A 62,453-nucleotide genomic window follows, 5' to 3' on the forward strand; every position below is an offset into this window, starting at 1 on the left:
GGATGATCATCAAAGCCTTATTTATAATAGAGAAAAATAGAAAACAGCTTACAAATCCTCTAACAGGGGAATAGATAAACAAATTATAGAAGACCCATTTAGAATAGTGTGCTGCAATTAAAACTATGTTTATGAAGAATGTAATGATATGTAGAATTAAGTTGAAAAAAAGAGGATCCTTATTTATTTTTGTTTGTGTATTTTACAACCATTCTAAGAATTTCTTGTTAATTGGAAAAATATGTACATATATATATATAATTTGTGATGATGAAAGAGTTGAATTCTCTATTTCATATTTATTATAAAGTTATTTTTATTTAAGTAAAGCCTCAGTAATTCATGTCACATTACAGTAATGGTGAAAACAAAATGTTTTTTACTATATTCTGTTTTAATTAAATGAGAAATCTGTAGAGACTGTTTAAGGCTTTGTTTGAGATATAATTAGTTCTTTATGGCCCTGGACAGTTGGCTCAGTGGTAGAGCATCAGTCTGGCATGTGGGTGTCCTGGGTTTGATTCCTGGTCAAAGCACATAGAAAAAGCAACTATTGCCTGACCTGTGGTGGCGCAGTGGGGAAACCGTCGACCTGGAACGCTGAGGTCACTGGTTCAAAACCCCGGACTTGCCTGGTTAAGGCACATATGGGAGTTGATGCTTTCTGCTCCTCCCCTTCTTCTCTCTCTCTCTCTCTCTCTCTTTCTCTCTTTCTCCTCTCTCTAAAATGAATAAACTAAACAAAAAGAAGAAGAAAAAGAAAAAGAAACCATCTACTTCTCCCCCCCTCCTCTTGCTCTCTCTCTCCCTCTCTCTTTCTCTCTTCATGGTTCAATTGGTTCAAGCATGTTGCCCTGGATGCTGAGGATGGCTCCACCTCAGGTGCTAAAAATAGCTCGGTTGTGAGTAGTCTCAGATGGGCAAAGCATTGGCCCCAGATGGGGGTTGCCAGGTGGATCCTGGTCAGGGCATATGCAGGAGTCTCTCTATCTCCCCTCTTCTCAAATGGAAAGAAGAAGAAAAAAAAATACTAGTCTTTTATTTCACAGAAAAAAATTATTTGGACATTCAAATGTTTAAAAAATTCATACCATATCTATCACTATGAGAATCCAATATGAGTGAAATTGTAATAGGACCTTAATACTATAAAACAAGGCCAGCATTAGTGGCTGCAGCTCAAGGGTGGAGAAAGGCTAAAGAGGACCAAGGTCTTTGATCTCAAGCTTCTTCCAATGACAGGGTAGCTCGTGTTTGCTGGAGAGAGAAAGAGCCATTCTCCATGGCTTGGTTACCAATCTTTTTTCTTTTTTTTTTTTTTTTACAGAGACAGAGAGAGTGATAGATAGAGACAGATAGGAATGAAGAGAGATGAGAAACATCAATCATCAGTTTTTCATTGCAACACCTTAGTTGTTCATTGATTACTTTCTCATATGTGCCTTGACCGCGGGCCTTCAGCAGACTGAGTAACCCCTTGCTCCAGCCAGTGACCTTGGGTCAAGCTGGTGAGCTTTTTGCTCAAGCCAGATGAGCCTGCGCTCAAGCTGGTGACCTCGGGGTCTTGAACCTGGGTTTTTCGCATCCCAGTCCGATGCTCTATCCACTGAGCCACCGCCTGGTCAGGCGGTTACCAATCTTTTTTTATCTTTCATCTCATATTGCTTCTAGACCCACAGCTACAGTTGGGTGCCAACATGCCCCAGGGTCAGAACTGCAAAAATCTGATTTAGAAGGAGAAAACTGCGTCCTGATACACAATACAGACTAAACTATTATAGGCTCAGATCCTTCAGAACAAAGGTTGTAGGAATCCAGTCAGGTAAAGAATCCCAACAGTGACAGTACTGGATGAGGACAAGAAGATTATGGAATGGGAGGTGAAGGAAGTGATGAAAATCATCCTTGGCCTTGTAACAGTTATAGAAATAAGAGGGGTAGCAGCTATGCCGCCCCCTTTTTGTAAAAACACATACTATCTATCTACCTATCTATTTATCTTTATTATGTATACAGATACACACCAGATTGTTATTTCTTACAGATTTTTCCCCCTTTCTCTTCCTCACTACGTTGAGTGAGAACTGGTCACCAGGACTCCGAGGCGCCACATCAGGGAGGATTGCATATCACCTGGAGAACCTTTAGGTGTATACCATGGCTGATAGCATTTTGGTCTGGTCTCCCCCTTGCTGAGAAGATGTCAGTCTCTTTGTTTGCATGATGGATGGTTGCTTCATGTTAGGCAGAATTATAAAGGTACTCTTCTTTTGGTCTAAGGGTAAGAATGGGTGCTGGAGGCAGGGGTCTCCAAACTTTTTACACAGGGGGCCAGTTCACTGTCCCTCAGACCATTGGAGGGCTGCCAAATACAGTGGTCCTCTCACTGACCACCAATGAAAGAGGTGCCCCTTCCAGAAGTGCAGTGGGGGCTGGATAAATGGCCTCAGGGGGCCGCATTGCGGCCCGCGGGCCGTAGTTTGGGGACGCCTGCTGGAGAGCAAAAAGGGCTAGACTCTGCTCTCAGATGCTCTACTCTTCATCTCATGGTTCCTTCTCCCACTAGCTTCAACATAGGTCCAGCCAATCAGAGGTACTGGCAGAAGAATGGAGGACAAGAGGAGGGAAGAAGGTAAATTATCTCTAACTTTGTTTCATGCAGCACCTGCAGAAGTTGTTATTCTTGGTTTTGGTTCTTGCCAGGAAGCCCTTTCTGTCCCAGCTCGGGGGTAAGCTGAGTATCCTCCACTCTAGCCCATTTTCTGGACTTTGGTAAGTATACCTCCTCAAGTTTTCCTCCTGCTATGGGCTGGTGGTGACATCTTGCATTACTAAGTTTCTGGGTTGCCTCAACCCAGTCCTATGCTTGACAACCCAGAAGTCCTATGCTTGACTTCTCAACTTTTTTTTTTTCTTTTAAAAGATTTTATTTATTTATTTTAGAGAGAGGGAAGAGAAAGAAAGACAGGGAAAAGTGGGAAATATCAACTCATAGTAGTTGCTTCTTGTATGTGCCTTGACCAGGCAAGCCCTGGGTTTTTCAGGTATTTATTTATTTATTTATTTATTTAATTTTTACAGAGACAGAGTGAGAGTCAGAGAGAGGGATAGATAGGGACAGACAGACAGGAACGAAGAGAGATGAGAAGCAGCAATCATCAGTTTTTCCTTGTGACACCTTAGTTGTTTGTTGATTGCTTTCTCATATGTGCCTTGACCGCGGGCCTTCAGCAGACCGAGTAACCCCTTGCTCAAGCCAGCGACCTTGGGTCCAAGCTGGTGAGCTTTGCTCAAAACAGATGAGCCCATGCTCAAAGCTGGTGACCTTGGGGTTTCGAACCTGGGTCTTTCGCATCCCAGTCCGACACTATCCACTGTGCCACCGCCTGGTCAGGCCATTTAATTATCTTAATTAATATCCCCTCTTGTGAAAGACCTTGAGCAGTTTCTGTTTTCCTGACTGGACTTAGATGGAAACAGATATGTATTTCATTACAAATAACTTCAAATCTTTTGCAAATAGATAGGAATTTTTAAAAATAAAAAATATTTGTGCCTGACCTGTGGTGGCGCAGTGGATAAAGCTTCGACCTGGAACACTGAAACACTGAGGTCCCCGATTCGAAACCCTGTACTTGTCTGGTCAAGGCACATATGGGAGTTGATGCTTCCTGCTCCTCCCCCCTTCTCTCTCTCTCTTTCTCCCCTCTCTATAATGAATAAATAAAATCTGGGGAAAAAAAGTTCATTAAAAAAAGAATGAAAATAAATAAAGGCAACTGTGTGGGCAGTTCTTTAAAAAGAATAAAAATAAAAAATATTTAATTCATCTAAATACTTGAAATTTTATCACAACCATCTTTTGTAAAAATCAGTTATTGACTTTATAAAATATTAAAAAAAACTTTGTCCTTTTGTAAATTATGAAGTCCTTTTTTTTTTTTTAAATAAATTTTTATTAATGGTAATGGGATGACATTAATAAATCAGGGTACATATATTCAAAGAAAACATGTCTAGGTTATTTTGTCATCAAATTATGTTGCACACCCCTCGCCCAAAGTCAGATTGTCCTCCGTCACCCTCTATCTAGTTCTCTGTGCCCCTCCCCCTCCCCCTAACTCTCTCCCTCCCTCCCTCCCATGTCCTCCCTCCCCCCCCCCCACCCTTGGTAACCACCACACTCTTGTCCATGTCTCTTAGTCTCATTTTTATGCTCCACCAATGTATGGAATCATGTATTTCTTGTTTTTTTCTGATTTGCTTATTTCACCCCTTATAATGTTATCAAGATCCCACCATTTTGCTGTAAATGATCTGATGTCATCATTTCTTATGGCTGAGTAGTATTCCATAGTGTATATGTGCCACATCTTCTTTATCCAGTCTTCTATTGAAGGGCTTTTTGGTTGTTTCCATGTCTTGGCCACTGTGAACAGTGCTGCAATGAACATGGGGCTACATGTGTCTTATGAAGTCCTTTAATGTAAGATGGTGTTACTATTTATATGAATACTACTGAATATTTTTCTTGTAATGTGGCAAGGAAATGACCTTTTAAATTTTAGTCTCTTAATTTACACAATGAATATAAATAATCTTCTGGTGGATGAAATTTCACAAACCTACTCAAAGAAGCCTATTTCCCTATTTGACTAAGTCCTAAGTATATTCTTCCAGGCATTTTTTTCTCCTTAAAATTGCACATGAAGTTGCAAATAATCCAGATGTTACTGATTTGTTTACAGTTAAGTAATCAGCATTGTTTGGTATAAAACATTTGAAGACCTATAATATGATGCTTTCAAATATCTTTATCCTTTGAAGACCAAGGTTGAGTACTGCCAAACCTAAGTGAAACTTGAGACTCAAGTCCAGTGAACCTGAGAGCTTTTAAATTCACTAAGACCCAAAGCTAACTAATGTTTTAACATCTGGCTCTTGACACCAAGCCATGAAGGAAGAGTGGGTTATTTACTATTTTTTTTTGTGTGTGGGGGGAGGGTTGATGATTAATTCTATTCTAGTTGAAGGTTTCTATTCAATCACAAATTTTATTTAATAATTTATGATTTTGACCAGATGGCTTCAAGATCACACTGCACTTGCATGCAAGAAAGCAGCCAATGTTTTTGGCTTCTATTCTGAAACAATGTTTTGGTTTTTTACTGATCAAATGAGATAAGCAATTGCCAAATAATGCCTAAACATTGTTTTCCACTTATCCAATTTTATTTATTTATTTATTTATTTTTATTTTTCTGAAGCTGGAAACAGGGAGAGACAGTCAGACAGACTCCCGCATGCGCCCGACCGGGATTCCCGGCACGCCCACCAGGGGCGTTGCTCTGCCTCGACCAGAGCCACTCTAGCGCCTGGGGCAGAGGCCAAGGAGCCATCCCCAGTGCCCAGGCCATCTTTGCTCCAATGGAGCCTTGGCTGTGGGAGGGGAAGAGAGAGACAGAGAGGAAGGAGGGGGGGGGTAGAGAAGCAAATGGGCGCTTCTCCTATGTGCCCTGGCCGGGAATCAAACCCGGGTCCCCCGCACGCCAGGCCGACGCTCTACCGCTGAGCCAACCGGCCAGGGCCACTTATCCAATTTTAGTAAACTGATGTACAGCCAAGGTCTTTGAAGAATTTAAGTATATCGAAAGAACAAATGCCCAACAGTATGGCAGAGTGATTGAACACAAGTTTTTGAGTCAGTAGGACTGGGGTGTGGATTCTAGCTGTTTTAGTTACATGAAGGTCCTCCTCTGTAGCTGAAGAGAAATAAGAATAGTAGCTGTCTCATGGAGCTATGATAATTAAAAGGAAAAATATATGTGAAGAGCTGAGTATATTGCCTGGCACATAATATATATTCCACCAGCTAATATGATTTTTATACATTATTTAGAACACACTTTTTCTACATTAGAAAATCTTTTTATATAAAATGATGACATCTCTAAATGTGGGTAAAACCAGTGAAACTTTTGCAATCAGTGGACAGTTTGTTCATCTGTATATATAGGTATATATACACATAAATATTTTAAGATTTTAGTTATTAATTTTAGAGAAAGAAAGGCGGTAGTGGTTAAGAGCAGGAAGCATCAACTCGTAGTTGCTTCGCATATGTGCATTGACTGGGCAAGTCCGAGATTTTGAACTGGTGACCTCAGCATTCTATTACTGGTGGACACCTAGTCCACTGAGCCACCATGGGTCAGGCTCATCTGTATATATTATAATTTTGTTTTGCTTTTGTTTATTTTTTCAAATAGCATTTTATATGGTTCAAAATTCAAAAGCTACAAAAAATATCCAATGAAAGAACTATCATCTCTATATCTGGGTTACACAGGTTTACTCCTTCCTTATAAGGCAACCAATGTCAGCACTTTTCTGGTGAATCCATATGAGATATGTTATGCATATACAAACAAATAAATATGATCTCTTCCTTTTACATAAACAGTAGCATGTTATGCAATTTGCTTGTTACTGCACTTGCTGTTTTTGCTTTAAGTGTATTCTATCATTCCACATCAATATGGCTGCATAGAATTGCATACTTTATTTTATTTATTTATTTATTTTTAAATATTTGTTTATTTGTTTATTCAATTTTAGACAAAGGAGGGAGAGAGAGAGAGAGAGAGAGAGAGAGAGAGAGAGAGAGAGAAGGGGGAGGAGCAGGAAGCCTCAACTCCCATATGTGCCTTGACCAGGCAAGCCCAGGGTTTCAAACCGGCGACCTCAGAGTTCCAGGTCGACGCTTTATCCACTGCGCCACCACAGGTCAGGCTTTATTTATTTAAAAAAAAATTTTTTTTTATTCATTTTAGAAAGGAGAGAGAGAGGGGAAGAGAGAGAGAGAAGGGGGGAGGAGCAGGAAGCATCAACTCCCATATGTGCCTTGACCAGGCAAGCCCAGGGTTTCGAACCGGGGACCTCAGCATTTCGCATACTTTATTTTAACCAGTGCCTTATTTATGGAAATTTAGGTTGTTTCCAGGTTTTTGCTATTACAAATAATGTTGCAACAAATAACCTCATCTATGCATTATTTAGCATACATGTACATGCCATACATATCAGTAGGATACATTCGGTATATCCGTAGGGCAAATTCCGAGAAGAAGACCTGCTGGGTCAAACAGTGTGTGTAATTGTAATTTCGATGGGTTATTTGCAAATGGTTCCCCATAGAGATCACATCATTTTATAAACCAACCAACAATGTTTGTGGACATTTAAAAGTCTATTTTCAGGGCTAGTAACAGATCAAAGGTTCAGCTAGCTCAACAGTGCATGAGTTGGTCTGCACAGACTTTGAGCCCCACGTTCTATTCTTTTTTTAAGTGTTAACCCCCCCCCCCCCGCAGAAGCATATCTCATAGAGATTTCCTTTTGTCTCCATGGTGACACCTATTTAGAAATCTCAAATTATTGTTCCTAGGTTACAAGAGTAAGAACTGGATTAAAACATGCTGCCCACTCCATGTTTTAAATAGGAAAGAGATAAGAAAAATCTTCATAGGCAAACTGGTACGCATACTGCATACCGTGTCTGGGGGTTATTCGGTTTAGGACTTTTCTTAGTTTGTAGATAGGGGTCTATTTTTCTGCTCTCCAGGGTCTCTTCAATTTTGCCCTCTGGCTTTTGAAAAAGAAACTCTAATTTGTTTTCTTTACTGGAAGACCGGGAAAGAGGGCAGGAGGCAAGCGGGCAATTACAGGTTGGCACTTAATTTTCAGCCCCTCTTAGTAGAGAATTTTTGCTCTTTTCTGGTGTAGCTCTTGATAACGTAAATGCATCTGAATTTCCTTTTTTGCTATTAAGAATTAGAATTGTAATAAACAGTGTTTTCCAAAGACAAAAATAATTTCCTTTTTTACTTCGGTAGTAATCAGAAAAAAAAAATTCAACTGAGCTATTAGAAAATCTCACAGAAGTAATCACATATATAATCCTAACTGTTACCAGTTACAGAAAAAAGTCCCTCTAAGCTATCCTTCAGAAACATCAGAGAGGTATGTATGTGTGTGTTCCTACCCCTTGGGGTCCATTTGTGAAAATCTGTCCACTTGAAGTAAGGATTCGATTAGCCGTGAATGCACTTATTTGCAACACTAAATAGTTCATTTGTGAATGTGTGCCCATCTGCAGATTAACTGTCTTTTGCATTGGGCTAAACCACAGGAAGGTATTTAAAACAAAAGCTTTCTGAGGCCTTAAGCTTTCACTAGTATCTCCTTCCCCAGTGTTAATTTTAAATGCAAATTTAACATTAAGCGAAGCCTGAATTGGTCCAGCTTTTTGACGCTTTTCAGAGTAAAAGCTTTTATCCTTGCTGTTCCTTGATTGGAACAAAATTAGTCTTTGAATTCTGAATGACTTGTAATTTCAGTTAAAAGAGAAAGCAAAGAAAAAGCAAAACTTTGTCGATTGTGTGATAATAACTCAAATCAGTTATTTGCCATACTTGAGAACAAAAACTTAATTGGTATGACAAGTATTTTGCTTTTTTTTTATTATTATTATTATTCGTTTTGACATCCTAAATACAGCTACGGAAACATTTTCTGATTGCAAGTCGTCAATACAGCCCCACCCAGCTTTTCAGGCTTCTCTCCAGGAACAGATGTAGAGTTGAAATGTGAGCTACAGCAAGTGAATCTTGAGTAGATTGTATTTCCATATCTTTATAAAGGGAGAGGTGGCTATTCCTGTATGTCACAGCAAGTATTAGCCAAACTCAAGCCAGGAGATAAAAAGGGCAAAAAGAAGAGAAGGGGAAGGGGAAGGGAGACACTTGGTATTCTAACAGGGGAGATTTTATGTGGAGAATAGGTTATTCAGGAGTTGTAGGACTGAGAAAGCAAGATTGGAGCACTGGGGTGACCCAGAGCCAACAGCAGAAGCAACAGCTTCATCTAGGTCTGGGGAAACAAAATGGAAAGCAATGGGACTCCTAGTCACCTCTTTGGAAGAAGGGCCCCCTAAGGCTGGGGATTGGCACTGCCAAGTGCGTGCTGCCTGGCCACCGCCGAGGGGCTGGTGAAGCTGGGGGTGCTGAAAGCTGGGCCTACACAGTCAGAACAGCAAAGATCAGGAAAGATGCCTCTCCTTTCTTCCTCTTACCTTCCAGGTGCAATCCAATGCTTTCTAATGGCAGAACTCGACAGCCAGATGGTAAAGGAGTCTGGGAAATTGGAATTTGCAAAAAGTCTCAGTCCTAGCATCAACAGTGAAACTATGTGTATGGTTGGTGGATAATGGGAAAGGTCAGACCCACGAACTTTGTCTAGGACCGCCCACAACCAAGCACCCCAAAAGAAACTTCCCAGGAACCCTTTGGAAAACAGCGACCATCTGCCAGCCAGTGAGATTTCACCACGTCATATTAGCCCGACTTCCCTAGAGGACCCCTTTAAATATCTCCCACGCGGGTCACCACTTGCGACTTCTTTGGCCTCCATCTTACCTCGGGGCCAGGGAACCTCACCAGGTGGGATGTGCTGTACTCAATAAAGCCTTTTGTTATTCCACACTTCGTGGCTCAGGCCCCTTCTTTCCTTCTCGGCGGGGGGGGGGGGGGGGGGGTACCTTACACCATGTACTATGTAAGGGTCAATTTGGTGTTGTAGGATTCAATTACTTGAATTTTTACAGAAAGCAAATCAAAATACTATGTGCCAATAAAGCTTAGACATTTGCAGGTTACTCTATTTTTGTAAAGAGTTTTATATTTAAAAAATTCCACTTACTGGTTAGTTTACTAGAGAACTAATAAAACCCCTAAGGATATTAAATCAGTAATGATTTTCATGAATTATTGAAATATAGTCTGTGTCTACAGAGTAAAGAGGAAATGGAGTATTATATCTGTATTACTTGTTGATTGCTATATAACAAATTATGTCAGAGTTTAGGTGCTTAATACAACAAACCTTTGTTATCTCACTGAGTTTCTGAGGTCAAGGGTCTCAGAACCTCAGAATTAAGAATCTGAGCGTAGCTGGATGGGTCTGGCTCCAGGTTTCTCATGAGGGTGCAGTCAAGATTTCAGCCAGGACTGCAGTCATCTGAAAGCTTGACTGAAGTGGAAAATTTGCTCCAACGCTCTCTATGGCTGTTGGTAGGAGTCCCTAGTTCCTTACCAAGAGAACCTCTCTGAAATTCTGCTTAGGACCTGTAGTAACTAGCTTCTTCCAGAGTCACCTACCTATGAGAGAGGGAGTGTAAGAGAGCAACCAAAATGCTAAAAGTTGCTTCTATTACCTAATCTCAGAAGTGACATACCATCACTACCATCACTTTGGCCTCTACTGCATTCTATTGATCAGGCAGGTGAACCTCGGTACAAAGTGGGGTACTTACACAAGGGTGTGAACACTATGAGGCAGGGATCATTGGGGGCCATCTATACACTGCCTACCACATTATCTAAATTGCTTTTCTTTTAATTTTTTAAGACTGTATTCATTTTAGAGAGGAGAGAGAGGGAGAGAGAGAGAGAGAGAGAGAGAGAGAGAGAGAAGGGGGGGACAAGCAGGCAGCATCAACTCCCCTATGTGCCTTGACCAGGCAAGTCCAGGGGTTTGAATTGATGACCTCAGCATTCCAGGTCGATGCTTTATCCACTGTGCCACCACAGGTCAGGCCACAATATCTAAATTTTCAATGAAAAAAAAAAACCTCTAGAAAACTTTTTTTTTTTTTAAGTGAGAGCGAGAGAGGGACAGAGACAGAGACAGACAGGAAGGGAGAGAGATGAGAAGCATCAATTCATAGTTGCAGTACCTTAGTTGTTCATTGATTGCTTCTCATATGTGCCTTGATCCAGGGGCTCTCGATGAGCCAGTGACCACTTGCTCAAGTCAGAGACCTTGGGGTCAAGCCAGCGACCTTTGGGTTCAAGCCAGCAACCATGGGGTCATGTCTGTGATCCCACGATCAAGCTGGTGACCCCACGCTCATGCTGGTGAGCCCATGCTCAAGCCGGCAGTCTCAACCTCAGGGTTTTGAACCTAGATCCTCCGCATCCCAGGTTGATGCTCTAACCATTGTGCAACTGTGCCACTACCAGGTCAGGCCATTTTTAAAAATTATTTATTTCTTTACTTATTTATTTACTTTTATTAATTTTTAGAGAGGAGAGCGAATGGGGGGGGGGACTAGGAAGCATCAACTCCCATATGTGCCTTGACCAGGCAAGCCCAGGGTTTTGAACTGGCAACCTCAGCATTCCAGGTTGACGCTTTATCCACTGCGCCACCACAGGTCAGACCCAGGCCATTTTTTTAACAAAAAATTCCATCCAGTATAACTATTAGCTGAAAATTTGTCAGAGCAAACAGACTTAAGGAATTGTGTACAAGGTAAAAAAAGTTAATTGACTTATTTGCATAGGATGAATTTGATTAATTCTATTAGTTTGCAGAAGCATTGAATCTTTCAGGTTTTATTTGATTAAAATGTCTGTTGCCTGACCAGGTGGTGGCGCAGTGGAAAGAGCATCGAACTGGGATTTGGAGGACCCAGGTTCGAGACCCCAAGGTCACCAGCATGAGCGTGGGCTCATTTGTTTGAGCAAAAGCTCACCAGCTTGGACCCAAGGTCTCTGGCTCAAGCAAGGGGTTACTCGGTCTGCTGAAGGCCCACAGTCAAGGCACATATGAGAAAGCAATCAATGAACAACTAAGGTGTCGCAACGTGCAATGGAAAACTAATGATTGATGCTTCTCATCTCTCCGTTCCTGTCTGTCCCTCTCTCTGACTCTCTGTCTCTGTAAAAAACAAAACAAAACAAAAAATGTCTGTTTAGCTGGATGAAAAATGGTGAAGAGATTAAGAAAAAAACAGACACAGACAACAGTAATGATTGCAGGAGGGAGAAGGGGTGGGGGAGGGGGGAAGGTTAGAAGGACAGCTGGTGATGGAGGGACACTGGACTTGGGGTGCTGAACACAATGCAGTGTACAGATGATGTGCTGTAGAATTCTGCACCTGAAACTTGTATAATGCTATTGACCAGTGTCATCCCAATAAATTCAATAAAAAAAGATAAATGTCTCTGTTTAAAGAGTTCTTTGCTTTTACTGATCAGAAATGGCTTCCTCAGAGTGAACTTTTTACTTCAGATGTGGTTTCTTGAAAAGTTTCAGAATTTAATGCTAACAAGTAAAGATCCTTTGAAAGTAATTGAGTTTCTATAAGTTCTGGCCCAGTTTAAAAACATAGGCTCTTTTAAGGTTGCCTGAACAGCAAGCTATATTTGGGGATTTGGCATAGAGAGGGTCTGTGTTGGATTAGGTCTCAAAATACCTCAAGTATTTCCTTAAACAGGCCCATGGTCAAATACAACAGGTGTTTTACTTCTAATTTTGGAAGCAGAAGCAGCCAGTTTAGAGTGAGACTGTTCTGTACTCATTCAGAGGGAGTGAGGACAATATGTAATTTTGCCAAGACATCAAGTAAAGAAAAAACCAGAAATGTGTTATTCTTCTAATACTTCTGATAACAAACCACATTTTTACAAGGTAACATAGCATTTTGATAAAGACCTCTGTTTTCTTAGTATTTAATAATTTATTTAAAAAATATTGAAAGTGAACTCTAGTGTCAGGTTCTACACTACAATACTTACTGAAGTAATTATGTCCATTCTTTTTTTTTTAATTTTTAAAATTTTATTTATTCATTTTAAAGAGGAGAGAGAGAGACAGAGACAGAGACAGAGACAGAGACAGGGGGGAGGAGCTGGAAGCATCAACTCCCACATGTGCCTTGACCAGGCAAGCCCAGGGTTTCGAACTGGCGACCTCAGCATTTCCAGGTCGACGCTTTATCCACTGTGCCACCACAGGTCAGGCTCCATTCTTATTTTGATTATACTGTTGTCAGTGAATTAAATTTTTGCAATGGAAAACAAAGACATTGTAAAATTAAGGATATATTTGGTTTCCTTTTCTTGTCAAAATATTTTAAAGGAATTTGGGGGCTTTAGAAGATGGTGATATTACTTTATTAAAAAATATGGAAGCACATTTAAATAAGATTAAAATATAGATAAGCCTTAAAATAGAAAATATTCTTGAAACACTATTAGTTACTCAAAATGAAGTTATTGTGCACATAAAAGTGAGCAGTTTTTTAAAAATTATTTTTATTTTATTTATTCATTTCAGAGAAGAGAGAGAGAGAGAGAGAGAGAGAGAGAGAAGGTGAGGAGGAGCAGGAAGCATCAGCTCCCCTATGTGCCTTGACAAGGCAAGCCCAGGGTTTCCAACTGGTGACCTCTGCGTTCCAGGTCACGGCTTATCCACTGTGCCACCACAGGTCAGGCATAAGTAAGCATTTTTTATTTGAATGACTTTAAAAAATTAAAGCAGTTATCATAAACTTTTTAATTATAAGCATACATAAATTTTCAAATGTGAAGTCCCTGAAAATGTTTCTAATATATCCTCAAGATTTTCAGCAATGCAATCTTAGCATGATATATACAAGTATATTTTCCATAAATACACACTGAATGAGATTAACTTCAGAAATTCTTACTGAAAAAATACTAAAAATGGTAGAAAAGGCATGGTTTCTTGGCATATGAGAAAGTCTGTTGTTGCCCTGGCCTAGTGGCTCAGTTGGTTAGAGTATTGGTTCTATACACCAAGGCTGTGGGTTCCATCCCCAGTCAGGGCAATGTATAAATAAGTAGAATGACACACTGATGTTTTTTATCTCTCTCCCTTTCTCTCTCTCTCTCAAATCAATAAATAAATTTAAAAGAAATAGGCCCTGGCCGGTTGGCTCAGTGGTAGAGCATCGGCCTGGTGTGCAGGAGTCCCAGGTTCGATTCCCGGCCAGGGCACACAGGAGAAGGGCCCATCTGCTTCTCCACCCCTCCCCCTCTCCTTCCTCTCTGTCTCTCTCTTCCTCTCCCGCAGCCGAGGCTCCATTGGAGCAAAGTTTGCCCAAGCGCTGAGGATGGCTCTGTGGCCTCTGCCTCAGGCACTGGAGTGGCTCTGGTTGCAGCAGAGGGGTGCCCCAGATAGGCAGAGCATCGCCCCCTGGTGGGCATGCGGGAGTCTGACTGCCTCCCTGTTTCCAACTTCAGAAAAATACAAAAAAATACAAAAAAAGTCTGAACATGATAGGATCTATTAATTTGAAGAACTCAATTTTTAAGCTCTATGGTTGTTACTTTACTTTGAATTCATCTGTGGATTTAAAAGGCAAGCCCTGTTAAAAAAAAAAGAGAGAAAAGAAAGAAAGAAACGAAAAAAGGCAAGCCATGTTGTAAGTACTGTAGTGGTAAATCTCAGTAATTGAATAAGATTATGCACCGTAAATATGTATTTTTTTTAAAGGTCAGTGTGTCGTAGGTGTTTCTGTTTTTTTTAGATTGTTTAAAAAATTTATTCATTTTCAGAGAGAGGAGAGAAAGAATGGGGGGAAAGCGCACATATCAACTCAAATGTGTGCCCTGACTGGGCAAGCCCAGGGTAAAAAACCCGTGACCTGAGCGTTCCAGGTCAACACTCCATCCACTGTGCCATCGCAGGTCAGGTGGTAAAAATGTTATTTTTAAAGATTTTACTTATTGATGTTAAAGAAAGAAAGAAGAGACAAAAGGATGGTGAGTGAGGGGCAGTGTGTGAGGAAGAGCAGGCAGCATCAACTCTAGCTGCTTCTAATATGTGTCTTGACCAGGCAAGCCTGGGGCTTTGAACCCAGCAACCTCAGTGTCTCATGTCAATGCCTTATCCACTGGGCCACCACAGATCAGGCTGCTGTGTAAATGTTTCTGAGGAAAAGTAACAAGTTTGACTTGAAACTAGATTTTTCTAAGTGATTCCATAATGTTCATTTCCCTACCACATGTACAAAATTTAATATTGGGACAATAAAATCTTAGGTCACAATAATTTGTTTCTTTAAAAACAGCACAATTGGAAAAACAATCTTTAAATACTAAGAAATCAAATTGAGACGCTTTAAGGTGAATGCACAATTCACTAGTGGCTTGCACTGAGAGTACTGAAAACTAATTTCTAGAATTTTCAGTGATTTGTGTTGGACCCTCACTCACGCCTTATCCCCATTCGCGTTTCTTGGACTACATGCCTAAACCTATAGTCACACCCAACTTTTTCCTTCTCCCCAACTCTACCTTGGCCTCAAGACGAGTAAAATTTATGATTAGCCGTGTATTTAAGTAATTAGGATATTATCTACTGTTGAATTTTAGCAAAATAAAATTCTGGAGTCAATCACAACAATATGCTGGGTTCTCAACCTAGCCTGTCACTCACTTCATTGGGTGGGAAATTGAGCTGGAAGCCTCAATCACTGCGGGAAGCCATGGCAAGTCCAACATATCATCAAACAATTACAAGATGAAAAAATTTTAAGTGTGTATTTTATTGATTTTTAGAGAGAAGAAGAGAGTGAGCAGGAGACAGGAACTTCTTTCTGTTCCTGTCTGTGTGTGCCGTGGCCGGGGATCGAACCCGCAACCTCTGCGCTTCCGGAAGATGCAACCCAGCTATCCTGCCAAGGCACAAGATGAAATATTTAAGGAAAAAAAAAATCTAACATTTTCTGACCAGTTTCCTCTCTTTGTGCTGGGGTACGCAACTACAGTGAACAAACTCGTCGGTGGCGAAGGCATCATCTTGCCACAGCGCATGAGGTGCACTCCGAATTTCTCATAGGAATCAACAGTTCTGGGTTGATTTATGGACAATCTGTGTCGTCCAGCGCCGTGCCAGTTTCCGCAGCCTTCGCCCATTAGCTCTGTTTTCTGCTTAAGCTGTTCAAGCCACCTCCATGGAAACGCCAGGAGAAGAGGAAGGGGGGAGGGGAGCAGACAGGTGCGCCCTCTGTTTGGGAATACACAAAAGGCCGACCCAGCCGCCGCCGTGGCCCTGGCAACTCCACGCAAGCGGGGCGCGCGCACTTCCCGCGGCCCGGCGGCGCAGTAGGCGGCCAGGCCAGCGGCGCGGCGCGCGCAAGTCGCTGCGCGTCAGCTCGCGGACACCCTTGGCCTGCTCGCAGATGCCGGGCCCGGGAAGCGCGAAACCCGCTCAGGAGGCGCACGCGTTGTAGGGATTTGTAGTCCGCTTGCCTCCCGGGCGCCTGCCCCGAGTAGGCCGGCCGCGCGTCGCCGCCTGTCGCAAGCCGACTTCCTGCCGCTGCCAAAACTCCACCTCCCGGCATCCTCTGCGCTGTCGGGCCGAAAGCGAAAACAAATTCTGGGCTGCGAGGGAGCTGCCCTTCGCCGGGCTCCCCCACCCGCTCCCCGCCCCTTCGGCGCCCTCCTGTGAGGTGGGGAGACGAAAGGCCGCGTCTTTCTCTTTCGGCTCCCTCGGCTCTCGGTGCGGGGCGTGCAGGCCTCGCTTCACCTGAGTCGGCCTTGCGCGCGGGGGGCGGGGTTTTCTCGCTTCAGCCTAGTTGGGACGAGGAAACTCGTGGGGAAGGCGCCCCCGGCCCGGGTCTGCAGCGCGGCAGTGAGGCCGCCGGGCAGTGACTTCTCACGCTCGGGCTTGGTTTCATTTTTCCCTCGGCTCCCTGGGCGCGCGGGGCCGCGGGGGGCGGCCGCGTGCGCGCGGCCATGCACTAGGCAGGGCTCCCCTATGCTCGCGGAGAGCGCGGGCCGCCGCCTCGGGCCGCCGCCGCCTGCCGCCCGCGGAGCCCCCGCCCGAGCCGCCGCCCGTCCTAGGCCGGGGCGTCGAGGAGCCGGCGGCGCGGCCATGTGGGGCTAGCCCGCGCCGCGCCTGGCCTGCAGCGCGACCGGCAACATGGAGGCGGCCGTCGGCGCCCCCGACGGCGGGGACCGGGGCGGCGCGGGGCCCCGTGAGGACGCGACGCCCATGGACGCTTATCTGCGGAAGCTGGGCTTGTATCGGAAACTGGTTGCCAAGGACGGGTCGTGCCTGTTCCGGGCGGTGGCGGAGCAGGTAATGGGGCCGGGAGCCGGGGTGGGGGGCGACGCCGTGGGCCGGCGGCCGCCAAGGCAACCCGCGTCCCGGGCTGCGCGCGGCCCCGCCGGCGTCACCGCCGCCCATTGTAGCGTCGGCTCGGGTCGCTGGCAGCCGGAAACCGAAACTTAGAGCCCGTCGGTTCCCGGGGTGTCGCCGTCCCGGTGGAGAGGCGGTGAGCTGGGGACCACCTGGGAGGCCTGCGGGAGCTCGCCCGAGTGATTGATGGCTGGGGACCTGGCGAGATGCTCTTCCCCTTCTGTTCCGCACTCGCCTTATTGTTGTGCGGGCGCAGCGGAGCTACCCCCGCACTAGGTGAAGCGGTCTGCGAGAGGAGCGGCGCGCCGGGCCGCCTCGGACCGCGTTCTTGTTCCTGCGGCCGGACTTGGGAATGTGGGCCGGTCAGGCCCGCCGGGGGCCGCTGGAAGCGAGGGAGTGGGAGGGTGCGGTTGGGGACGGTCGGGCTTTCCAACGTATAGACGGAGAAGAATGGACTTAGAGTAGATGCCACACTTTGTTTTGCTCTGCTGCACGGCATTGTAGATGTCCTAAAAATAATCAACTTTTTTTTCCCCCCAGTCTGTTTTGGTGTTGGTAGTAGGAAGGATATAACTGGGTTGGGTTTTTTTAGGCCCTTCCTGGCCGAATTTTCCCGTTAATGGTCCAAATCACGTTCTAACACAGTTGCTCAGGAAGCTGTTTCTGATTGGGGGTGGGGGAGTGGTAACAGTTTATTCCGTGTTATATAATAACACTGTTGATAAGCATGCAGTCACCAAAATCATTCTGTATTGAAAATAGCTGCTAAACTAGACTGCTCACAAAAATGAGGGGATATTTTATTGCTTCATATTCATTTTGAAATGTCTCCTCATTTTTGTGAGCTTAATAGTTGGATGAAAGTTTCACGTTCCTGCTCTTGGTGTGTGTTTCATACCTTTCATCACAGTTGGCTTTCCTTTGGCTTAAGATTCACTCCTCCCCTCCGTGGAGTTTTTGTTTCTGCTTTTCTCACCTCTTTTGAATGCTAAATAGCTTATAAAATTTGTTTGTGATTAAATGTTTTACTCAGTTCTGTAGACCAGTCTTTTTTTTTAACATCAAAACTCCAACCATTTTTTTGGAGGCCCTCTTTTTACATCATTTTTTGCTTTATGTAGCAGACATTGCCACTCAGAGGTTCATCTTATCAAGCTCTCTTTTTCAGTTCATTAGACTTCTCATTTTAGAAATTTAGGATGTTCCGGTGTTGCTGTGGGATATGTTCAAACACCCCTTTCCCCAGTCTTTAACACCCCTTTCCCCAGTTAGTAGGTAAACATTCTGTCCCATTTGTGAATTTTCCACATCTCCATCTGTCCCGCTTCCTCTGCCTCCCTGAACTCTTCAACACCCCCAGAAGCAGGGGGAAGAGGTAGAAGTGAATTATGTACAGTTAGCACTAGCAAGTGTTTGGTATGGATGGAGGTCAAGATACCAGTAGAAATAAGGAATTACAGCGTTTATTTGGGATTAGATTGTCTAGATCTTGGTTTATATTGAAGCAGAAAGGTGTGTCTCCTTTCAGTATTCTATGCCATAGATAATGGTGAACTTGATTATACAGAATTTTATTATTTTAGTGGGATGTCTTTTTAAGTAGAAGGGGGCAAGAGCTAGTTGTGCTAAGAACTCATTGCTAACATCAGATAAATTCCATTACAACGAGATACAATAAAGTGTGTTAAGTTAGGTATAAGGGATAACCCTGCCATTTATGTGACTCTGATTTGTAGTATACTGGGCTTAGGAAGTTGAATCCCATGAATTTTAGGAGAAGCTGAGTTCTTCAGTAGACATGGGCTGAGTGTGGAGCCTTCATGGCCAAAGGCAAAGTACATATGTGTATGGAGGGCAAAGGAAGTAGCACCAACCTCAGGCTGCCCTTTAGAAAGATGGACAAAGGATTTACTTTATTTGCCAATATTTTCTCTAATAATATCAAAAGAATTTATTGTTTCTAAGAAAAAGTTAGAGTAAGTAATCTGAATGGCAGTTTTTTTGGGGGGGGGAATGAGGGCAAGACTTGAATTAGGGGTAGTCTTTCCCTCCAAATGATTTGATTTAGATAGGCCCTTGCCTTTTCTACACTTCTGGACTTTGGCCTGCAGGAGGCCTGACCTGAATCAGCTTTGTGGCCATGGTGCTAAAAATAGGGCGCTCTTAGAGGCCTTGTTAAAGCAGTGTATCTCAGCCTTTCCCCAGTGTTTATCATGATCTTGTCCCAAGTAAAGATTGAAAAGCCTTCTATTTCTAGCTTATTTTCATGTATATAATAATTTGCAAAGATATTTGTCATTTGAATTTTTCCTGAGTGTTCTTTGAGCTTGCACTTTTTAAAGTTGTCATGTAACCTTGCTTCTCGTACAGTGGCTTGGCTTCTGAATAACAGGGTCAGATTTCATGTGTTAATAAAATCTTTGTTAAAAGAAAAAAACAGTATTCCTACCATTGTTTTTGATGGAAAATATTATAGCTTTGTTCACTTATGTCTCCCACCTGTTGCTAGGTGACTCGCATTAAGACAGCTTCACTTTGCTAACTGCAGGAAAGCCCTATCAGATGACACTACCGTTTACTGGAACTAGTAATACCTTGATTCATACTGATATCTAACATAGCGTTTGTGAAGTGTCCTTAACTGTCGTTTGTTAAATTGGCCAAACAAAAAAAATTGTGTGGTGGTTATTTTTATGTATGAACAGTTCTTCCAGTACTGGAAGCTTAACAGTATGTAAGGATGCTTCTTAATTCCCAGGAAAGCAATGCAGTTACACTCGGTTAAGCTGAAAATCAGCTGTTACACTGAAAACAATCTCAGTGTACTTCAGTACTTCGCAGGGCATGCCTTGTGGCTCTGGTTCTGTGGGTGTAAATGAGGCCTGGCTGTTACCCAAAGACCTGTGAAATGTGCAGCAGGCGCCTCCTTTTCTTGCTCACAGTGAACATTAGGAAGAACTGCTCCATTGGAGCTGTAACTTTCAAGTGTAGTGGGTATACAATATTATATGAGTTATATTAGTTTCAGGCGTACAGTATAGTGATTTGACATTTTTATACCTTACAGTGTGATCACCTCACTAATTCTAGTAATCATCTGTCATGTGAACTTACCACCATATTATTGACTGTAGTCCCTTTCACCTTTTTCACTCAATCCCCTATCGCCCTCCCCTATGGCAACCAGCCCTTTGGTCTCTGTTTCTGAGTCTGCTTTGTTTTGTTTGTTTGTTTTTTATATATTCCACACAGTATAAGTGAAACTACATGGTATTTGTGTCTTTGTCTGACTTTACTTAGCATAACATTCTATAGGTCTGTCCATGTCATGGTATATGGCAAGATTTCATTCCTTTTTATTGCTGTGTAATACTCCATTGTGTGTTTGTGTGTGCAAACACACATCATCTTTGTATATCTGTCTATGGACATGTAGGTTGTTTACATATCTTGGCTATTGTAAATAATGATACAATGAACATGGGGGTGCATATGCCTTTTTGAATTAGGGTTTTCTTTGGATAAATACCCAGAAGTGGAATTTCTGGGTTTTATGGTAGTTCTATTTTTAATTTTTTTTAGGAATCTCCTTACTGTTTACCACAACAGCTGCAACAGCCCCACCAGCCGGGCACAAGGGTTCCCTTTTCTCCACAACTTCACTAACACATTATTTGTTGACTTTCTTATAATAGCCATTTTGACTGGTGTAAGGTGGTCCTTACGTCATTGTTTTGATTTGCATTTCCCTGATGATTAGTAATGTTGAGCATCTTTTGATGTCTGTTGGCCTTTTGTATGTCTTTGGAGAACTCTTTCTTTTTAAGTCCTCTGCCCATTTTTTGATTTTTTTTGTTTTTTGTTACTGGTTTTATGAATTTCTTGTGTTTTGGATATCAATCCCTTATCAGACATACTGGAGCTGTAACTCCCAAAGTTACTTTTTTTTTAAATTTAGAAATTAAATTTAGTGGGATGACATTGGTAAAATTACTTTATAATATAATTTTTCAAGAGGCCTTCATAGTAGTTTGAAAATGTGGTTACTTTAAATGTCAGATTTTTTTCCTCCCTCACCTTAACCCAATAGAGCAGGGGTCCCCAAACCTTTTACACAGAGGGCCAGCTCACTGTCCCTCAGACCATTGGAGGGCCGCCACATACAGTGCTCCTCTCACTGACCATCAATGAAAGAGGTGCCCCTTCCGGAAGTGCGGCGGCGGATAAATGGCCTCAGGGGGCCTCATGCGGCCCGCGGGCCGAAGTTTGGGGATGCCTGCTATAGAGGGTACCAGGAAGACCTTCATTTAAGACACCTAGTTATAGAAAAGAATTTTAATCTCTTCTTAAGCATGGAAGTTAAAGTATTAGAGGCTAGCCATAGGGTTCCTAAGCATTTCATAATTGTTTGAAACTAAAGCTTTGGAATTTTAATAGGAGATAAAAGGCCAATAAGTTATTTTTTTGTTAAATTAGTTGTTTAACCGTACAACATAGAAGCTATAGAGGTTATAAAGTGAGAGGATTTGGTTCATCTTTGTGTGGTTTATTTCAGATGGTGCTTTAAGATTTTGGGCATACGAGCAAGTTTTAAGGCTGTTGAGTTCACAACACACAGCTGCTGTTTGCATCCTGTGTGCTGCTCACTTTAATGTTCTTTCAAGAATCATGTAAGCCCACCAGCTAAAGATTTAAGAATGAATGCCTTATTTTTTTGAAACCACAGTAGACTTAAATTTCTACATAAGGCAAGCAATTCAGAATGCATAGGATGAAGCTAAGCACAGTATAGTCTAGTAGGGATTCTGTTAATCCTGTTTTTGAAGGGCATAGTTATAGTAGAGAGCTGGCTGAGAGGAAAGTATCTGAAGTTCACAAAGATTTTCTCAAAGGACTGATTTCAGTGACTTGGGAAATGGTAATAAGGTCTTTATAGAATGACATCCGGCCTAAGAAATACTAGTTTGTATATGTTATGTCATCTTTTTGGTTAGGTGGGAATGAATCAAGATCTAGAAATTATAAAAAGATAATGCATCTACTGGTTGTGAGGTTGTTTGAGGTGTGAAAGAAGGCATTAGGTTTCAGCTTAAATCTTTTAACCAAAATGCTTAATAGTGTTGCTTTTTCTTTTTAGGTACTCCACTCTCAGTCTCGCCATGTTGAAGTCAGAATGGCCTGTATTCACTATCTTCGAGAAAACAGAGAGAAATTTGAAGAGGTAATTTGTCATTTTCAACATGTAATGGTGTCTCTTGGATTTTCAGTTCACCCTTTAGAAGTGGTCATTGGGAATTTCACAGGATGGATCTTAATACAGGTTATGAAAATTCTGGTTATATTCATTTGTGATAGTTTTACACCATTTCATAGTATTTATTTATTCAGACATTTAGGAAGCTTCTATGACAAATAAGACACAGCTGTGTCTTAGAGGGTGACTTGGGCAGGATTCTTACATATTCAGAGTGATCTTTGTTGGACATAGGGAATCGGGTTGTGGTTAATAGTTTTCTGTGATTTGTAACCTCCTTATTAAAACAATGTAAACTGAGCCTTTTATCAGAAAGCATTTATAGATTTTTATTTTATTGATTTGAGAGCGAGAAGGGGTGGGGGAGCGGGAAGCATCAACTCATAGTAGTTGCTTCCTGTGTGTGCCTTGATCGGGCAAGCCCAACATTTCGAACTGGGGACCTCAACATTTCAGGTCAATGTTTTATCCACTGTGCCACCACAGGTCAGGCACATTTATACATTTTTAATTTTTAGGGCTCATCATTGTGAATCACATATTAGAACACTATAATTATGAAAATGATTAATAGTTAATAGAGTGTTGTAGAATACCTTACAGGAATTTTCTCAGTAGTATGATGTAGACTGTGAAATATGTCAGTGACCTATTTTCATTTTGCATTGAAACCCTTATAAGATTTATCTAGAATTATGTCATCTGACAAATTTCAATGGAATTTTCCTCTGTTAACTGCTAAAAGAACATTGACATTTTGCAAGTCACTCAATTCTAAGAATTACTATACCCTGGCCGGTTGACTCAGTGGTAGAGCATCAACCTGGTGTGTGGAAGTCCTGGGTTGGATTCTGGGTCAGGGCACACAGGAGAAGCGATCATCTACTTATTCACCCCTCCTCCCTTCTCTCTCTTTCTCTTTTTCCTCCCACAGCTAAGGCTGATTGGTTAGAGCACATTGACCGAGGGTGCTGAGCATGGCTCTATGGAGCCTCTGCCTCAAGCCCTAAAAAGGGCTTGGTTGCTAGTAGGCCCCAGCTAGGCAGAGCATCGGCCCCAGACAGAGATTGCGGGTGGATCCTGGTGGGGGTGCATGCAGAAATCTGCCTCTGTATTCCCCCTACTCTATTTTTAAAAGAAGAAAAGACTTAATCGATAAATGATTCTTGGTTTGGGTGTGCTCATGGGTTGGTGTTTTATGTTCAAGCAAAATATTATTACTGATACATTTTTCTGGGTGCCATGTTATATGTTAGACAGTAATACATTTTAGGAGGGAGACTACCTCCTTGATCAGGAGATCTGAAAACTTGTCATACATAAAGAAAACTGTTAATTAGGAGGCTGGATAGAGTATTAGGGTATGGTGGAGAAGAGGAGGGTGAATGTAGTTGTCTTTAAATCTTTGAAGAAATTACAAATGAGTTATAATTATTGGTCCCAGAGGATAGCACTGTTAACAGTAATGAAAATTGCTAACACAGCTTGAGTACTTACTATATGCCAGGCATTATTTTATTTTAAGTGCTTTACATATGTTTGATTTAGCCCTTACAACCTTATGAGATATGATCAGAGGTTAAAAGTTCCAAAGGGGTAAGTTTCACTTCCTTATAATAAGAACCTTTAATTTCTATTGGGCGGAATTAGAAAGGTTGTCATAGGAAGCGGGGGTGTTTCTTCTGACAGAATGTTGTTCGGCCTCAATGGATGCTTTCTGATTAGAAGGGAGAGTGATAGTGGATGTAGGCTTGCAGAACACTGCTTGGGTCTCTTCCAACTTTAAATGGTTCTGTGGTTGTTTTTTTTTTTAAGTCTATAAATAATCACCTAATACGGAACAGTAGCCTCTGATTGGTGGCATATTTAAAATATGTAGCTATTTTATTGTAAGAATGTGTTGAAACTTCAGATATTTTTTAAAAATTTGACATTATACGATTTAGAAAAGAATTTCAATCTTTAAAAACGTCCATGGGCGTTGAAAAGATTTTTATAGACTGGGAAGTGTACTTTAATGCTTTTAAGTGTATTGCTTTGCTAAATTGACTGGGGCTACAATTTAAATAAAATTGAATTTGATGTTTCAGAGCTTTCTCAATTAAATTAGTATAACACTATTAGAAAAACAAAAAATTTAAATAGCTTGAATAAACTTTTATGTTAAGGTGACAATGTTGAGTCTTCAAAATATTAGCATTCTTAGTTTTCATCTCTTTTTAGTATAACCAACCTAAGGGACAATGCATATTCATATATGTGTGAGTAAACTAATATTTCTTAGCTAGTGTATCTGTCTTTATTCTCTTGTACACATTGGCCATTACCAAATGGCAATCTTAAAGTGCTGCTTTTATCATGTAATTTCTCTGTTCATAGTATCACCTGCAGTGACCTTGAATTGTTTTGTCTTCATCTTCTGAAAGTCCTGCCTGAGCTCAAGGCTCTCTATAAACAGGTGTCCAGTCTGAGTTTTCTTTCACTGATCTCCCCATGAAGTTATCCTGTTTCTGCTGACCAGGTCACTCCTGTCTGCCCCACATAGGGTTCTCACCGTTTCCATGTGCCATCTCTCTGCATCCTGGCCATGAAAATTTTCTGACAGTGTTTCCTTCTTTAAATTCTTCTGTATATTTATGATCTTTACTTAATAATTTGTGTATATTTTCATAATTAGATTGTGTGTGTCTTCTGTACACACACACACACACACACACACACACATACTTACTGATATGTCCAAGGTTTGTGTAAGAACTCAATAATTCCAAGTAGAGAGGTTAACTGTTGTTTTGATGTATTAATAAACTTTTTCTTTTTCAGTTTATAGAAGGGTCATTTGAAGAGTATTTAAAACGTCTGGAAAATCCACAGGTATGTAATAATCTTAATATATCTCTTCTTACATATATAAGATCAATGTTATAGTATATGGAAGGGTTAATTAACAGTATTTCCTTATAAACATTTTTTAGGTGCACATTTTATGTAGCGTTTAATTGGAAAGACAGTTGGAGCTTTGTACTATATACTGTGTAAGGATGTTGCCTAAGGACAGGGTCTTTATCTTTGTTAAAATGGCATGTGTAGCATAAAAGCTAAAATAACATAGTGCTCAATTTCCGGATGCTTGTTGGAAGGTTTATGGAGGTCATTTGACAAGGCAAGATTGCATTGCTTCATTAGATAACTGAGAAGATAGTTCTCTGAGGGAGGTTCATTTCCTATGATAAACTTGAAAAGAAGAGACGGCTGAGAGGAAAAGGATAGCACTTCCCTGTCAGGTCTCATAGTGCCACACCTTCTCAGTCATATTGAAGTTAAAATAAATTTCTGCTTACAAAACTGTAAAAATCCAGATATCATGGAGTGCCACGTAGAATGCCATATAGAATGTTCCATCATCTCCAGAGGTAATTAAAATGACATTAGCAAAGGAAGAAGCTAAGAAGAGGAAGGAGTCAGGCAGAGAGGGAAGGGAATAATATCACAAGATCAAGGTGTTTGATCAACAACTGGTATCCTAATGTGATTCCCTAACACTAATTTGAGTGCTTATTGTGGGCCAAGAATTGCCAGTCACCCTGGGAGTACAGAGGTAACTGGGATTTGGATGCTATTTCCAGAGTTTCCCTGTGGTGGGGAAGAATATCTACAGTGAGAAAATACATATGTCATAAGAAGTACAGGTGTGATGCTATAGGAATTCAGTTTTGATTCCAGTTGGGAAGCAAAGCAAGAATTGGAGAGTAGAGTGAAGTCTGAATAAAAAATGTGAGGGGGGCCCTGCCCAGTTGGCTCAGTGGTAGTGTCAGCCTGGTTTGTGGAAGTCCTGCGTTCAATTCCCGGTCAGGGCACACAGGAGAAGCACCTGTCTGCTTCTCCACCCTTCCCCCTCCTTTCTCTCTCTCTTCCCTTCTCGCAGCCAAGGCTCCATTGGAGCAAAGTTGGCCCCGGTGCTGAGAAGGATCCATGGCCTCCACCTCAGGCTCTAGAATGGCTCCTGTTGCAATGGAGCAACACCCCAGATGGTCAGAGCAATGCCCCCTGGTGGGCATGCTGGGTGGATCCCCTCGGAAAAATCTAAAAAAAAGAAAGGAAAGGAATAAGTATAGTAGTATTGCAGTTTGGGAGACACTCTCATGCTTTTTCTCTACATATACTCCCGACCACATTTTTATTTCAGAGATTTCAGTACTGAGTTTTGTCTGTATATCATGGTCACAAATTCATTTTCATGAAGTTTATATTTTTTCTCTTAGTTTATAAGCCTCTATGAAGGAAAGGATTCTGTATTGCTTTTGGAATTCCCAGCATTATTTTTTTTCAATTTTGGATGCCTAATTGATGAGCAATTTGTGTGTTGAATCAATGTTAAATCTATATTGGATTTTGTGTAATAGGAAAGATAAACACCAGAATGTTAAAACTTTTTCTCTCTGGTAGTAGTATTACTAGAGATTCCCCCCCCCCCCCCAATTGATTTACCATTTTGGTAGAAAGTATTGTGTCAGGCTTGTAGAGATACAAATCACAATTAACACATTTGAGTGGCTGTCATGTCCTTGGATGCCAGAAATAATGGAGAAAGAATAGGTGAACAAACATCAAAATTCTTTCACTTGTTTTAAGAAAACTAACCTAAATGAGAGTTTGTAAACAAAAGATGTTTTTTAATCAGAAAAACCCCCACGATGTCATTTTATAGTAGTCTTGTAGTTCAGGCTCTTAGCTGTGATGGTCTGAGAAAGGATTGACATGATGGAAATAGAAAGAAGGGGACAGGGAGAAATGAGATAATATGAATGAACTGAGAGTGATTTGGGATTCTGGGAGAAGAAGGAGGGAAAGTTGCTGTGGTTTTGAGCACAGGACAGGTGTCTCCTTTCCAGGGTTCGGGATGGCCACCCTTTTAATTCTTATGGTCCCGTATCCCCCAGTCTGATCCAACTTTTTTCCAGATTTTTATGTGCCTTCTGAAATAGTAGTTGTTTTTTGTTCATTATTAGCAACAAATATTGTATCTTCATTTGTTTCTTTCTCTTTGATATATGTAATGCATGAAATGAAAAAAAAATAGTTGATGGATAATGTTCATTGCTTCATCCAATTTTCAGAGAAACCATCTTTGTTCTTTTTTACTTAAAATAGCAGTGGAGCATTTTGAAAATTTCTCACTTTTTGCAAGAGTGTATTTTTTGTCAGCTTTAATGTAAAAACGACAATAGAATTCACCAGTTTGAAGTGTATAATTTGATGCAAGTTGACAAATGTCTGCTTTTTGTAACCATTATGCCTTTTGCACTTCATTTTCTTCTACCCCTTTGGCATCCACTGATCTGATTTCTAAGTTTTGTCTTTACTGGACTTACGGAAATGGAATGATATATGTACTTTGATAGTTTGTAGTCTTATATGCCTGGCTTCTCACCTAGTGTAATGGAAACACTTGAGATTCATCCATGTTGTATGTATTTGTGCGTAGTTTGTTCCTTTTTATTGATGAGTGGTCATTTATTACATGAATGTACTACAATTTGTTTATTCATTTACCAGTTGATGGCTATTTGGGTTCTCTCCAGTTTTAGGTTATGATTAAAGCTGCTAAGAACACTTATAAATCTTTATGTGAATATATGTTTTTTCCTTCCTCTGGGATTAATGTAGGTGTGGAAATGGTGGGCCATATGGTAAATGTATGTTTAACTTTTTTTTATATAAATTTATTATTTTTAATGGGGTGACATTGATAAATCAGGGTACATATGTTCAGAGAAAACATCTTGTATGTTTAACTTAATGAAAAACTGCCAAACTATTTTCCAAAGTGACAATGCCATTTTTCTTTTTCATTAGCAATATATGAGAATTCTAATTGTTCTACATCTTTATCAACACTCAGTATGGTCAGCCTTTTAAATTGTAGCTTAGGTATTAGTAGTTGTGCACTGCTGTCTGTCTGATATTTTAACTTGCATTTCTCTAAGCTTTTCATATGCTTATTTGCCATCCATGTATCTTAATTGGTAGATCTTGCTAAATTTTTATTAAATTGATTTTATTGAATTATGTTTTTTATAATAGATGCAAGTTCTGTATTGGATATATATTTTGTAAATATTTTCTTCTAATTTGTATCTTTTCATTTTCTTAATAGTATCTTTTTGAGAAATTATTGTTGCCTAAGTACATTTAAATATGTGATTTTGATATAGAGTTCCTTAGATTAACATATTTTGCAGAAATGCTTTACTCTTATAATAAGGAAGTGTATCAAATATTGCAAAAAGTGCTGATTAAATAAATTGTAGCCTTCAGGTGAAGTCAATGGTAGAAAGTAATTTTTCTTTATTTTAGGTGAGAGGAGGGGAGATAGTGAGGCAGACTCCTGCATGTGCCCTGGCCAGGATTCACCTGGCAACCCTTTCTGGGGCTGGTGCTCATTTCAGTACCTAGCTGTTTTTTAGTGTCTGAGACTGATGTACTCAGACTAACCGAGCTATGGCTGCGGGAGGTTGATGAGAGAGAGAGAGAAGAGGGAGATAGTGTGGGAGAGAATCAGATGATTGCTTCTTCTCTGTGCTCTGACTGGGAATTGAACTCAGGACATCCATACTCTGGGCTGATGCCTTATCCACTGAGCTACCAGCCAGGTCTTGTGTGTGTGTGTGTGTGTGTGTGTGTGTGTATAAAGTTTTTTTTTAATTGACCCTGGGCTTGACCTGTTGTGGCACAGTGGATAAAGCATCTACCTGGAATGCTGAGGTTACTGGTTCGAGTCCTCAGGCTTGCCCAGTCAAGGCACATGTGAGAAGCAACTACAGGTTGATGCTTCCTGCTCCTCGGCCCCCAGATCCTGCCTTTCTCTCTCTCTCTCTGTCCTTTCTCTAAAAATCAATGAATGTGATCTTTTAAAAAATAAATAAAATAAAACTGATCCTGGTTAGAGAAGACAAGAAGATAGCCATTGTTTACATAACCAGACTATAGCAAAATTTATTTTTTTCTTTTATTAATTTTTAGAGAGGAGAGAGAGAGAGAGAGAGAAAGAGAAGGGGAAAGGAGGAGCAGGAAGCATCAACTCCCATATGTGCCTTGACCAGGCAAGCCCAGGGTTTTGAATTAATGACCTCAGCATTCCAGGTCAATGCTTTATCCACTGCGCCACTACAGGTCAGACCAGCAGAATTTATTCTAAAGATTAAATACTTATAAAATGGTACATTATTTGAGAGGTAGTATTTTGTTGATACTAACTAGTTAGAATAATTTTCCATTTTTTAAAGTGATGTAACTCATTTTATATAAGGTAGATATAGCTTGTGTTTATGATCTAAGCAGACTGGTTTTAGTGAGGGATTTCATTTATACCAGAAGTGGTATTGCTTGTAGCAGTTTATGAGAAGCCATGATTGTTAGGCAGAAGCTTATTTTAAGAAATCTATTTTAATATATGGTACAGTTTCATTTTGAAAACTGAAGCCAACTTTTAAGAACTATTAAAATGAAAAGTCTCTAGAGCAGTGGTCCCCAACCCCTGGGCCGCGGACCGGTACCAGTCCATGGGCCATTTGGTACTGGTCCGCAGAGAAAGAATAAATATCTTACATTATTTCCATTTTATTTATATTTAAGTCTGAATGATGTTTTATTTTTAAAAAATGACCAGATTCCCTCTGTTACATCTGTCTCAGGCTCACTCTTGACGCTTGTCTTGGTCACGTGATATATTTATCTGTCCCACCCTAAACGTCTGTGAAAATATTTTCTGACATTAAACCGGTCTGCGGCCCAAAAAAGGTTGGGGACCACTGCTCTAGAGGAAAGATTATCCTTGTCTGAGATCATTGTATAAAATCTTTTTCTTAAATTTCTTTCAAGGAAAAAGTTGCAGCTTTAATGTGTGCCATAGTGATTGTTGGTACTAGACCTTTAGTAATTGCACAAGTAGTAAAAACACATTATTATAGTAAAAGATTTAATATAGAGCGAAGAGTGAAAATTTCTTCATTTTTCCTTATCTTGAATTCTGTCTCCACTGTGAGTTTAAGATGTGTCCAGTCTTCTTTCAAAGAATGTACACATACGTAGTATACATACCTTTTTTTGTTTGTTTTATACAATAGGATTATTTTTCTATGACTTAATTTTTATACTAGTGTAAGTAATTTTTTTCCAAGTCAGTTCATTTGGGTATATCTCATTTTTTTTTAATGATTGAATGTTTCGTACTTAGTGGGACACCTATTAGTGGAATCTTGGGGCTTTAAGAAAGAAAATCTTTAACTTACAAATAGCTATAGTGAACATCCTTGCTTATGTGTATGTGGATATATGAAACACTTCTGTATGATAGATTAATAGAAGTTGAATTGCTATGTCAAAGAGTATATGGATATACTTTAATTTTTTTATATAAACTGGCCATATCCTTCAAAAAGGCATAAAGACTTAAAGTTACTCATTTGAATTGTAGAATCTTTCCTTTATTTCAAAATAGTTACTGGGAGACTGCTCTCTTTGTACCTTCATTCACCCTGAAGATGACGGATCTGTACTTTTTTAACCATCCTGATTCCTGAGTTCGGTTCTGTTCAGCATTTCATTTTCTGGGCACATACCATGTGCCAAGCCCTGTCCTGGGTACTAGGTTGGAGGTCAAGTGACCTAGCATTCAACTAGTTCTCAATTTAGGGATACCATTCCTTGGTCTTGTCACACCAATAGGACGTGTCATTTCATCCTGTTTCTAAGGATTTTTGCAGCAGAGACTTGGCTGCCTTTTATTATACAGTATATTATAGCCTATTTCATATAAATGTTTTTATATTTATAGTACTACAAATAATACTGAGCTTTCTGATTCATTAAGTCTATTGTATAAAGGTATGCATGAAGATTAAGTTTTGAGGGGCGGTTTTTAACCTTTTCATCTCATGGCACATACAAACTAATGAATAAAATTTTGTGGCACACCAGAAGAATGTATTTTTGGCTGATCTGACAAAGAAATAGGTATAATTTTGACTCATTAACAGCAGATGGCTGTTCTGTTGTCTGCAGTCATTTTTTAATTTAAAAATTTTTATTTGACAGTCTTAGGGAAAAGAGGTCAGTGTCCCTGATCACATCTTTTAAAAATTCTAGCCCTGGCCGGTTGGCTCAGCGGTAGAGCGTCGGCCTAGCGTGCGGAGGACCCGGGTTCGATTCCCGGCCAGGGCACACAGGAGAAGCGCCCATTTGCTTCTCCAACCCTCCGCCGCGCTTTCCTCTCTGTCTCTCTTCTCCCCTCCCGCTGCCAAGGCTCCATTGGAGCAAAGATGGCCCGGGCGCTGGGGATGGCTCTGTGGCCTCTGCCTCAGGTGCTAGAGTGGCTCTGGTCGCAACATGGCGACGCCCGGGATGGGCAGAGCGTCGCCCCATGGTGGGCTTGCCGGGTGGATCCCGGTCGGGTGCATGCGGGAGTCTGTCTGACTGTCTCTCCCTGTTTCCAGCTTCAGAAAAATGCAAAAAAAAAAAAAAAAAATTCTTGCAGCACACTGGTTGAATATTGCTGGTTTAGAGGCATATTGTAAAAAAGTATGAGACACTTATGTGCCCTTTTTTTCCCCTTTTATACAGGAATGGGTTGGACAGGTGGAAATAAGTGCCCTTTCTCTTATGTACAGGTAAATACCGTAACATAAATTAAACAAAAAGTTAGTGGAAAATTAGTATACTACATTGTACTAAAAGTTGTTAAAATAGCAATTTTATGCCTTGGTTGTGATGCATCTTCTCCAAGTTTTTGTTGTATGAATTAGATTTGAACATTTAAATATGTCAGCATTTTGAAATTTTAATTCTCAAAATACTTTTGGAAAGGAATACAGGAAATGTTTTAGGCCTATAAACTGGATCATTTATCAACCTTATAGGGAAATGATTATCTACTTTCTCAAGGCTGGTAGCATTGAATGGCTTCTAGAACAGAGGTGAAACACGCTATTATCAATTTTACTACTGTTGCCTAGTAGAGGAGCAGGTGAATGCTTTTCATTTTCTTTTTAAAATGCCTTTATAAATATTCTCTTGACAATTTCTGTGGTTTTGAGGCCTCATTTAAAAATTATATCTGAAGTCACACATATACAAGTTATATTTGAATTTTATTTTTTTGAAAAGATACTTTTTTTGGAGGCACAATGAATAAAAATGTCAACCTGGACCCTGGCCGGTTGGCTCAGTGGTAGAGCGTCGGCCTGGTGTGCAGAAGTCCCGGGTTCGATTCCCGGCCAGGGCACACAGGAGAAGCGCCCATCTGCTTCTCCACCCTTCCCCTTCTCTTTCCTCTCTGTCTCTCTCTTCCCCTCCCGCAGCCGAGGCTCCATTGGAGCAAAAGATGGCCTGGGCGCTGGGGATGGCTCCTTGGCCTCTGCCCCAGGCGCTAGAGTGGCTTTGGTCGCGGCAGAGCAACGCCCGGGATGGGCAGAGTATCGCCCCCTGGTGGGCGTGCCGGGTGGATCCCGGTCGGGCACATGCAGGAGTCTGTCTGCCTGCCTCCCTGTTTCCAGCTTCAGAAGAAAAAAAAAAAAAAAAAAAGGTCAGCCTGGAATGCTGGGGTCGCCGGTTTGAAACCCCAGGCTTGCCCGGGCAAGGCACATACCAGAGAAGCAAGTGCTATGAGTTGATACTTCCTGCTTACCCCTTTCTCTCTTTCTCCTCTCTAAAAATTAATAAATAAATAAATAAAGACAAGATGCTTTCATATAGGTATACTATGACTTAGTTATTCCATTATTGACTTATGTTTACTGATATATCCTAAGTACTTAGACTATTGCTTGGCATATACTAGGCTGTTGATGAATAAATGAATAATTCTTAATTCATAAAATATATTTCATCTGAAATAATTTCTAAATATTATTTTCAGGAAAGATTTTGTAATTTATCGGGAACCAAATGTTTCTCCTTCACAAGTAACTGAAAATAATTTTCCTGAAAAGGTAAGAATACTTTTCAATGTTTTTTAAAAATTTAAGTAGAAGCAGCAGTCAGTTGCCACCTATTCTATAATTTTAAAATGATTTTGGAAATATTTGCATGAAGGTTAGACACTGCATTGATGTAGTGTAGTTCCTGTTAATTATTGAGCCATATTATTTTGTAGTTTTTCCCCACAAATTACTGTGTTGATAACATTTAACTAACAGGAAAAAAAAATTGAGATACTAGTGTATATGATTAACCAGACTGTTACTGTTTTTTGTCAATATAAACATTAAATAGTAAAACTTTGTTTTACTTAATTGTTTTGGAGTCATCTGGGCTGATTTAAGGTGTCTTGTCACCCTGCTAATGATGGTAAGGAGGAGGGTAATTGAGTGAAATACCATCTTTATAAGAACTTAGGGTTTCCAAAGTGCTTGGTTCTACATCTGACCTTTACCAGTACAGTTTTTGAAATATGACAATTTAAATAAAATAAGTGTGCATTTCTCCATGCATAAGTAATTGACTATTTAGAAAGTACAGGTGACCCTTGAACAACATGAGTTTGAACTGTCTGGGTCTGCGTTGTGGGTTTTTTACAATAAATATACAGTTTGTCTTCTGTGTTCCAGGGTGTCACATTTGCACATTCAACCAACTGCATGTTGAAAAAGTATTTTTGATTTAAGGCTGGATGTTGGGAATCTTGACCATTTGTGGATTTCGGTATGGGGTTGGGTGTGTCCTGAAATCAATTCCTCACTGATTCCTAGTTAAGTTTTTGGGGATTCAAAAGTTATACGTATTCAGATTTTCACCTGTGCCATGGTTGGCTCTTCCAACCCCCCACATTGTTCAAGGGTTAACCATACTGAAAACTAACTGTAAAGAAGCATAAAAATTTTACTTTAGGTTCTGCCTCTAAACATTAAGAAAGTTTTGAAATATTTTCTTATAGTCTCTTAACTTTTGTTCTTTAAGTAGTTGAAATCATGTTGTTTTCATATATTTGTTTTTTGTTAAACTATAAGTATTTTCCCAAGTCAGTAAGAACCTGGTGATTTAATGGCTTTGTAACATTTCAACATATAGACCATCATTGACTGCATTGGAGCTTTAGGTTGCTTCTAAAATATTCATTTTCTGTTGGAAATTATTTACTAGTAGTAATTGAGAGATTGGCAATAATAAGTTGCTATGTAAATGTCATCTATGAAGCGCTAAAAAATGTCTTTTATTTTTCCCTTCCAGGTGTTACTATGTTTTTCAAATGGAAATCATTATGATATTGTCTATCCCATAAAGTATAAAGAGAGCTCTGCTATGTGTCAGTGTAAGTATCACCCTTGTGTTTATATAGGAAATTATATTCTTAAGCTCTCTAGTCTTCATGCATATAGGTCAGGGTAAGTATACTCAGTTTTATTGTATAAAAAGATATTTCTAAGAACCTTAGGTTGCCAAAAATATATTTTTTCTTTTGTTTCTAAGTGAGAGGAGGGGAAATAGACTCTCACATATGCCTCGACTGGGATCAACCCAGCAACCCCTGTCTAGGGATTACTCTGCCCATCTGGGGTCCATGCAACTGAGCTATTCCTAGTGCCGGATATGGAGGCTCCTTAGAGCCATCCTCAGCACCCCGGGCCAATGGGCTTGAATCAACTGAGCAATGGCTGTGGGAGGAGAAGAGAGAGGGAGCGGGGGTTGAGTGGAGAAGCAGATGGTCGCTTCCCCTGTGTGCCCTGACAGGGACTTGAACCGGGACATCCACACACCACGCCGATGCTCTAACCAATGACCAATCCAGCCAGGGCCCCAAAAATATTAATACTGTATTAAAAACTTGTTTCAATAGCAAAAAAAAGAGCTAATAGCTAGAGTTGGACTTGTAAATACAAAGTTATTTCTTTCCTGAAGTAAGTTCAATAAGGATTTGTATTTGTTTTTCAAACTGGTAGTGTATAGCTTAAAAATCTAAATGACTGAGTAAATCAAACATTTAATTGTATTTGGCTCTAGAGCAGGATTTCTTAATCTTGGCACTGCTGACATTTTGGGCCAGAATATTCTTTGTTGTGGGGCCTGTTCTATATGTTATGGGATGTTTAGTAGTATTCCTAGCATCTACTTTGTGAGATCTCTTTCCTATATAGACAACCAAAAATTTAACCAGGTTTTGCCACATATTTCCTGGAGGACACAGTTTTCCCTCCCTTTCCAGTTGAAAATTATTGCTCTATTAGTTAGTTTCTTCATCTGTTCTGACAAAGTACACCTCACTAATACAAAGCAGTAGTGCTGGGCATGTGACAGCATTTTCCTCTGTTCTTAATCTAGTGGTGATCAGTAAAGATATTGTGTAATGTAATTTTTTTTTTTTTTGTATTTTTCTGAAGTTAGAAGCAGGGAGGTAGTTAGATAGACTCCCACATGTGCCCGACCGGGATCCACTCGGCCTGCCCACTAGGGGGCGATGCTCTGCCCATCTGGGGCATTGCTCCATTGCAGCTGGAGCCATTCTAGCACCTGAGGCAGAGGCCATGGAGCCATCCTCAGCGCCCAGGTCAACTTTGCTCCAATGGAGCCTCGGCTGTGGGAGGGGAAGAGAGAGAGAAAGAGAAAGGAGAGGGGGAAGGGTGGAGAAGCAGATGGGCACTTCTCCTGTGTGCCCTGACTGGGAATCGATCCTGGGACTTCCACACGCCAGGGCTGATGCTCTACCACTGAGCAAACTGGCCAGGGCTGCAAATTTTTGATTGTTTGAGGTATGGAAAGTCCAGCTGTCCATCTTGGGCTGTGTCCTTTTTTTCCCAGTTAGTGAAAATCTGGACATGTCAACTTTGGGAGGATAGTCATGGAGCCTCCTTTCTTGTACTTCTCAGTGCCTTTGTGTTGGATGATATTGGGGTTGCAAGAATGATGGTTTGGGCCCTGGCCGGTTGGCTCAGTAGTAGAGTGTCGGCCTGGCGTGCAGAAGTCCCGGGTTCAATTTCCGGCCAGGGCACACAGGAGAAGCGCCCATCTGCTTCTCCACCCTTCCCCCTCTCCTTCCTCTTTGTCTCTCTCTTCCCCTCCTGCAGCCGAGGCTCCACTAGAGCAAAGATGGCCCGGGCACTGGGGATGGCTCCTTGGCCTCTGCCCCAGGCGCTAGAGTGGCTCTGGTCGCAACAGAGCGGCGCCCCCTGGTGGGCAGAGCGTCTCCCCCTGGTGGGCGTGCCAGGTGGATCCCGGTCGGGTGCATGTGGGAGTCTGTCTGATTGTTTCTCCCCGTTTCCGGCTTCAGAAAAATACAGGGAGAGGGGGGGGAGAATGATGGTTTGTGAGGAGGTCTCTTTGAGATCTCGATGAATTCTTAGTATACTTGTTTTCATAAGGATAACTGCAATAAAATCAAATGAGAGTCCTAAACTACATGTGTAGGTGTTTTTGTGTATTTAGTAATATATATTTCCATGTCTTCTGTTTTATTTCTTTGAAAGCAAAAATGTCTAAATATGCTTCTTCATTGGCTGCTGAAAATATATTTTATAAAAGGTTCTTTTCAGTCCCTCTTTTTTTAAAAAAAAATTTTTTTTAGCCATAGAGGAAGGGTGGGAGGGAAAGAAAGAGAGAGAAAGAGGAACATTGATTTATTCTTCTATGTGCACTGACTGGGGATCAAACCAGCAACCTCTGTGCTTCGGGTTGATGCTCGAACCAACTGAGCTATCCGGCCAGGCTTCTAGCAATTTTAATGTCACAATATGTTCCAACCAAGTCTCTTAAGGTTGGGCACATTGTATGGCATCTGTAATTCTCAGTTTCCTCTTCTGTACAATTAGAATAATCATACCACTGTGCTGGGATTAACTATGAAGATATTATAAAGGCTTTACACAGTGCATAGAGGGTAATAATTGCTCAGTAAGCGTGCTTAGCTTATATTGTCATTGTACGTGTTTCACAGTTGTGATACCTTTTTGTATTGTTGTTAGTTTTTAAAACGGGCAGTTATGTAATTACCTCGGACTAAGTATACACAAATTCTGGTTGCACTCTACCTAGGTAATTTTCTGATTAAATTGTGTTATCGACCACAGATCTAGCAGGTGTCTGTTTAGGATTTTAGAAGACGGCAATAGACACTCAAATTTTGTTACAGCATAAAATTAGTTAATGTTGCATAACACCTTTTTTTGTTAATTGTAGCTCTCCTTTATGAATTGTTGTATGAGAAGGTATTTAAAACTGATGTTAGTAAGATCTTGATGGAACTGGACACTGCTGAAGTAGCTGGTGAAAACAGTGAAATATCAGATTCTGAGGATGATAGTTGCAGGTAAGAATGAATTTAAATTCTTCAGTATCTTTGGTATTCTTAAAATATAGCAGTCTTTTGCAGTACAAGTTTCTTTTTCCCTGCTACTAATTTTATCTAATTTTTATTAAGAAACTGTGATATCTTTAGTTGATAAACATCTATTTCTTTGAAATATGGTTGTATATATGTGGAATGGATTTGGTCCCCCTATCTGTGTAGTATTACAAAATTTTAAGGTTAACATGTCAATTGTGTACCTATACACTGATGAAAAAATGATTTTCTTGACATTAAATAATGCTACCTCTTTCTTTTCAGACAATAAAAGTACCAAATTGGGTCTAGTATGTGAGCAGCTCACATTCACATACTCGCACACTTTACCAAAACTTGTTTGGGCTCATTGGAATATGGCTCTGACTTTTTGGAATATAATTCTGACTGATGACATTTTTATGTGAGGATAGAACAAGTTAGTTGCATGCAAACATGTTGTACCCTTAATTATGGTTTTATTTTTTCCTTTGTAGAAGTAAAACTACTGCTACTAATGATGTGAATGGATTTAAAGCTTTGCCAAGTGATCAGGTATTTTTCCCCTAATGGTTTTAACTCTTTAATATAAGAGCTTATGAAATTATAGTCTTAATTTTTTTTTCTTTTTTCTGGTACATTTTGGGTTATTTAAAAAATTTTTTCTGATTCATTTCAGTAGAGTCAGGGGCGTCTGCTAGTAAGAAATTGTCAGCAGCATTCTAACTTTGGAATTCTTTTGATTTTATTTATTCTTGTACATATCTCAAACAAAGAGGTTTCATAAGCATGTATGTATTGATTGTATTTCCTGATTTTGCTTATTTCTTAGCACTTGAAAAACAATGGGAACTCTCCAAATCTTCCTTTGTCTAGAAAGGTTCTTAAGTCACTCAACCCAGCAGTTTATAGAAATGTAGAATATGAAATTTGGCTGAAGTCTAAACAAGGTAAGTTTAAAAATCTACATTGTTAATAAATTTGTTTTGTGGCACTTGAAAATAATTAAATGAACTTGATATTATACTGATACTGTTTGCAGCTCAACAGAAACGTGATTATTCCATTGCTGCTGGGTTACAGTATGAAGTTGGAGATAAATGCCAAGTAAGTGATTATATAAAAGAAAAGATTTTGCTTGAAATCTTGTAATAGAAACTGAGAAAGCAGATCATTTGATGGTGTTGTCAGTTTGGGAATTCAAAGTATATATTTTTATATCTGCATTTTTTTTTTAAATTAAATGAGAGGGTGAGAGATGAGGAGCCAGAGACAGACTCCTGCTTGCACCCTGACCAGAGTTCACCCAGCAATCCCCCTGCTGGGTGATGCTGTGCCCATCTGGGGCTGCTGCTTCATTGCTTGGCAACAGAGCCATTTTAGTGCCTGAGGTGAGGCCATGGAGCCATAGTCAGTGTCCAAGCCTAACTTGCTTGAACCATTATGTGGGAGGGGTCGGGGGGAGGGTGGAGAAGGAGATGGTCACTTATGTGTGCCCTGACCGGAAATCAAACCCGGGACTTCCACATGCCGACCGATGTTCCTAGTGCAGTCATGGTAGATGCCCTGTTCAGTGTGTGTTGTTTGACTACTGAAAGAAACCTCAGGGCTTGCTTTCCTGTCACAATTTGCTCTTGGAAAATACCAGTTTGTGTGTTAGACAACAGATAATGGATCTATTTTTAGGGAGAAGAAATGTTAGTTACACATTTTGAATATTGGGAAAGTGAGAAGATAATAGTAATTACAGTAGTACTTACTCATGTTCTTCATATGTATAATACATATCTCGTTCCATCTTAATGAGTCCTATGACTTTAATACTATTATTAGCCTTATTTTGCATATGAAGACACTGAAGTATGAGAAGTAACTTGCTCAAGGTCATATCATTGTGAAGAAGAAATGCCAGGCCTGAAGTTCTGGTGTGTGTTGTGCCAGATCTCTGAGCGCAGAACGAGGACAAGATACCTTTCTTGTTGGGAGTCCTAAAGATTCTGCTCCTTTTAACTGTGTTTGTGAGTCTCAGTCACCCCATTAAGTTTAATTTCTTAAAAAAAGAATTGTACTCCTACTTCTTATTAGAAAAAGAATTTAGAACAATTTGGGAAGGCTAAACAGAAGTCTTTATTATAAAGGTAAAAGTACAGAAGGCTGGGAGGTCAAAGAGACATAAATAATTGTACACCTTTTTGAAATTAGTTTTTTGTTTAACTGTACATTTCATGTTCTCTTTAATTGGAAACAAAATAAAATAAAAAAATGGATCATTAATGCAAGGAAGCAGGTCACTGATCTTTCTGGAATTGTTCAACAGGTTAGGTTGGATCACAATGGAAAATTTTCAAATACAGACCTTCAAGGGGTTCACTCTGAGAACGGCCCAGTTTTGGTTGAAGAAGTTGGAAAGAAGTATGTACTACTCTTCAACTAAGGCATTTACTGTCTTTTCCACTTAGTGTTTCTAAATGGCTCTGTGTATTTGCAAATTCAATTAAAGGTGTTTCCTATGTGTAGGAAATATATTGGTTTAGAGCTTTTGAAAAAATAGGTTGAGTTCAAATTCAATGTTTTGCATGGTTACGTATTTTAAATTAAGAAAAAACTCGTTTTTTTGGTTGGAAATAGTTCCTAACTGTAGTGGGAGCTTTGGAGGACAGCAACCATATTAGTTTGTAATATCATTCAGTATTGCATTTTATGTAGTTAATTTTAAGTAAATGTCAGATGGAGTAAAATTTTATGGTTGGCTTACAGTGTTACTTTAGAGCACCCCTTATTTAATTCAGTTGCTGCTGCTCTTATTAGAGATAAAGGTAGTAAGTCACACCTAAACTTACTATGGAAAAGTTGAATCATACACAAATGTAAGGAGCATAGTGCAGTGAATCCCAATATACTACCATCACCCTGTTTCAGGAATTAATAGTATTTGGCAGTCTTTTCTAATCTGTTCTCCCTAATTATTTTTAAAAATGAAAATGGAATATTTCAAAAAATTCCAGATACTACACCATTTTTTATAGACATGTAGATGCTTTTATGTGTCTGAACACAGTAAGGACTCCTTCCTTTCCTCACCCGTTCCTGAGTGCTCCCCAACCAGAAATCAGAAATCACCTGGCAAGCCCCCTATCAGGCAATGCTCTGCTCATCTGGGCCGCTGCTCTGTTGCTCAGCAACTGAGCTATATTAGCACCTGAGGCAAGGCCATGGAGCCAACTTTACTGGAACCATTTGAGCCATGGCTGTGGGATGGCAAGAGAGAGAGGAGAAATAGAGAGGGGGGAGGGATGGTGGAAAAACAGATGGTCACTTCTCCTGTGTGCCCTGATGGAGAATCAAACCTGGGGCTTCCACATGCCAGGCCAGTGCTTTACCACTGAGTCAGTCAGCCAGGGCCTGGTCTTGTTTCTGAATTAGATTAGAAAATATAGTTTTGATTTATGTTTTTCTTATTTGATTAGATTATATCTGGATTGCTAAATGGCTTTGTACTTTTTTTTAAAAAGATTTTATTTATTGATTTTACAGAGGGGGGGCTTGAGAAGTATCATAGTTACTTCACTTCAGTTGTTCGTTGATTGCTTTTCATATGGGCCCTGACCTGTCAAGCCCAGGGTTTGGAGCTGGTGAACTTAACATTGCAGGTCGATGCTATCCACTGTGCCACAACAGGCCAGGCTAATTTGTTTTTAATCCAAGAACTAAAACTGGAAATTCTTTTTTTTTTTTTTTGGTATTTTTCAGAAGCTGGAAACGGGGAGGCAGTCAGACAGACTCCCTCATTTGCCCAACCGGGATCCACCTGGCATGCCCACCAGGGGGCGATGCTCTGCCCATCTTGGGGCGTCGCTCTGCTGCAATCAGAGCCATTCTAGTGCCTGAGGCAGAGGCCACAGAGCCATCCTCAGCGCCCGGGCAAACTTTGCTCCAGTGGAGTCTCAGCTGCGGGAGGGGAAGAGAGAGACAGAGAGGAAGGAGAGGGGGAGGGGTGGAGAAGCAGGTGGGCGCTTCTCCTGTGTGCCATGGCCGGGAATTGAACCCGGGACTCCTGCACGCCATGCCAACGCTCTACCATTGAGCCAACCAGCCAGGGCAAAACTGGAAATTCTTATATAAGTTGCAAATAAAATTGTGCTGAATACTTAACTAGATGTATTTACTACAAGTACTTTATTACAAGTCTTTTTCTTCCTTTTGAAGACACTCAGTGAAGAGCCTCAAACCACCTCCCTCAGAAAGCTGGAACACAGTGTCAGGGAAGAAGGTGAAGAAACCTTCCCCTTCTGGACAAAACTTCCATTCTGGTAGGAGCACATCACGTTACTCTTTGGCGGGGAAAGGGTGATGGTACATGGGTTGTTCATCATAGGAGAATTATGAGGTATTTTTGGCTTCTTGTCACAGATTCAGATTACAGAGGGCCAAAGAATACAAGCAAGCCGATAAAAGCTCCATCAGCACTACCTCCTCGACTCCAGCACCCTTCGGGAGGGAGACAGCATGTGTTCACCAGTCACTCTGCAGGGCCACAGTCTCAGAAAGTCTCCAGTGAGCACAAAAGTCTTAGCAGGATGCCCTCACAGATCATGAGGTAACCTTTCTGAATGCAGGAGCCATAGAAATTAAGGGAGTGGGAATTTCTTTTATTTCCCACATCACATGCTTTTAGTTAGAAAATAATTTTTTAAAGTATTGTTGATAAAATACTTTCCGAGGATTTCAGTTCTTATTAGTTCTCTGTAAATAAATAGAGTTAATGTGTAGGTAAGTCATCTTTATTTTTGAATAACTCCCCCCACCCCCTACATGATTTGGGAGATTTTATTCTAGTCAAATTTTATTCCGTCACTTACTAGATTTCTGGTAGCATGTAATAGGTTAAAATACTGAATTACAAATTGCATTTCTAGTTTTTTGGATGGTGAGGATATTTAATTTCTTTATATATAGGAGTTTAAATCAGCAAAAATGGTTGGTTTACTTTGTTCTTATAAGTTTGTATTTTTAGTATTAGTGTGTCTAGTACTGAATGGGACTGCAAGTTTTAGGTTCATGTAATCATGAATATCAGCATCTGACTATCCAGACACAGATGAACTTCAGGGACATAATTTCCTGTGCTATGGATTTAATTTTTCCTAATCTGTGTTTCTATAGAGTAGTTTATAGCACTTTGGGGCAGCTTTATTTGAGACCATGTATGTTAAGTGGAGACTGTCCTTTTCATGCAAACTTGGCCCTGTCTCCCATGTGTGCTGGAGTCCTCCTAGGTTACTGTCACCAATGCTTTTCTTTTCTGAGTCATCTGAACAGCTGTAGCGTCAGTTTATATTGTGCTTGCAAAGCTCTGATCATTAGTTCCTTTATTTCTGACATTCAGGCATTTCCCTTTCTTGGGTTGTACTTAACTTGTCATTAAAGATTGTTTATGTAACGTAGCATCTTCAAGACAGCTGTAGGTTCTTAGGCCAACATGTTACCAATACTTTTAGTTTCCTGGGGCTGTTGTAACAAGGTACCACAAACTGGGTGGTTTACAACAGAAATTTATTCTGTTAAAGTTTTGGAGGCTGGAAGTCTCAAATTGAGTTCAGTATGACCATGCTCTCTCTGAAGGCAGTGGGGAAGAGTCTGTTCCATGCCCCTTTTCTACCTACTTCTGCTGTTTCCCACAGTGCAGGCACATTCGGGACCCATGGTGGATGACCTCTCCCAACAGATAGAATTTGTACCACTAATCACTAGTTATGGCTGAAGTCTTTTGTTTGGACATTGACCAGACTCTGCTAGCATCTGGTGATATCTTACTCAATTCAGGCAAAGTACCTAAGAGGTCTTTTTTTTTTTTTTAATTTTTATTTTTCCCTTGATTTGATAGAGGGAGGGGGAGTTGGGGGGCATCCATTCGTTGTTCTACTTAGTGTTCCATTTACTTGTGCACTCATTGGTAGCTTCTCATATATGCCCTTACTGGGGATTCAACCTGAGACCTTGACACACTGGGATGGTGCTCTGTCTGCTGAGTGACCTTGGCCAGTTCTGACTTACTTTGAATATTAACATTGGAAATTAAAAAAGTGAAGTAAACATAGGAAAGTCATAGGTAGAAATGAATTTTATTTAAGAGACTAGAAAAGAGGTAGTTTTTCCCTTTTGACACAAGTTTACTCTTAAGTATCTTTTTTTAAAAGATTTTATTTATTTATTTATTTATTTATTTATTTAGAGACAGAGAGAGGGATAGACAGGGACATAGACAGGAACGGAGAGAGATAAGAAGCATCAATCATCAGTTTTTCATTGCGACACTTTAGTTGTTCACTGAATGCTTTCTCATATGTGCCTTGACCGCGGGCCTTAAGCAGACCAAGCAACCCCTTGCTCGAGCCAACGACCTTGGGTCCAAGCTGGTGAGCTTTTGCTCAAACCAGATGAGCTGGGCTCAAGCTGGCGACCTCAGGGTCTTGAACCTGGGTCTTCCGCATCCCAGTTCGACGCTCTATCCACTGTGCCACTGCCTGGTCAGGCTACTCTTAGGTATCTTAAAGATAAAGAAGAAAATGCTCGTAGGCTACTAAATGGCTAATTTAAATAAACTTTTTTTCACCACAAACTGAATTTATATCCAGTTATATCCAATTCCTAGGAATTGGTAGAGTGATGAGACAGATGTGAAATGTCTCTGACGTGCCCCTGGTTGGAAAGTTTTGTTTGTTAGAGCATTGTCCTGAAGAGCAGAGGTTGCTGGTTCGATCCTTGGTCAGGGCACACACAGGAACAGATACTACTGTCTCTTTCCTCCTCTCTCCTTTCCTCTCTAAAGTCAGTAAAATAAACATTAAATAAAAAAAAAGACCCAACTTGATGGAAGAAAGCAGTGTGTAATGCATGGTTGTGAAGCTTTGGAGAGTTTTTGACATTGTGAATGATTAAATAGAAACCTAATTGTATTTGAAATTAGTATACCTTCCTCACTATATGTATGAGTGGATTTTACTAGTACAGTATATTGAAACAAATTTAGAGACTACTGATGATCAAATATTTAAAGTCAAAGTTTGGAATTTTATAGTTAATAGTCCACTTGATTTAAACCCACTAGAGTTTATCTTTCTAATATTTAACATCAGTTTTGAATTCTTCTAGTTACAGAATGAAAGCACTATAATGTTGAGCATGAGACCTTCATGACCTCTCACTCTGAAAAAAATAAGAATATAATAAAAACCAAGCAGATTGCCATGTGTGGCTTCATTATGTGAGTGCTGAAAATGATAGTAACATCATTGCTCTGTCTTTCAGCTAAGTACAGTGAGGATGGATTGGGTTCTCTGTGTGGTGGGTGAGGATAGGAGGGACGATTTGGGCAATAGAACAGACACAAGCTACTGTTAACTTTCCAGAGACATCTGGAATTCGCTGAGTTGTCTTTGGAGGCTTCCACCATGGGGGCTTGAGAGGACTGGTCTAAGATTATCAGGGTCCAGTTTGCTCCCCTGGTTTTTTCCCAGTGACATTGGGATTGACATCTGTGATGTGGAGTTAGGATGCAATTTTAAGCGAGACTGAAGACATAAAGTGGCTGGTTGTCATTTTGGATGTAAAAAAAACATGGTATCATTATGTCCCTCTCTCTTTTTAGGAAGATTATATCTCTTTGTAAATTGTGACAAGATATTTTTCCTTTAGGTTTTGGCTTTTCACTTCCCACGGTTGTGAAACTGTTAGACACAGTAGAAATAGTATTCATATTGACTGTAATAGGTAAAAAGTATATAGAAACATTAGGGTTATGTTGTTATAGGATACTAAACTCTTTCCATGAATTTTTGGGTTATCCTTCTATGACCAAAATTCTATTGAGAGGACAACAGTCTTGTCTGTGCAATTAATATTTAGCCTGGCACATTTTATTATTTTTTATTTTTAGCTTTCCATCTCCCTTGATGGTATCATCAAAAAGCATGAGGATTGTCTTAGTGTCTTTGAACGTTGCCCTTTACTTAGAACAGAAAATTAGAATGTTTTTGAGACCTAAACTAATACCTTTCTTTTTCTTTTGGTGAATTCTTAGGAAAGTATTAGAATGTGGAATAAAGAAATATATGCAGTTCCTACATTTCTGCTCCAATGAGAGGGGGAATAAAAACCTTGTCAATTATTTCTGTATCACTTTCTTTTCTCCCCCCTCCTATCATTTGTAAGGTTGTTGTCTTGACATTGTATAATGTAGCATGTATGATGCCACAGGAGATTCCATGGTTCAACATTCATTCATTGGGTTGCCAAAAGTTCTATAGTAATGTCACGGTGTGTGTAGCTAAATTATCCAAATATTTGTATTGGCAAAATAGGTTATTTTATTTTAGGTATTCATACATTTATTTGTTTTTTGTGATAAGAATGTTTTATTTGACAGAAAACCTGATCGTGAGAGAGCTGAGGATTTTGATCACATGAGCCGAGAATCTAACTATTTTGGCCTCTCCCCAGAAGAACGCAAAGAGAAGCAAGCTATAGAAGAATCTAGATTGCTTTATGAGATTCAAAACCGAGATGAACATGCTTTCCCAGCCCTTTCTGTATGTATAAAAAGAGATTTTAAAAGTTCTTGGTTCGAAATCTCTCCTTAATATACAGTTGATCCCTGAACTACAGGATTGGACTGTGTGGGTCCACATATATGCAGGTTTTTTTCAATAAATACAGTTGGCCCTTCGAATCTCCTGATTTGGCATCTGAAGATTCAACCAACCACAGAATCAGTAGATAATGGAGGGCTGGCTGTGTACGTTCTTTTACATCATTTTGTATAAGGAACTTGAGCATCCATGGGTTTTAGTATCTGTTGGGGTTCTGGAATGAATCCTCTGGATACTGAGGGATGCCTATAGCTAGGTTTTTGGGGAGTTAAAAATTATATGCAGAGTTTTGATTCCATGGGAGGGGTTGGCATCCCTACCCCCCCCCCCCATGTTGTTCAGTGGTCAACTGTAGTTTTAATATATTAAACTAAATAGTTTCTAATGATAGACTGATAATTTTTAAACTGAAGGGTACCTTAAAGATCATTTAATTGATCCTCCTTTTCACATTTTTCATGAAGGTGAGGTCTAAAGATAATTGGTGTAGGAGCTGAAGCAGTTAAATTGTTTAGCTCATTTGTAGATTAGTGTTGTGAATTAAAACGTTTATTTTGCTAGCCAAAATAACAAGATACATCAATAAAATCAGGAAAGTCTCTTCAGTAGTTTTTTTTTTTTTTTAATTTTTAATTTTTTTACAGGGACAGAGAGAGGGATAGATAGGGACGGACAGACAGGAATGGAGAGAGATGAGAAGCATCAATCATCAAGTTTTCGTTGTGACACCTTAGTTGTTCATTGATTGCTTTCTCATATGTGCCTTGACCATGGGCCTTCAGCAGACTGAGTAACCCCCTGCTCGAGCCAGCGACCTTGGGTCCATGCTAGTGAGCTTTTTGTTCAAGCCAGATGAGCCTGCGCTCAAGCTGGCAACCCCGGGGTCTTGATTCTAGGTCCTTCTGCATCCCAGTCCGACGCTCTATCCACTGCACCACCGCCTGGTCAGGCTCTTCAGTGTTCTTTATTAAACACGCCCTCACTTACTAACCCCACATGTACAGTAAGAGCCGTGGTTCAGAGTGTTTGCGGTTGGAGGTGGTAGTACCTATAATCTGTTGTCTTTGTCCTTGGCTCTGTGTCAGATGCGGGGCTGGAATGGATGCTTCTCTGATGAAAGAAATGTTCTCTACCTTTACATTTCTTAATTCTTTTGGGAGAGTCAGAATGGAAAACAGTTTCTCCTGTAGAGTGAAGTATATATTCTGTGAGGAGGGTTCATTGGCAGAATAGGGGAGCTGTGATTCAGTCGAGTGCTGGGAGCCTCACACCACCTGTGATCCAGAGTGGTGCTTGGACTGTTACAGGAGGCTACCCAGCATACCAGTGTAAAACATTAAATAATGCCCCTCACACTCCATTCGCTGACCACTGGCTTCTGTGGAATCCTTTAGAGGTGTGAGATGCTTCTCTGGAATAATACTTTACTGTGGCACAGGGGTTAGAGCTTAGGAATTACTGGACAAAGTGCCCAAATCCATGTGTGAATTAGTCATGGTCTGTATGTTAAATATATATATGTAATATGTTATTTTCCCATAATATTTAGATAATATTAAGTTTGTACTCAGCTTTCTGTCTTTTTCAGTTAGTGAATGGTAAGAATACAACCACTGTATGTGGGACTAGATTGTGACACATTTTGATTGTTAAAATGGAGTCATACACATTTTTATTTATTTATTTTTTTCACAGAGACAGAGTCAGAGAGAGGGATAGATAGAGACAGACAGACAGGAACGGAGAGATGAGAAGCATCAATCAGTTTTTCGTTGCGACACCTTAGTTGTTCACTGATTGCTCTCTCATATGTGCCTTGACCGTGGGGCTACAGCAGACTGAGTAACCCCTTGCTCGAGCCAGCGACCTTGGGTCCAAGCTGGTAAGCTTTTGCTCAAACCAGATGAGCCTGTGCTCAAGCCGGCGACCTCAGGGTCTTGAACCTGGGTCCTCTGCATCCCAGTCCAACACTTGATCCACTGCGCCACTGCCTGGTCAGGCTCATACACATTTTTAGATTAGGCAGTTTGAATCCTGTCTTGTCCTCTAGAGCAGTGGTCCCCAACGTTTTTTGGGCCACGGACTGGTTTAATGTCAAAAATATTTTCACGGACCAGCCTTTAGGGTGGGACGGATAAATGCACAAAATAAAATTATGCGACTGGCGTAAAAACTGTGGTATTTTTAAATATAATTGTCGAATTTACGAGACAAGCGTCAAGAGTGAGTCTTAGACGGATGTAACAGAGGGAATCTGGTCATTAAAAAAAAAAAAAAACATCGTTCAGACTTAAATATAAATAAAACGGAAATAATGTAAGTTATTTATTCTTTCTCTGTGGACCGGTACCAAATGGCCCACAGACCAGTCCCGGTTCGCGGCCCGGGGGTTGGGGACCACTGCTCTAGAGTACTCCTGCCACAGTGGGCTGGGATTCTCCTCTCAGCTCTGAGCAGTATTTACTCATGAGGTACCAACAGGAGAGGACCTTCAATGATAATTTACGTTAAAAACCTGACTTTCTCCAGTCCCTTTGTTACACCAATTAAAAGATTAGATCTCATGCAGAGCTTTCTTGATTTGTGGATAGTCAGCATTTCATTGATAACATCCTGGTGCACTTTATCTGCTAATTTGCACTTTGGCTCTACAATGTTGTGTTTGAAGGTGGATAGAAAAGGTGCTATTCTCTGTGCAAAGAATGTAAATGTAAGTTGTGAGGAGAAAGTTTGGTCAGAGCACCTTCCTGTGTTCACGATATGAGGAAGTGTTATTAATAATTTAGGCTGAGGGTCGGATTGCCTAATACTTTGACTTATTAATAGGCCTATAACTATAGAGTATAAAATTAAATATGGACCGTATGTCCTATTTTATAACATTTGGAAGTATAAAGATAAAAGGGGCTATGAATTTTTAGACTTAAGTCAGATGTATGAAGAGTGCATTTGTGGTTAAATCTTTTAACACAAAGTGTTGGGTTTTGTTAATTTGAAGAGCTCATCAGTCAGTCACTCATCTTCTCAGAGTAGCAACCCGTGCATCCAGAGAAAATCATCACATGTGAATGATAGGAAAGGAAGCAGGCGGAGGATCGATACTGAAGAACGAAAAGATAAAGGTATGTTATTTAACCTTTAAAAGCAGATACTTAAGATCTGTGTCTGGTTTAAAGTCATTCATTGAGAAGAGAACCCTTTTAAAATCATTAAACAATAAAATATCACATATCTTACTGTTGCAAAGAAACTGACTTAAGCCGATGCTCATGTTAAATGTTATTCTGAAAATTATATTTTTCACTGATTTAAACATGATTCAAATAGTACTGTTGGCTTTATATTTTGTTTTTCTTTTTTCAACCCTGACTCATGGCTGATGGCCGTCTTTCTTCATCTTGATCTGTTACAGACTCTAGCCATGGACATACTCACCCGGATAAAAAACCCGGGCCAGCTACATCAGAGGTAAATGCTCTTAATACTAACTGCATCTTTTCTTTTTCCTTCACACCGATAGCAGGAAGAAGGTCGAAGGAGAAGATGTTGACTTCATTTTAGAACTGTTAGAGAAGTAGACAAGTAGAGAAAAATGGAGAAAAAATGTTAGTGCTTAAGGAAAATTCACTCACAAATTATAACCATTTCTTCCAAGGTACATCATGAAGACCTGTCTGAATTGGTGGAGACTAGCTTTTATTTTCTAATACTTCATAATAGATTGAGATTTTTAAAGGAACAGTCTGTTCTTAAAACCATGTCCGCAAGAAAAATGGCTCAGTATGACATTAAAAGATGTGCAGTAAAGTTACCTATCTGTTGCAGACCAGAGGTAGTTAAAAAGTCAAGAGGATTTAGTCAAGTGTAGGTAGGGTGAACTAAAAAGACAACCACCATGATTCTAAAATGTGGGTTTTGAAACATGAAAGTAAGCCTTTTTTTTTTTCTTTCAAAGAATATTAGCGATGATAAATGTGCAAGAATTTCATCACCATTAAAGTCGAAATTAGAATGCCCACCTCCTGTAGAACAAGTAAGTACATTGTTGCATCTGACATGGAAGTTTCTGTTCCCTGTTTCTTTTTCTTTTTTTAGACAGAGAGGGATAGACAAGAAGGGAGAGAGATGAAACGCATTATCAATTTTTTTTGTTGTGGCACTTTAGTTCATTAATTGCTTTCTCGTATGTGCCTTGACCGCAGGCCTTCAGCAGATTGAGTAACCCCTTGCTCGAGCCAGGGCCTTCAGCAGACTGAGTAATCCCTTGCTCGAGCCAGCGATCTTGGGTCCAAGCTGGTGAGCTTTTGCTCAAACCAGATGAACCTGCACTCAAGCTGGCGACCGCGGGGTCTCGAACCTGGGTCCTTCCGCATCCCAGTCCAATGCTCTATCCACTGCGCCGCTGCCTGGTCAGGCTCTCTGTGTTTCTTAGTTCTGTATGTGGTTAATTTAAAAACAAAACATCGGCCTAACCTGTCGTGGCGCAGTGGATAAAGCATCAACCTGGAACACTGAGGTCACCGGTTCCAAACACTGGGTTTGCCTGGTCAAGGCACATATGGTAGTTGGTGCTTCTTTCTCCTCCCTGACTTTTTCTCTCTTCTCTAAAATGAATAAATAATATCTAATAAAAAAACAAAACAAAAACGTAGGAAACAGGGAGATATGATGTAGCATAATTTGGGTGCAATTATAAGTTTTATAATTCTGTTATTTAGAATGTCCTAAGTTTTTATTGGATGCTATTTTGATATTTTTATATTCCTTTTTGGACATAGAAGTCATTCTTAATTGTTTTTTGAATATGTTTGTGTTTGGTACCTTGTGTTAGTTTCCTTTGTGGTGGGTTGGCTTGAAAATTAGATTTTTGAAGGGAAATTGAGAATTTCTACTTTATTTTAAAACCTTTGAGTTGTCTGCATTCTTAACAATTATTTCATAGAAGGCAGGGAATGCAATGATTAAATTGTAATGAAGTGATTAGAAAAAAAATATTTATAGAGCAATACCACCAACTTACAAATTTAAGGATGGAGGAACCAGAGTTCTGTCAGAAACTTGGGTTTTGCTTTAATACAAGAGTAGGGAAAGGTCTTAGTCCTTGCCTTTCAGTCACATCCTTTCTGTCAGGTAGAAAGCATGTAGTTTCGTGGCATGTCTTTGTCTGAGGAGCCATTTTAAGTAACTCAGAGATTTCAAGGTGATTTCCATGGTTTTTTTATCTTGCCTTAAAAGCATTGTGTCAAAGTTCCTTTAGAGTTTGTTTCTAATTCTGCCAATGACTTCTGTGAATTTTGGCAAGCAGTTCCTGGTTGGGATTAAATTTGTGTGGTATTTTTGGCTACTGTGCTTTTTTCTTTCATTTCTAAGACTGGAAAGACCATTTATGTAGAAACTGCAGCTGTATAAAAGGTAGGCATTTCAGGGTATGTTTGATGGTTAAAATGCACTCTTATCTTTTTCCACCCCTCTTCTCGAAGAAGCCAGCAGAACATGTGTCTTTGTCAAATCCAGCTCCCCTTCTAGTTTCTCCAGAGGTCCATCTAACTCCTGCGGTGCCTTCTTTACCAGCCACTGTGCCAGCCTGGCCAAGCGAACCTACATCTTTTGGACCAACAGGTTAGATCAGAATTTCAAAAATGCAGTGAACTATTCAACATAAGCATTGCAAGTCAGAGACTTCAATTCTCGAGTGTGGAGCCTCACAGAGCATTTTCTGATCCACTGCCTTGCTCTGCTTCTAGTATGGGAGGTTTTCATTTGGTAATTCATTTGAGATACGCCCTTAATATCCCAGGAGCGAGATGTGTGAGCTCGTTCTCACCGCTGGTGGGTCTGGTTGCTCAGCACAGACCCCTACAGTTTGCATTCCCCATGGACCAATTTGTATGACCGTTAAAAGCTTTGCCAGGCTTTGTCTACATGTTTGTGAGAGCTACTATTAGATGACATTGATGCAGAGCTGGTTTCCTGGCTTATTTTCTCCTGTGTGTCCAGGAGGGTCCTTGGTTAATAGAAGTTTCTTTGTATTGTTTAGTACACATCTTTTTACTAGCTATATCATTTGTACAGCATTCTTTTACTTAGAGTTTAATGAAATGTATTTGTAGAGAATTACTTTCCACTTTCTATAGTTTTTTATTTCTTTCCCTTTCTTTTGTAGGTGTCCCTGCTCAAATCCCTGTCTTATCAGTGACACAGACTCTGACTACTGGACCTGATTCTGCTGTGTCCCAAGCTCATTTAACACCCTCTCCAGTTCCTGTGTCAATACAGGCAGTTAACCAGCCCTTGATGCCTTTGCCTCAGACACTGAGCCTTTACCAAGACCCACTCTATCCTGGGTTTCCTTGTAATGAAAAGGGAGATCGAGCCATTGCACCACCTTACTCACTGTGTCACACTGGGGAGGACCTGCCTAAAGGTATGATTCTTCTCCAAGTTCAAATTGATAATAAAATCAGTACTTTGTAAAGTAAATTGATAAGATTCAGTGAGATGTCTAAGTAGAGGTTAAAGGTCATGTTGATGAGTGCGCCAAAGGATTTACTTGGGAAAGACAGCAGAGATTTGGTATTAGTCATTCATCCTGTGTTTCAGCTTGTGCTTGATTGGATTATGTTTTTGTGTGTTTAGTGGCTGCACCTTCACCCCATTATTTTTTCAAGAATAGCCTAAAACCATTTTGAATTAAGTTTTCATGTTAACCAGATAACTAAATATTTACTGAGTTTTCTCATCACTACTCATAATTACTTCATGAAAATGTTACAGGGATGAATATAATACATTATAGCTGTCATATTTTAAAAGAATTCTTTTTAAATTTTCCCGTCCCCTTTTCTTTAAAGGAATTATAAGTTGCACAATTTCCTATTTGTAGGCAAAGTAATGCAGTAACTGTCTGTATGCTCTTTACCTGGATTTTTGTGGATTTTTTTTTCATTGGCTTCATGTCTGGTCTGTGGGTAACTGGTTAATGTCAGATGAATACCTTAACTGATATTATCCTATTAATAGTAATGAGTTAAGGTTATGTTGATTTTACCCTTAACCCTCATCATTTTTATTTCATAATATTTTGAACTCCACAGAAAAGTTGAAAAAGAAATAGAGTGAACACCTGAGTTTCTTTCACACAGATTTAATTTAAATTAGAGACAAATCTCAGTTTAAGGTATTTCGGGGCTTAAGACAAAGCATATGGAACCTGAAAATAATGTATAGAAACCTATAGTGACCTACTGTAGTCCTATCTACCAGTTCAACCAGAGCCTGGTTTTGGTTATATTAAATTTGGTGTTTTTTTTTTCATTTTTTCATTTTTCTGAAGCTGGAAACGGGGAGAGACAGTCAGACAGACTCCCGCATGCGCCCGACCGGGATCCACCCGGCACGCCCACCAGGGGCGACGCTCTGCCCACCAGGGGGCGATGCTCTGCCCATCCTGGGCGTCGCCATGTTGCGACCAGAGCCACTCTAGCGCCTGAGGCAGAGGCCACAGAGCCATCCCCAGCGCCCGGGCCATCTCTGCTCCAATGGAGCCTTGGCTGCGGGAGGGGAAGAGAGAGACAGAGAGGAAAGCGCGGCGGAGGGGTGGAGAAGCAAATGGGCGCTTCTCCTGTGTGCCCTGGCCGGGAATCGAACCCGGGTCCTCCGCACGCTAGGCCGACGCTCTACCGCTGAGCCAACCGGCCAGGGCCAAATTTGGTTTTTATCTATGTTTATATCAGGCTAGAGAGAATTCCAGTAGGCAGAGTTGTCTTTAGAACTATATACTGTTTGAGAATAAAGAAAAACTTTTGAATGTATAATTGTACTGAGTGATTATTATTTATTTTCAGATAAGAACATTCTCCGATTCTTCTTTAATCTTGGTGTAAAGGTATTTACATTTTATTATTTTAAATTTATTTTTAAGTTAACAGTTTTAAATTATTACTGTTTAATATCCTGTCAGTAGAAGTAACCTAAAGTTTACTAAATCTCATTACTTTAAAAACTATCATTTTCAATAGTGTAGTATGGGTTTTTTGTTTTGTTTTGTTTTGTTTGGTGGTAGTTGAGGCTCTGAATTTTGCTTGCTTTTCCTTTTCACTGGGCAGTGATTTAACCCTGTGAATATGTTCAGGAGATGGCATTGTCCCTGGGCGACCTAGTGGGAATGCTCTCACTGAGGGATTCAGCGAGCCATTCAGGTTTGAAGTTCTCTATCACTTGTGGCTGGATAGCCCTGGACAAGTCATTTAATGTATCTGAGCCTAGCTTTTTTAATTTATGGAGTGAGGATTGCATTCTACCACCTGCCTCAGTTGTTGAAATGATCAAAGGAAATACCATGTGAAAGTATTCTTATGAAGTGCGGTGTTGACCAGTGGATCAGAGGTATCCTTTGGAAGTGCTCAGCCAAAAAATAGCTTGCCTTAGGAAGAGAGGCTGGTGCACTCTATGTCCTTGTCATTGCTGTGTTGTCTCCTTCCTATCTTGGATTAGTTTCTTTGGGTCCTAGACTGTTAATGTAAAATGAAGTGACCTACTGTAGTCCTATCTACCAGTTCATAAAAGGACACAGTTAATTTTACTATCTACTGCATTTCATTGCCCAGTTTTACATTTATCTAATGTTGGTTTTAGCTAAATTAGCCATTCAGCTGGTAAAATTTTTTGTGTGTGTTTTGATCTTTTGCTGATACTTAGTAGGGAAAATATTTGGCATACTTTATTTTCAGTATTACCCTTCTCTGATAGGAGTCTAATTTTCATCCTTGCAGAATGTTCTGGGTCTCCTAGAACTGTGGAGTCTTAATCTTAGGAGTCATCTCCTATACCAGCATTTTTCTGATCAGTTACCCAGTTGGCATGAGATCACACAGTGAGCTAGTGGTAGAGCCAAGAAAAAAAAAATGCAGGTCACACTAAATAGTCAATGATTGAGATACTCAAAGCTAGAGGCTCAAGTGCTTGCTGGTGGTTATTTTTGAGATCTGTGTTACCCATAATTATTTCTTTGTGTTAACATCCAAAGGATGAAATTAATGTCCTGATAATCTGTGATTGGGTTCATTACATTGTTGTCTGTCAAACTGCACAGGATTTTGGGTTGGTTTCAGGATAGGACAAGGTGTGGAGCTTTAGAGCAGTGACTTAATGTAATTCCTTTTCATGTTGAGTTTCACAGTGATGTAGTATTTGGAATGCAGATTATAAAAAAAATTCATATATGGTCTTTGCAGGCATAAGAAACTTGCCTTGAGCCCATTCTAAAAATTTTTTAAACCCCCTTTTTGTTTAACTTAACTGTTTTTTTTGTCTTTTTTAGGCATATAGTTGTCCTATGTGGGCCCCACATTCTTACCTGTACCCTCTGCATCAGGCCTACCTGGCAGCCTGCAGGATGTACCCAAAGGTCCCTGTCCCGGTGTATCCTCAGAATCCTTGGTTCCAAGAAGCTCCTGCTCAGAGTGAAAGTGATTGTACGTGTCCCGATGCGCACTTCCCTATGCAGACCGAGGCCAGTGTTAATGGTCAGATGCCACAGGCAGAGATTGGACCGCCGACATTTTCTTCACCTTTGGTTATCCCTCCATCTCAGGTGTCTGAAAGTCATGGACAGTTGTCTTACCAGGCTGATCTTGAATCTGAAAACTCGGGGCAGCTTCTTCATGCTGAATATGAAGAGTCACTGAGTGGCAAGAATATGTTCCCACAGCCGTCCTTTGGGCCTAATCCATACTTAGGCCCAGTTCCCATTGCACCTCCGTTCTTTCCTCATGTCTGGTATGGGTACCCTTTTCAAGGATTCATAGAAAATCCAGTAATGAGGCAGAATATTGTTCTGCCTTCCGATGAGAAAGGAGAATTGGATATATCCCTGGAAAATCTGGATCTGTCTAAACAGTGCGGTTCAGTTTCAGCAATAGATGAGTTTCAGGAGGCCAGATGTGAAGGGGCACAGCATTCCCTCCCTGAGGCAAGTGTGAGTAAGCATGAAGGTCGGGCAGAGCAGTCGTCCCAGACGCCCAAGGCAGACCTGGCGTCCGCGTCCCCTCCTCCAGTGGCGGAGGGGAAGGCTCATCTTCCCACTCAGAATCTAAACAGAGAGAGAGAAGCTGTGCCTGTTGAACTTGAGCCTAAGAGGACCATTCCAAGTCTGAAAGAAAAACCAGAAAAAATGAAAGATCCTAAGACTGCTGCTGTTGTGGTCAGTGGGGCCAACTCTGTGGATAGCAGACTGCAGAGACCAAAAGAAGAGAGTTCAGAAGATGAGAATGAAGTGTCTAATATTCTGAGAAGCGGAAGATCCAAGCAGTTTTATAACCAGACGTATGGAGGCAGGAAGTACAAAAGTGATTGGGGCTATTCTGGTAGGGGAGGCTATCAACATGCAAGAGGCGAGGAGTCCTGGAAGGGGCAGCCAAGCAGAAGCCGTGAGGAAGGTTATCAGTACCATCGAAATGGCAGAGGACGGCCCTACAGGGGGGATAGGAGGAGATCAGGGATGGGAGATGGCCATCGGGGACAACACACTTGATGGCTGTCACTGGAGTATGTTAGAGCAAAAACCTTTTCTTAGGTGGAATGTTTCTGACGGCTTTAAAAAATACATTAAAATAAAAATCCAAATTGGAACTATCTCCTCCCCTTCCCCTTCCCCCTCACTCCTGGACGAGAGATTGGGTATGTGTTCAAGGGGGGGGCAAGTGAATTCTTGGCGTTGCCATTTTCCTCCGTTCAAAGTTTGTTTATTTATCGGGTGACTGCCCCCATAAAAAGAAAATAAGTTTGTTAAAGTATTTTTTATAAACAGTTTAATATAAAACATTATAGATTTAGTGTTTGGTTTTTTTCCTCATATAAGTTTAATTTCAAATGTTGGAAATGTGTGCTTTATAGTGTTTACTAAAGTGACAAGAAAATACACCATTTGACACATGATAGATTCCAAAACATAACATTGCACCAAATAGAAATGTATATTTTATTATGCAATGCCTTAGTCATGAACTGGGCTCAAACAATTCTTAGGCTAAAACACTGTTGTCTTTTGAAATGCTTCCAACCCAAAGGCCTTTCATCTCAATATCTGTCAAACTTGAATAATGTCTTCTCTTAATATTACACATAAGGCAGCCTATTAACCTGTGTCTTAGAAATGTTGTATATAGTTCTTTTACTATTAATAGGGTATATTTTTGAATTTCAGTGAGTATTTGTTGAACCTGAGATTGCATACAAGAACAGATGTTTAAGAAATAGTAGGAAATCTAATGAAATGGCTGTTCCCACCAAGAATTTTTAGCACTGGTGTAAATATGGTGCCTACTCGAAAGAAATGTAGATGCTATGCATTTTGAAAATAATCTGCATCTGTTAAAACTGCAGAAGTTTTTTAATGCCACTTTAACACTAATGCACTGACAGATTTAAATATTTTGTGAGAAATGTTAAAAATTTTTAGCTCAACAGGTTTCTCTAGTTATTGTGTTTTGTTTTTTCTCTTTGCACCATTGGTTATGTGTATCACTTTACATTTGCATGTTCAGTTTATCACAGCTGGAACTACACTGTTCAAAAAGGATGATTGTGACTCTGGTCTTTTCTAGAGGATGCTGCTAGAAAGTGGTTTTGCTTTTGCATTTTATAGCTTGTACCCCTTGCGTCACATCTCTGATCCTGCTTCCATGCAGCTTTCTCAGTGTTTCACTAGAAGTTCCCTTTGCATGTTGCACTCTGTTCTCATTTGGAGATTTGACTCTGAATTAACACAGTATTCATTCATCTGTGTTATACTGTATAAATAACTGTAGCTTATATTTCTCATTTGTACATACTAATGTGAAAATCCTTTTTCATGTTCTCTTTTGGTCAGGAACTTTTGAGTGCTATGCAAATCAAGTAGTAATTTCTCTTTGCATGCCATGTAAAATATTCCTAGCCAAAAATTGATTTTTAAAAAAAAATAAAAGCAAATTACTTTAAAAAGCAAATACAATTCACTTGAATTTGACAAACTGAAACATGAGTTTTCTTGGTTCTCTGATAACTTCCAGGAATGTTTGGGATGCCAGCTAGGCTCAGTGAATCTCCACTGTACTGTAATAATGGTTATTTTACCTCTGTGTTGTTTTAATTACCTAATGTCTGCATAACTGCTGATTTGAGTAGTGATTAGCATTTAGATGTTTTATAACATAGGATTTTAGAGAGCACTTTGAAAGATAATGTTTTATGATGGTGCTAGGTAAAAACTTTAAAAGACAGATGCTTGTATGGAAAAAAATCTTGAGAGAACCTGTTGAAAGGCATTTCTTTTGTCACCTTCTAAGCTCAAACAGTTGGGGAAGGTACTGCTTAAGCCATTTTTTTTCCTTAGTCAACATGAGTAGTTATGGGATGAGATCAGCTGGTCCTTCACTTTCAGCTCATACTTTTTTATGTGTGCGATTAGCTTACCTGAATTTTTTTATGAAAATCACCTTTTGGATATTATGACCACATTTAAAAGTTCAATATACGTTTTAACTCAGGAGTCCAAAAGAAATTGCTGTCTTTCGTTTTATTACTGGGATTTGATCTTATTTTCAAATTCTTCTGGAAATGTTGAAAATTGGATAGGAAAGAAACTTCATTTCTTCACTGTCACTCTGTCTTACCTCAATTGAGTAACAGAATACTCTCTAGTTCCTGAAGGAAATACTGATTTGCTTACTGTTTCCTGTATTTTACCTCCAGGACATGATGGAAACAGTGGTGAAAGAGAACTTTACAGAAGGTACTTTACTCAGTGACCTCTGGAATAAAAGAACTCTGACTTTTGATAATTAGTTTTAAAATTATGAGTCTTTGCATGAAGGTCAGTTTTTTTTTCTTTAGGTTTGTCTTAAATGTATTCAGGGGATTTTGCCTTACGCTGAGGTCAAACTAGGGCCAAGTAAGCTTTTGTCCTTCATTATAGCTGAGTCATATGGTATGTTGACATGAAATGTTTCTGTATTAACAGAAAAATGCTTAGAAGTGAGAATTATTTGTATTTTGAGTTGGAAATTATGGAACTTCTCTGTATTATGATCATAAACATTTTAAAGAACAAATGTTTAGAATGACCAAAGCCCACTTCTTCCTTTGGCTTTTGCTAAACTTGATTTTTGTCCCTTCTAGTATTGTGTATATATTTTACTTCTTCAAGTCCATTTCCTCTCAGATAAAAATCTTCAAGTCCTGCTCCATGTACTCGTTGGCAGAATGGTAGCATCTGTGTAATTCGCATCCTGTTCCCTGGTAACCCATGTGTTCTTTCCATGCTGACCCGAGTGCAGACCCTGCCTGGATCCGGCAGGAGTAGGTTTTCCCAGACCGCAGTGCTTACACAGCCTAGTTGATGCAAACGGCATATTCTTGGCATTGTGTTTCCTTTGTGACTCAAGGTTGAATGAAAATGCCTGTGAACTGCAAACTCGCTTAGGATTGACTTGGTGCAATAAAGTTCCTTTCTAACCACTTCTGGTTTAGGAAACGTTCAGCCATCCTAGAAACTAGCAATATTTATTTACGCCTCATTTATTTTACCTTCAGTTTTAGTTGAGGGAGCCTTAGTCTTTCACTTGTGGGTACTAAGCAAGGTCCATTTTAGTGTAGCTGAAGAGAATGCATATTTGGCTACACTATTTCTGTTTACTATATTTTGCTTCTTATTTAATGTCTAAATTCTAGTTTTTGTTTAAAACCTTAATGGCTCAGTTCCAGCATGTCAGTTGCAAAGAACTAAGTTTTGCTAGTAGTGTCAGCCATTTACTTTCCCCTAATTAGGGGGTTTCTCCCTGAAATAAGTTTTAGAAAATCCTAGAAGAGGGGTGGGTGCATGTCTTAAAGCTGGGAAACGGCAACTTTGGGATTGAATTTACTTGAAAATGGATTAAATTGCATTGTTACAGAGCTAGAAAAAAAATTTAAGTATGAAAAATGATTAATAGCCTTACACTGAGTACAAATAATACTTAAAAGCATGTGAAGATGTGATCATTTGTGATGTTACTTGTAAAAGTATATATAAATACCTTTTGAAGTGTTGAAAGGATAAATAGTACTTTATATTCTTTATCATATCACTTTTTGTAAGTGTTGAATATATTCCTGTTTATTTTTCTATGTTCTGTTTTGTAGCCTTAAGAAGTGTTTCAAACATATCTGAATGTATAAGTAAATGCCCTACATGGTGTGATGCTGCATTATATATACAACTGTGTGCATATATTAAATTTTGTCTGTTGATTCTGCTTGTGATTCTTTGCTTCCAGGGTTAACCAAGTAATATAGCATATAGATCTTAAGAGGAATTTAGTAAACTTCTAAAAAAAAATGAGGTTTCCAAGGTTTTTATCCAGTCTGAAGATAATTCTAGTATGTGCAACTAAAAACCACGTGGGATTGATAACTTTGGGGTAGGTACTGTTCTTTTCCCTGCTTTATATATACATATATAATAAGACGGAGGCAGGCCGAGTAATTACATTTGATTAAGGTCATGAAACTTGTAAGAGGTAGTATTTGATTTGAATCTAGCTGAGAGGTTTTAAAGCTAGTGCTCTCTGCCATTTTTTTCAGCAGTCATGAAATGGGAAAATTAATTTGTAGATTAAATGGCCCTTTTATTTTTTTTAAGTCAGTATTCAATATTTGTTTTGAAGAAAGATGAAATCATTTGGAAGTTTTTTTAAAATGTAAACCCAAGTTTCTTAAGGCTGTATTTTTTCATTAAATTAAGTCACTTAAGAGAATGGCTAGTCAGTACTTGATTAACCTACTTACTGATATGTACTCTGTCTTAGAATGGCTTCACCAGAAGGCAGCACTTGAAACAAAGGCTTTGTTCAGTACAAGTGTTTGACAGAAAGGTGATCTAGAAACAGGGGCAGTAAGCTGGGAAGGGCAAAAAGTTGGTTAGTCATAGGGGCCAGTGTTTTGGGACTGCTTGAGGTGGTGAGTGAAGTATCAGAAACTTGGGTCGGTCAAAGGGAAAAAGGAAGAAAAGGGGAAGGAAACATTTATGTTAGCTATTTGAGTACCAGTACGTTTTTGCTAGTAAGTTAATAGAGAAGCCAGCGTATGGGGAGGACATCAAGAGGTATCTGTTGGTTGGAGCCCTTGCAGAATCGGTCATTTGAAATGGATGGATTGGATAAAAAAGGCAAGGCCAAGTGATCCACAAGAGATGCCCTATCCAGGGTTTCTCTAAGTTTTCTACATTAGAAGGGCCGACTTTTCACTTGGAGTATTTTATATGTTCACTTCACTTGGACTTTTGGTCTGTCTAGGGAATAGTATGAGAATATATAGATCACAACTTCTTTTCAGAGACACTAATTTATCAGAAACACCCAAAAGTGAATCTCACTCCTCAGGGAGGGTAGGTAAAAATGTCATGTTAGGTTGTTTTTTTTTTTTTTGATCTAGAAATTAGAGCTTTAGAGTTAACCATTTTTAAATACATATCAATCTTTTGATTACATTTTCCACATTTACAAAGAAATCTTGTAAAGATTAACAGTGTAAAGACAAAAAAATCCCCTAAAACGAACAGTGTGGTTCTTAAGGCCTCCTGTGCCTTTCAGTAATCTAACAAAAATGGCAAATTTGTTTCCTACAAAAAAATTATCTGTAGTAAGCTAATTTTTTTGACTAATTGCCTGCAGATGGAATAGAAAACAAAAGTGATGCTATATACCTTATCTAGGGAATATACCTGTTACTGTATAACTTGTTGCATGCTTTCTTTAAGTTACTTTCTAAAATTGGAGTTAGTAAAAGCATTTATGTCCTCTACAATTTTATAAGGTATGTTTACAAATCAGGGGCCAGAAATGGAGACCAGAGGTGCAGGCATGAAGTCACTCTAAGGCTGCGCTCTAGAAGGGGATATCAGACAGACATGGCTGGTAGCCTCATTAGCTGAAAACCATGTCGATAGGGGAGATATATTTGGGCACATGCAAGTTGGGAGCTGGAACGAGCACCCCAGTAAAAAGTTTAATAGTTAACTATTATGTAAATTTCCTGTAGACAAGCCTCTCCTGCCCTGGGTTCCAGATTCTTAAAGGAGAAACAAAACATGGAGGATGTTATCACATTTTAGGTTTGAGGTCCAGGACTATGTAAGCTAAGATGAAAAGTGATTCCAAGCTGGAAGTATGCTTCTGTCACCTGGTAGAAGCAAACTGAAAGCCTTTGG

General features: G+C 40.0%; 1 protein-coding gene across 2 annotated transcripts; it reads left to right on the forward strand.

The window, feature by feature from the left end:
* The first annotated feature begins 16,797 nt into the window (after nucleotides 1-16,797).
* Nucleotides 16,798-60,501, forward strand: OTUD4 (OTU deubiquitinase 4). 2 transcript variants are annotated; one of them, XM_066232635.1, is made up of 21 exons: nucleotides 16,798-16,956; nucleotides 22,154-22,237; nucleotides 25,094-25,144; nucleotides 31,892-31,938; nucleotides 33,186-33,258; nucleotides 34,496-34,577; nucleotides 37,436-37,565; nucleotides 38,078-38,135; nucleotides 38,413-38,530; nucleotides 38,623-38,687; nucleotides 39,898-39,992; nucleotides 41,787-41,890; nucleotides 41,991-42,177; nucleotides 46,006-46,168; nucleotides 49,227-49,350; nucleotides 49,641-49,696; nucleotides 50,184-50,261; nucleotides 51,709-51,847; nucleotides 52,392-52,652; nucleotides 54,073-54,113; nucleotides 55,548-60,501. In XM_066232635.1, exons 1-21 carry the CDS (start codon nucleotides 16,798-16,800, stop codon nucleotides 56,757-56,759), a joined length of 3,327 nt encoding a protein of 1,108 aa, XP_066088732.1. In that variant the 3' UTR covers nucleotides 56,760-60,501. The 2 variants fall into 2 exon arrangements, with proteins under 2 accessions (XP_066088732.1, XP_066088741.1); XM_066232644.1 differs by having other exon boundaries at nucleotides 51,712-51,847.
* The last annotated feature ends 1,952 nt before the right edge of the window (nucleotides 60,502-62,453 follow it).

The sequence above is a fragment of the Saccopteryx bilineata genome, chromosome 1 (genome assembly GCF_036850765.1).
Source record: "Saccopteryx bilineata isolate mSacBil1 chromosome 1, mSacBil1_pri_phased_curated, whole genome shotgun sequence".
In the NCBI taxonomy this organism is placed as follows: Eukaryota; Metazoa; Chordata; class Mammalia; order Chiroptera; family Emballonuridae; genus Saccopteryx; species Saccopteryx bilineata.

Coding starts and splice junctions, on each gene's coding strand:
- OTUD4 (XM_066232635.1), top strand. CDS start 16,798: ATGGAGGCGGCCGTCGGCGCCCCCGACGGCGGGGACCGGGGCGGCGCG. Junction 49,697..50,183: donor CCGGGCCAGCTACATCAGAG/GTAAATGCTCTT, acceptor TTTCTTTCAAAG/AATATTAGCGATGATAAATG. Junction 50,262..51,708: donor GCCCACCTCCTGTAGAACAA/GTAAGTACATTG, acceptor CTCTTCTCGAAG/AAGCCAGCAGAACATGTGTC.